Here is a 60,821-nt window from a genome sequence, read left to right on the forward strand (position 1 = left end):
CCAAAGGGTACACACCTTGGCACCCTCTGTTTTCTCCTCCCCACCCCCTACATGCTCTGCACACAGATGGAGGAACCTGCACACATGAGGGACGTGACTGGTCACAGCTGTCACTTGCACTGCTGTGTTCATGTGGCCTTGACTCATGAGCAGACAGCCAGAAATCCTGGACTGCACAGGAAACCCTGGGCCTCAGTTCCAGACCCCGGCAGACAGGGGGGAAAGGCGAGGCTTCCTTTCCAGCACCCCCTGCCTCCTGCTGCCGACGAGAGGACGGGGCTCCATGAGGCCACTCTGGGTCTCGGGGAGTCGGGCTGGGAAGCTTAGCCCCACCTCTGTCTCTTCTTTCTTGGTCCCCACTGGCTCCCACTGGCAGCGGGCTGAGTGGACACTTCTAGTTGATGTGGGATATGCGGGACTGGTGGTTCGCAGATATTTTCTGCTCTGACGTGTGTGTGTGTATGTGTGTGTGTGTGTATGTGTTATGTTATTTTAAAAGTTTGTGTACCTTGACAAGCTAGTAGAAGTAGTAGTTTTGGGGACACACCCAGCAGTGCTTAGTACTTACTCCTGGCTCCGCACTGAGGGATCATTCCTGGTCAGGCTCAGGGGACCATCTGAGATGACAGGGACTTTATACTGGTCAGTCATATGCAAGGCAAGCATCCCACCCACTGTTCTATTGCTATAGCCCTGAGAAACTATTGTTCATAGTATTGTAAAACATAGCATATTTGGGGCTGGAGCAATAGCACAGCGGGTAGGACGTTTGCCTTGCACTCAGCTGACCCGGGTTCAAATCCCAGCATCCCATATGGTCCCCTGAACACCGCCAGGGGTGATTTCATTTCAACAAATTATTTATTTGTTTGTTTCTCTTTTGGTGAAACCAGGCCACACCTGGTGATGCTCAGGGTAACTCCTGGCTCTGCACTCAGAAATTTCTCCTGACAGTGCTGGGATGGGATGGCATGCTGGGGATGAAACCCAGGTTGGCTGCATGCAAGGCAAGCATCCTACCCCCTGTACTATTGCTACAGCCCTGAGAAACCATTATTAGTAGTATTGTAAACCACAGAATTGTAATCATTAAAAAAAAAAGGGCTGGAGCGATAGCACAGCGGGTAGGGCATTTGTCTTGCACATGGCCAACCCAGGTTCGATTCCCAGCCTCCCATATGGTCCCCTGAGCACCGCCAGGAGTAATTCCTGAGTGCAAAGCCAGGAGTAACCCCTGTGCATCACCAGGTGTGACGCAAAAAGCAAAAAAAAAAAAATGGGGGTCAGAGCAATAGTATAGAAGGGAGAGCATTTCCCTTGCATGCAGCCAATCCAGGTTTGAGCACCGCCAGGAGTAATTCCTGAGTGCAGAGCCAGGAGCAACCCCTGAGCATTGGCAGGTGTGACCCAAAAAGCCAAAAAAAAAAAATTTAAAAAGTAGCTGCCCTACCCAGTGAGCGTGTGTATGGTGTGTATAGTGGAGAAAGGACAAACTACAAAGTGCCAGGGACGGAATCTGGGGCTCCTGTGTGCAGACCCTATGCTCCAGGTCTTCAAGTCATCTCATTATCTTTTTTTTTTTTTTGCTTTTTTGGGTCACACCCAGCGATGCCCAGGGGTTACTCCTGGCTTTGCACTCAGGAATTACTCCTGGTGTTGCTTGGGGGACCATATGGGATGCCCTACCCGCTGTGCTATCGCTCCGGCCCCCAATCTCATTGTCATTTTTATGTTTGTTTGTTTTTGAGCTACAGCTGGCTGTGTTTAGGATTTACTGTTGGCTCTGCGCTCATGGATCATTCTTGGCAGGCTTAGGGGACCTTATTGGATGCCAAGGATTGAACCAAGGTCAGCCATGTGAAAGGTAAGCACCCTATCCATACCATAGCTCTGATCCCAGTCATTTATGTATTTATCTTTTTTAGACACCATAACAAACAGCGTAGCTGCACCCTGAACAGTCCCTTTGGTTGGCAGTAGTTGGGGGTGCTCCTGGCTTAGTGCTTGCTCAGGGGTCCTTCCCAGCAGTGCTCAGGGGTACCAGACAGTACTGAGCCTCTCCCCCTACAAATCACACTGAACTATAACTCTTGAACTCTTAGCTCACAGCTGGACAAACCCTCAGAAGTCATCTCTAGACAACATCATTTTATACATGAGGAAACTGAGGCCCAGAGGAGTGGCAACTTGCCCAGGCACTTGCCCGTGGCTTCTTCCCCAAACATCTCTAACGGTCAAGCATGACTCTAGGCTGGGTGCTGGATATAACCCATTTGCTGCTCCCCAAAGGTCAGGGGAGGGGACCCTAGGGAGGAGGGGAAGAGCGGAAGGGAGGGGAAAAACTTTTTTTTTTTCTTTTTGTGTCACACCTGGCGATGCATAGGGTTACTCCTGGCTCTGCACTCAGGAATTGCCCTGGCGGTGCTCAGGGGACCATATGGGGTGCTGGGAATCGAACCCGGGTCGGCTGAGTGCAAGGCAAACGCCCTCCCTCCCCGCTGTGCTATCGCTCCAGCCCCGATGGAGAGAAAAACTTTATCAGCTTGGACCATCCTGAAATAATGATCATTAACATTACTATTATCATTACAATATTATCATTACCTTCCAGTGGGAAGGACACATATTCAGAACCTCACCCCACCATCTCACAGGGACAGGAACCAAGGTCAGAAGAGAAAGGACACTTCTGGGACCAAGGGGTCAAGCTCAGCATGCTGGAGGCAGTTTGCATTACCCCCTGCTTAACTCAATCTCCCCACGTGGCGTGGCCTTGAGCCTGTGGACAGACGAATGGTTTGCCCTGAAATGAACTCTCTTCTGACTCTTGAGCCAACTGTCCACAGCCCATGGACAGGACTGGACCTGAGCGTTGTCAAAGGAATATGATAGCACAGTGGGTAGGGCATTTGCCTTGCACGCGGCCGACCTGGGTTCAATTCCCAGCATCCCATAGGGTTCCCCAAGCACCGCCAGGAGTAATTCCTGAGTGCAGAGCCAGGAGTAACCCCTGTGCAACGCTGGGTGTGACCCCAAAAGCAAAAAAACAAAAACAAAAACAAAGGAATGAAGGGTCAGCCTGAACTCTGGAGGTCAGTGCTCTCCTGGATGCTTCCATATCTGCCTCTGCAGCTGATTGGAGATGCTGAGTTTCGGACAAAGGGGACCTCGGAGAGCGGAAGTGCAAGTTCCGTTTCACAGATAAGGACACCCAACCCAGAGAAGCATTAGGGCTCACTCTCAGCTCCTGTCCAGTTTTTTTTTCTTCTTCTTCTTTCTGTGGCTGTCCCCACTAGCAAGCTGCATAACTTTTCCATGTGCTCAGTGCATTCTTGCTGAGTGAGAATAGAAACAAGATGTCTCTGAGTATAAACCCCTTGGTAATTGATAAAGCTTTAGAGACAGTGTATTTCCTTTGATACATATATTGTCAACGATTATTGCTTAGGTTTATTGATTCCATGCTGAACTGAAAGCTTTCTGGGTCTATAGTATCTTTGTCCTGAGATTAGCAGAACTAAACTGGTCCTAGGTCCTTACAAAAGGGGGTATTCTCTATTTCTCACACCTCCTGCCTGTGTTCTGAAGTCACACAGCTTGGATGCAAGATGTTTGCACCCCATTGAGATGAGAAATCTGAGGGCTCAGTCAGTTCCCCAGGGTGAATTCTTGACACTTTTTTTGGGGGGGAGGGTGTGGATGCTACAATCGATAGTGCCCAAGGCTTATTCATAGCTCTGCACTCAGGGATCACTCCTGGCAGAGCTCAGGGGACCATATGGGATTCTAGGGACTGAACCCAGATTGACCGCATTTAAAGCAAATGCTATACTATTGCTACAGTCTAATTCTTATCACTACTGTTTTTGAGGGGGAGGAGTTTGGGCTATACCTGGTGATGGTCATGGGTTCCTTCTGACTCTTAGGGGTTACTCCTGGCAGTGCTCAGGAGACCATATGGGACGCCAGGGATTGAACCTGGTTCAGCCAGGTGCAAGGCAAGTGCCCTACCTGCTGCACTATAGCTCTGGGCCCCAATTCTTGTCACTTCTAAGGTGTTTGACCACTGACAGTCCCAGGGAACAAAGGTTAGAGGGCTGGGTTAAGGAACCCTGTTTCTTGGGGAGGGGAGTGGGTGGGCACAGCGTGAAGTGGGAGTGAACCTCAGTTCTTGCTTGGTTGAGCCCTGGAACTTTCAGCCCCTTATCTAACTCCTCAGTCCCCTCATCTGTGGGGTGGGGCATGCTGAGCCCATGCCCTTCATGCAGGAAAGTTTTTCGCATATTCTGGAAATTCAAGGGGAAAAAATTCTAGAATCTTCCATGTTATCCTCAAGTCTTCACCTCTCTTCGTACGGCATGATGTGTGTGGTGATTGAGCGGCAGAAAGAAATGTCATCCTCTCTCAGACTCTGTTGGGCAAAGTGTAAGGACCAAGAGAGCAAAATCCCAACCTTACCTAAGCATCCAAGAGATGTCTTAAACTTGTGGAAGAGTGACCACGAATGTTTGGCAGAATTATCATGGGACAGAGGCTGAGAAAATCCCTTTTTGCTTCATGGGATGACTCTGTGGGATTGGCCTTTCAGATCAGAGCGCATGGTTTAGTCTTTGAAGACTGGAGAGATAGTCTAGTTGGTAGGGTGTTTGCTTTGCATGTGGCGACTGACCTGGCTTCAATCCCCAGCAGATGGTCCCCTGAGCACTGCCAGGCGTGATTCCTGAGTGCAGAACTGGGAGAAACCCCTGAGCATTGCCGGGTGTGGCCTAAACAACAACAACAAAAAAAGAAAAACTTTTTTAAAAATCAAAAAAGAAAAATAAAACCCTCCTTGGCTTCATCTTTTACTCATTTTTGTTTTGTTTTGGCTCACACATGGCACTGCTGTGGGTTTACGCCTTTCTGCACTCAGGAATCATCATGCGGGCGGGGCTTGTAGGACCATCTAGGGTGCCAGGGATCAAAACTGGGTTGGCTGAGGCTAGAATGATAGTCCAATGGGTAGGGTGTTTGCCTTGCACGGGGCCGACCCGGGTTCTGTCCCCTGAGCACCGCCAGGAGTAATTCCTGAGTGCAGAGCCAGGAGTAACCCCTGTGCATCTCTGGGTGTGACCCAAAAAGAAAAAAAAAAACTTGGGTTGGCCATCAGTTTTGCAATGCTAGCGCCTTCCCTACCTGCTGTACTATTGCTCCAGCCCTTTGATTAAAAAATATTTTGGGGGCTAGAGAGATAGCACAGCGGATAGGGCATTTGCCTTGCACGCGGCCAACCCAGGTTCGATTCCCAGCATCCCATATGGTCCCTCGAGCACCGCCAGGAGTAATTCCTGAGTGCATGAGCCAGGAATAATCCCTGTGCATCTCTGGGTGTGACCCAGAAAGCAAAAAAAAAAAAAAATAAATAAATAAAAAATTTTAGATCATATACAACCATTCGAGACTTGGGATGGCTCCTAATGGTGGTGCTCAGGGGACTAAATGGTGCCAGGGATTAAATTTGGACCCCCCTGCATGCAAAACATATGCTTACATGCTCTCAGCTTTGTCTTTTAACATCTATTCATTTTTTTTTCTTTTTTTCTTTTTGGATCACACCGGGCAATACACAGAGGTTACTCCTGGCTTTGCACTCAGGAATTACTTCTGGCGGTGCTCAGGGGACCATATGGGATGCTGGAGATCGAACCTGCATCGGCTGAGTGTAAGGCAAATGCCCTACCCACTGTTCTATCCTTCCAGCCCTCACATGTATTCATCTCATTAACAAATATTGGCCAAGTCTCTTTCAGTTCCAGACACTGTGCAGAGAAATGTGTGATTTCCTGCTCAAGAAGTGCAGGACAAGAGATGGACACTCAACCAATAATGTCATACATAGATGGAAGTTACAAATTGTGAGCCAGAGAGATGGCTCAATGAACTAAGCCTGTATTTTGCATACTGGAGGCCCCGGTTCAGTCCCCAGCACCAAAAAGTCCCTTGAACAACATTGGGAACACCCCCACGCACAGAGCCAGTAATTGTCACCTGAGCACTGTCAGCCAAACCTAAACCAAAAACCAATTGTTATCTGGGTCAAAGAAAGCACACATATAGCAAAGTAATCTAATTTCACTGAAGCCCCCAGTCAGATCTTGTTCAGGATGTGGTAATGAGTGGGACTCTGTGGATGAGCAAGCGTCAGAGATGAGAAGGGGCTGGAACGATAGCACAGCGGGTCATTTTTAAGTACTGTAAAGATTTTGGATTTTTTTTTTCTTCTGGCTTTTGGGGTCATACCTGGCGATGCTCTGGGCTTACTCCTGGCTCTGCACTCAGATATTACTCCTGGCATTGCTCAGGAGACGATATGGGACACTGGGGATTGAACTCGGGTTGGTTGCATGCAAGGCAAACGCCCTACCAGCTGTACTATCTTTCTGGTCCCAGTACTGTAACATTTGTAAATGACTTTTCTGGACAGGTGTAAAGCTCTACTTTGATTAGATTTGTGTTCTGAAAAGTCACTTGCTAGGCCAGAGTGCAGGCTTTACATGCAGGAGGCCAAGGTTTGGGTCCCTGGTAATGCATGGTACCCCAGTCCACCAGGAATGACCCCAAACACAGAGCCAAGGGTAGCTTTTGAGCACCACTGGGTATGGGCCACCACAAATAAACAATAAATAACAAATTACTGTGGCTTTGGGGACAGATGGGAATGGATGCCAGGGGTTGCAGAGCAGGAAGAATGTTCTGGTTTGGCTTATGAGGGGTATGGGGTGAGGGGAAATGGGTCAGAGTACATAGATTTCCTGAGATGCTTTTTAGGAAGAACCTTCATCAGTATTCAGAAACGTTTATGTATGCCATTTACTTTTTCTGATTAGATAATACATGATCTTTGACATTTTTCAGAAAGATGAAAGCAAAGGTAAATATTCTGGCACATATTCATCTAAGCTTTTTATAGGTACTCACAGATGAATCTAGTCTGTTATTAACAGTGAGGGAATAATTGTTTCTTTATTATTGACTTTTGGGCCACACCGGGCTATGTTCAGGGGTTCAGGGGTCCACGTGGAGTACCAGCCACGGTTGGCCGTGTGCAAAGGTCCTTACTCTAGACTGTCTCTCCAGGCCCTGATTCTTGCTTTTCAAAAGCACATTGAATTATGCGCATCTATTCGGGTCAGCCTAGACTGTGAAATGTCTGCCTGGCCTTCCACTTCACTGGGGCCCCTGGTGTAGTGGCCAAGCCCCCCTCTGATGGCTATTTCGGTTGTTTCCAACTTTTTACGTCACTATAAACCACCTCCAGCCTTCCGTACTTTCGGAAGCCAACTTTGGTTAGCGGAATGCCAGGCAGTCAGTTGCACGGTGCAGGTGGATCCCACTTAAAACTCGGGGCCGGTGCTCCGAGGGCCAAAGTCGGGGGCCGGAAGTCTCCGTTCGGGGAGGGAGGCCGGGCCACTTACGGCCACGCTCCGGCCTGCCCGGCCGATTCCCTTCGCCCGGCTCGGAGGCCGCGTGTGCGGTCGGCGCGGGCGGTTCCAGACCTGTCCCGACCGTCCAGCCCCGGCCGGGCCGCCCAGCCGGGGCCCCCCTGGGCAGGTCCCCTCCCGGGGCGCGGGAGGCGCGTTCGGCAGAAGCCGAGGCAGGCAACGATTGCACCATCCACGGCTCGCAAAGGAAGTCGAGGAAGCGCGGGCAGGAAAGCCGAGAGCGTCCAGCAGCCGGGCCCAGCGGCCTGCGGCGCGCCCCGCGGCCCGGGGCCCGGACCACCCGCTCCCCCTCCCCGGCACCCCCCGACCCCAGCCCCCGACGACCCCCGGCTCGGCCGGCTCCCAGCACCCCCTCCCCGGCGCGCCCCTTTAAGGAGCTGTCACCGCGGCGCGGCGGGCCCCGCCCGGCGGGGAGGGCCGAGCGCGGGGGGGCGGGGCCGGCGGTGGCTGAAGCTGGGAAGGGGGTGGGGGGGGGGTCTGGGTTTATTTTTAGCTCCGGGTCGGGTCACGTGACGGGAGTGACGTCTCCGAATGTTGTTGTTGGTGGCGGCGGCGAACGGAGCCGGAGGAGCCGCCGCGAAGATGGAGGAGCCGTGGAGGAGGCGCTGCCGCTGCTGCCGCCGCCGCTGCTGCCGCCGCCGCCCGCGAAGCCGGAGCTCGAGCCGCAGGGGGTGAGCCCGCCGCGCCCGCGCCCGCGCCCCGCGCCCCGCGCCCCTCCCCGCGCCGCCCCTGCAGGCTCCAGGGAGGGGCCCGCGCCCCGCGCCCCCAGATGGCCCCGGCTCCGACGGGGGCTGTGGGATCGGCCCCTGCCCCGGCGGCGGCGGCGGCGGCGGCGGCGGCGCACGCTGCGTCGCGGAGAGCGCGGAGTCCTGCGCCCCGGATCCTCTGCAGACTCCTTCCCCCCCCTCCGCTGGACACCCCTTTCTTAGTACTCCGAGGCTGAGGGGCGCTGCCCGCCCCGCAGCGCTTTTCCACCCGGACCGAAACCCGCACCCTGGATTTTGTGTCCTTGACTTCCGTGCGTGAGGGAAGGGGGGCCCGCGGGGGGCCACCCCACTTCTGCCTTCCCTTTATTCTCACCCCCCCCCACACACACCCAGTGAGGCGTTACTGCGTTGGCTTCCACCCGCTTCTCCCGTCTGACACCCCGGAGCCCCCGAGAGAGAGAGAGAGAGAGAGAGGGAGAGAGTTAGATGAGATACAGCTTCCCCTCGTGGGGGGCTGCCCCCCCCCCGATTGATTTTTCTTTCGTCCTGGTCTGTGTCTCAGGAGCGCGGGGACACGGCCCATGCTTTTCCCGTTTGAAGGGTCCTGCTTCCCAGCACCGCCCTCCCCGGCCCCCAAGATGAGAACTCATTGGGTTGGTGGCGGGATTGATCTGGCGGTCTGGTTGGTGTGGGACAGACAAGGGGAGCAGGGGTCCGTAGGCCTGCTGAGATGAGGTGTGTCCCTCCAGAGGGAGGGGAACCGCTACCTCCTGGGTCCTGGGAGGTGGGGAGCTCGCCCCTGACAGAGACCACCAGGGTTGGGGGGCCTGAAATCAGTATTGGCCATTGTGGGTGGTGATCGTGGAGTTCGGGGTCCAAACGGGAAGGAGGACGGAGCCAGAGATAGGAACAAAAGGACCGGGGAGCCGGGAGATCCAGGACACTTGGCCAGAGAGACCCTGGCTGACTCGCCAGGCAGGACGCGCAGGCAGGAGTCTGGGGCCCCGCTAGCCAGGCCCCTGAGCCTCCGTCGCGCAGGCAGCAGGGGCCCCTGTGAGTCCAGCTCCTGGCCCCTGAGCCGGCTGCGGGGGTCCTGCTGGGCCGGACAGGGTGGGTGAGCCCACGCGGGGGCTGCCTGCTCCCAGTCTAGTCCTTCCTCTGCCTCCAAACCCAGTCCCGGGAGCTCTCGGTCAGGCCCTGCCTGGTTTTGAATCCTTAGCCCCACGGTGGCCTGCACATGGGTCTGGGCCATGCTATGTCTTGACAAGCAAGCAGGGGTCTCTGGGAGTTTAAGGGGCGCAACCCCCCCATCCCCACCCCCCCACCCCCGCCTGCCCACATCACTCCTCTGTCCTGGGAATGTATATGGCCAATTCTTGGTGCAGGGAGTTGGGGGCAAGGATGGAGGACAGGTGAGCACTTTGCTCCGAGTTCCACCGGGTGGCCGGACAGTCCTTTGGAGGGGGGGCAGCGGCATCACATGCCCCACCTACTCCAAGTAGCTGCAGACAAAGGTTTGCTTTCCCTAGGGGTGGCATCTTAGCTGAGTGTTTAGAAAAGGGGCCTGGGGATTGGCTGGGGGGGTGGGGAGTTTGTGTTTCTGCACAGGGGGAGGGAGCTGGGGCGGGGGGAGTGCAGTCGGTGCCGAAGTACCAGCTGCTCTTTAATAATTAATTCTTCCTACTCACATCCCTTTGAGGAGGGATGTCTGGAACAGGCGTCAGGCTCAGCCAGCTTGCCGGAGGACGCACTCCTGGGGGGAGGGGAGAGGCTGCAAAGGGGGCGGTTCTTGGCATTTTTGGAGCACTGTTGCTTGCTCATGAATGAAAACCTGATGCAGCCCGTGAGGGGGCCTATTGTAGCCGACTTGGGCTAATTAAACTTTCTCTGCCTTTCTTTTCCCCACTGCCTTCACCCCAACCCCAGCCCTTTCTTGAAGGGGTACCCGGGTCTGGTAGTGCTGGGGAGGGGGGGGTTTCATTTTGCCTGAGGTTTTAGGTAGGACAGACAGACCCGTCTTCTGCCCTCTGCCTCTATTCCTCCCTCCCTCTTCTCAAGCCCCCCCACCCTTTTTTTTCTAGAAATAGCAGCCTCCTCCATCTGGCTCGTGCAGATGCCTGGAGATGCGTCTGAGCAGACAAACAGAAATGGGCCGATTGCAAAAATGAATTTGTCAGCCTGGTGCCATTTCCCCGCCCCCCTCTTCCCCTGTTGCCCTCCCCTTTCCCTTAGTTTGGGGCCCGGGACATTCAAGTCAGCCCTTATGGTTCCGCTTATCCCAAAGTTTCCCCGGCCCAGCCTCGGGGAGGCACAGGCTGTGGAATCGCAGAGGCTGGGGACCGTGACCGCGTCAGGGAGGGTCAGATAAGGGGTCCTTTGTGCCCTGAGCTGTGGCGTCCGTCCGTCCGGCGTCCGGGCTTGTAGCTTTTCTGTCTTTGGGGCCCGTCTCCGATTGCGAGCGTGGCTTACAGGATTCGGTTCAGAGAACTCACCCAGAGCTTCGGGAGCTGGGAAGGTGCTCACCGTCCCCCCGCCCCCCCTACCCCTTCATGCACACACGCTCTGGACTCACCTTGCCTCTGGCAGGGCCCCCCCCCCCCCCCCCCCCGTCTGCTGTACGGGAGGGAGCTGCCGGAGTTCAGCGCCCAGAGACCTGCAGGGGACTCCTGGCTCCCCAGAGATGAACTCGGGGCCGTCACCCGGTTCCGAGGTCTGCCCTTGCCCTGCCCTCAGCAGTGTTTGTGTTGCTCATCCGTGGGGTGGGGGGCGTCTCCCTCGGGCCTGCCCTCCCCTGGCTGCACCCCCGGCTGTTGGCTGCAGCCACACACTGTCCTTGCTTGCCCAGTCAGGGCCGGCGGCGGAAGGTGGGTTTCCATCGCAGAGTGGGGACGTGGCGGGTGACAGAAGGGGACGCGGAGGGGGCGGCGGTGGGGCACTGGACCTCTCGGGGCCTCATGTCCAAGTACTGAGTCATCCGGAGCCTCACGACTCCTGGTCCCCCAACCGCTCCCGCCCCTGAGTCCCTCATCCAGCGGGAGTCTGCTCTGGCCGCAGGGTGACCCAGTGGCTCAGGTTTGAGCTGTCCCCCGGCCTCTGGACTCGGTGCTTGCACTGGCCAGCAGCTTGGTTTCCCCAGAAGCCATGGGGGGGGGGAGCGTTGGCGGCTCCGCAGGTGGATGGGGTCCCAGGGGTGCTGCTGCATCCTGCAGGGTACAGACTGGGGGGAGTGTGGCCTCCTCTCGGGTAGCCACTTCTGCCTCGTCTCCCCAGGAGGCTCCTTGCTGCCCCCCCCAGCTCCTGCCCCTGCCGCGCCCCACCGAGGCGGTGCCTCTCATTGAGGAGATGGGCCGGGCCTCGTAGGCTGCGGGGAGTCGTGGGAATCTCTGAGCCTGTGTTCCCCAGCCACGGGAAAGGGTGTGAGCCGGCCCGGGCGCCATCTCCGGGGTGGGCATGGCCGCCGCCTGCCCACGCGCGGGGCCCTGCCGGGACACCGACAGCCCCACCTGCTGCATTCCTGAGCTTGGCCCCAGCCCAGCGCCGCTGCCTCTTTTGTCCCTACCCCACACCTGTGCCTGCCCTGAGCTTGGCCAGCAGCCCCTCCTTCTGCTGGCCCACCTCGCCAGTCCCCGGCCCCCCGCGGCCAGAGCAGCAGGCAGCCGGCCAAGGCAAACTTGTGGGCTTTCTAGGTGTGAGCACGTGTGTGTGTGTGTGTGTGTGTGTGTGAGAGAGAGAGAGAGAGAGAGAGAGAGAGAGAGAGAAGGAGAAGGAGGGGCTCCGAATGGACCCCCCCCCCACCCCTGGGAATCCTTAATGAGAAGGCAAGCTTGAGGGAGAATGAGTGGTGGGGGGGGGTACAGGAGGCGGGGCTGCAAGGGTTCCAACAGGAGTCCCTGTTCCTGGCTTGGAGAGCAGAGTCAGGGCTGAACCCTGTAGCTCCTCTCGGCCTCCTCTCCTCGCTTCCTGTCCCCTTGCCTTCCCCGGGTATCGGAGGGCCCCGCTGCCTCTGGAAGCAAATGAATGAGATCATGTCTGGGGTGGATCGTGGGCTGCGCAGGGCTGGGCCCAGGTGGGCGTGTGCGGAGTGTCTGAGGCTCGAGCACTAGCTGTGGGGCTACAGCGGCGCAGGGAGCTGGAGCGGAGGGCCCGTCATCCCCGACCTCCGCCATCAGTCTGCGCACCTTGGCGGGCCCACTGCCGGGCCTTTGGGAGCCTTTGGGTGTTTTGTTTTGCTTTTTTTTAATTGGTTTTGGGCCATACCTTACTCCTGACTCTGTGCTCAGGGATCCCTCCTGGCAGGCTCAGGAGTGGGGTACCGGGGATAACCTCTGTACAGACTGAAGTGTGGGGTCCTTGGTTTTGGGTGTTCTCAGCTGGGTCGAGACCCAAGGCTTTGCTGGGTGAGCTTGGGCGGGTGTCAGATCTCTGTGCGCCGGGCACGGAGAGCCATGCTCACGGGCCCTGGGCCCCAGTCAGGGGGTTGTGTGTGTGCTGGGTCCGAGAGGAATTGTCTCTGCCTTCCCAAATTCCCGGGTTCTGGGTAGTAGAGGAGTGATCTTTTTTCCCTTTATTTGGGCTACCCCCAGTGGTGCTCAGGGGGTACTCCTGATTCTGCACTCAGGAATTACTCCTGGTGTACTCAGGGGGCTATGTGGGGTGCTGGGGATCGAACCTGGGTTGGCTGCATGCAAAGCAAGCGCCTTAACGGCTGTACTATCACTCCAGCCCCTCTCACTTTTTCTGCCTGGTGCTTATTGGGGAGACAGAAGCATGGCTCATTTTTGCATGGGAGGGGGCGGGTTACCCGCCTCCTGTAAGTAGGGTCAGAAGACTCCTGGAAGTCTCTGATCAGGCTCCCCAGGCTGGGATCCCAGTCTCTCCCTCAACTTTTGCCCAAGACCCCCAGGTCAGCCCCGCTTCTCCCCGTCTCTCTGGACAGAGTTCAGAAGCCCCAGGCCCCTTGTCCGTGGTGCCCGCCTAGCCCCACATCAGCCTGCCCTGTCCCCTGTCTGTGGACACTGCACTCCTGAAAGGAGATTGTGGGTGTGGCTGGCATCACTGTGTCTCTCCCGGAGCACAGGGAGCCCGAGCAAGCACGAGAGGAGGAAGGTGGGTCCCGGCAATGCTGCTCACGACCGACCGCCTGCAGGGAGAAAACCACACGCCTCAAGGCCCCCTGTAACTCTCACATTGCTGAGTTGGGGGTCTCTAACCCTGCTCCATCTCTCCCCAGGGAAGCTGTTCTGAGTGCCTGACTGCCTCACCCGGAAGGATGGCCTCGGATGGGCATTAGAGGCACAGCGGCCCCGGGCTCCTGTCCCGTCCGTCTGTCTGTTATCGTCTGTCTCTCTTGACATCACCCCGTCCCAGCCCCCAGCGTCAGCTTCCTGCGGGCCCAGAGCCGGCATGAACTCTCCCAACGAGTCGGGTAAGAGCGGGGAGGCCAGAGAAAAGTCGTGGGTACCTTTGGAGGCTCTGGGCTGTGTGTGGGTTCCAGCCCAGCTGACCTTCAGTGCGGGCACGAGGGGTCCAGGTGGAGGAGCTGGACAAGGACCCGGCCAGCCGAAAGTCAGCCATGGGCTAAACCCGGGCAGCGGTGGGTTGACGTTTGTCCAGCCTGGTCCTGGGAGGCATAGGCCAGCCCTGGCGCCGTGCCTGACTTGGGGTCCTCCAACTGCGGCCCTGCCCCACGTTCCCCCAGACCGGCAGGAATGCATGTCACGAAACTCTGCGTGGTTGCAAACATTTCCCTTTGGGGGTGACAGCTGGCTGCCAACTCGTGACAGTAGTGGCTTCTTTCTTTCCAGAGGCTTCTTTGGAGGTCCTTTTGATTTTTTTCCTCAGTAGGGTCAAAGGTGACTATGCCCTTTGGGATTGGGATGTGGTCCTGGGGTGGTGGGTGTGTTCATTGGTGACTCTAGAGGGGTTTTGTTTTGGACTGGAGCGATAGCACAGCGGGTAGGGTGTTTGCCTTGCACGCGGCCGACCCAGGTTCAATTCCTCCGTCCCTCTCAGAGAGCTGGGCAAGCTACCGAGAGTATCCTGCCTGCATGGCAGAGCCTGGCAAGCTCCCTGTGGCATATTCAATATGCCACAAACAGTAACAACAAGTCTCACAATGGAGATGTTACTGGTGCCCGCTCGAGCAAAATCGATGAACAACGGGACGACAGTGCTACAGTGCTACTGCTGTCAGAAAAAAAAAATTATTTAGAGGCATTTTATTCTGGGTTTTGGGGTGCTACCCTGTGGGTTACTCCTGGCCCTGCATTGGAGAATCATTCCTGGCAGTGTGCTTGGGGGGCCTTGTGGGGTGCCAGGGATTGAACATGGAGATTGAACCTGGGTCTGGGTTGGCCACCTGCAAGGCAAGTGCTGTACTCGGGGTACTATGACTCTGGCCCCTCTTGAGGACTCTTGGAGCTTCCGAACGCCACTTTTCTGCCGGGTCCTGGGCACAGGATATGGGGTCTCTGACTCGGAGAGTTCCTGATCCCCTCTGCTCCTCAGGGCCCGCTTGGAGCTGTGGGACTCAGTGACCGGGCGTGTGGTGCACTGGAGCTGTCAGTGAGGACGTGTCCAGCGCCCATGGACCCCAGGGGTTTTCTGGGAGATGGGCTGGTCTGAGCCGTGACCGTCCCCTACCTCACGAGCTCGGGTAACCCGAGTGCATCTTGTTTTTTTTTGTTGTTTGGTTTTTGCTGTTTGGTTTTGGGGCCACACCAGGTGTTCTCAGGACTTCCTCCCGGTTCTGCACGCAGGGATCACTCCTGGCGGGGCTCAGGAAACCACGTAGAATGCCAGGGATTGAGCCTGGGTCAGCCACGTGTTATTTTCATTTTTGAGCCACGCCCAGCAGTGCCAGGGCTTACTCCTGGCTCTGTACTCAGGGATCACTCCCAGTGGGCCGGGGCTCAAACCCAGGCTGTCCACTTGCAAGGCAAGTGCTTTACCCTGTGCCTCTCGCCGCCCGACTTATGCTTCTTGCTGTGTTGCTTCCAGAAGGCGGTGTCTCACCCAGGGTGCTGAGACAAAGGGGTGGGGACTGTGGGGCTGTGATAGTCTTGAGTGCAATTAAAAAGTGCATTTTTTTTTTTGCTTTTTTTGCTTTTTTTTTTTTGTGGTGGGGAGAGGGTTATACCTGGCAGTGCTCAGGGCTGACCCCTGGCTCTGCATTCAGGGATCACTCCTGGCGGGGCTCAGGACCATATGAGGTGCCAGAGATCGAACTCAGGTCAGCTTTGTGCAAAGCAAGCGCCCTAGCCGCTGGACTGTGCTCCCACCCGGGGGCGCCTTCTGTTTGCTCTAAGGAAGGTAGATTTTCAGAGGGGAGCACGGAGTGATTCTTTCCCTGAAAAGGGCTATCGTCCGAGATACACGCCTGGGAACCTCTGTTTTAGCGTTTGGGGAGTGAGAGACCAGGACCCCTCTGAGGATGTTCCTGAAGCAGCCTTGTGGGGACCTCCAGCTTACCCCACCCTCATCCCTTTGCTAGAACTTTGCTCTCTGCTCTGAGGCCCCAGTACCAGTGATGTGTTAGGCAGCCAGTGGACCCGACAGGTGGAAAGCTGCTGGTGTTAACGGCTTGGTGCTTTTTTTTTCCTCCCCAATCATGGCTTTGCAGCCTTGCTTTGCTGGTTCTTGCTTCGCTGGCGTACCCTGGGCACGGGCTCCAGGCAGAGTCGGTGCCAGCTGGAGAAAGCAGGGCTCCCTCCCCTAGCCAGCTTTGCCTGACGCGTCCCCTCTGGTCCTCCTGGCCAGGCACCGCACACACGGAGCGTGTGGGTGAGGCGGCTGGGAGGGCCTCCCACTCTGCTTTCTCAAGTCCTCCACGTTTCCGGGCTGCCAAAGGACAGGCGGGCCGGTGGGTTCCCACCAGCTTCTGCTCCTCCCTCCCCCCCAAGCTGGGCACTGCCCGTCGGGGGGTGAACAGGCCAGCCGCTCTCCTGTGCTCTCTCCTCAAGGCCTGGGGCCTCACCCTGGACCCCAAAGTAGAAGCTCTCCAGGGCAGAGTTGGTGGCTCAGGAGGGGTATTTCCTAGGTTGGGGGGGACGTTCCATGCTGTTCTGGCGACAGGCTAAAGTCCTCCTGGACAGCTGACAGCGCTGGGTGGCCTTGCCCGATGCCAGGGTCTGGGTTCCCCTCGAGGCCTCTGCCAGGGGCAGGCAGCGGAGGGTGCAGGGACCTGGAGAGGGGAGGGGAGGGGAGCGAGTGCCTGGCCTTTCCGGCTGCCCCCAGCAGGGGGAGATGCCGCCTCCTTCTGAGGGGAAGGAGCGAGCCAAGGCGAGGCCAGAGGTAGGGAACCTCACCTGACGGCCTCGGAGCATCTCCCCGTGAGCTCCGCGGCTCTCCACCATGGAGCCAGAGCTGCCCAGGGCCAAGGAGATGGCCTCTTGTCCCCTTTGAGGGGCCCATCATACGGTCTGCCCAGAGCTCAGCGTGGCGTCAGGGTCGGGGCTGGGCACAGCAGGAGTGACCAGGACAAGAGCAGTCGGGTGTCAGTCCCCAGCACCTCCCTGTCCCCCACACCCCCTCTTTCTTGAGGGTCCAGAGCCCAGGTTTGGGTGAGGAGTGGGGTTTCCCTGGCCCCCGCTCAGGACCTGGCCGGGTATTACCGCCCTGTGGATCCAGGAGGGTGATACGTGTCGCCGTGTCTGTGCCTCACAGTGGGACTCGGGGTGACTCTGGGGTTCCCCTGTCCGCCCTGGGGACAGGGAGCTTATGGGAGATGCTGGGATTTGACCTCCTGTGTGTGTCCTGTTGGGGCAGGCCCAGTCGCCGACGGGGCTGCCGGCATGCTTCCTGGTGTGATCCTCATCCTGGGTGCTCCCCTCAGGGGCTCCAAAGGATGGGCAGAGCCTGCCCGTGCCTGGGCCGCGTCGGGCGCGAGGCCTGCTCTCTGCTGTCCTGTCCTCTGTGCCTTTGCCCGTGGGAGGGTGGGGGGGCGCTGCCAGTCTCCGTGGGAGTGGGAGGGAGCACGGCCCCACGAGGCCCCATGACGGCACCTGTCTGGCCGCCACCTCCCCGCGTGCGCAGCCACTTTCTCTCCTTCCCCGGGAGGGCGGCCAGGCGGCTGCCCCCTCCTTTCTGGGTGACCAGAGAAACTGGGGCATGGGCGTGGGGTGGAGCCAGGAGCCTCAGCGTCCTGCCTCTGGGCCTCGGGCTCACGCTCTGCCTCTGGGCCCCCGGGGAAGGCGGGCAGCCAGCCCCAAGGAGGAGAAAGTGGGTCAGGGCGGGCGTGGGGCGGGGGCCGGGGCCGGGACATCCGGGGTCCCTTCTCCGAAGAGTTGCCCCTGGAGATTGGGGCCTGGCCCTCCCCCTGCCCTGCCGCACCCCGTGGGGCCGTGGGAGATGCCAGGGGACGTGTTCCCAGGTTGCCTGGACTTGGCTCCAAAGGAGAGGACTCAGCCAGCACCTCGCATGGGGCCTGGCTCTCGTGTGCCTCAGTGATGCCAGCCCGTTCCAGCCCGTCATGGCTCAGAGCACAGGTGGGAACCAGAGGCCAGGCCGGCTGGACCTCCCCGGGACCCCAGACTGCAGGCGCCCCCCCCCCCCCCGGAGATGCTCCTGGTCTATCATCGGGCTTTCTTGCTTCCTGTCCATCAGGCTCTGGTGTGCAGGGAGGGGAGCCCGGAGGAGTGCTTTCTTCCCCACCTCCAAACTGAGGTTGGGGCGGCCCGAGCCCCCACTCCAGACTCAGTGGGAGAGATCCTCGGAGGGAGTCTGTGGAGGGCCCTCGGAAGGGCGAGCTGGGCGGGGCAAGGTGGAGTTGAGAGGTGAGGTGAGGAGAGGGACTGGAGGGCAGGAACGGGTAAGCGTGGGTGTCAGGAGACCTCAGCCGCGTCCCCGGACCCCCAGGAGAAAGCAGCCCCCTCTTCCCTCTGGATCGCAGTGTGACCATCTCGCCACGTCCAGCACTCAGTTCCTGCTTCAGCTGTTCCCGGAAGTGTCTGGAACACTGGCCACCTCTGGGTGCCCCAACTTTGGGGGATGGCCCCTTGCCTGAGCGGGGAACTCTCTTCCCGGAGGTTGTGGCTCCTCCAGCTGGTGGGACCCCACTTTTGAATCCTTGTCACTGAGACTTCCCTTTCTCCGGGGCGAGTACCCCAGCCTCCCTGTGCCCAGGCAGGCGGGGGCCAGGACAGGGCTAGCCAGCCCTTCTGGTTGCTCCCAGCGTGGGTGGGTGGAGTCCTGAGCTGGGAGGGGCTGGTGCCCCTGGCTCTGGGGCTCCCTGAGTTTCCTGCCCGTCAAGGGGCTGGGGGGCCCTGGGCTTCCCTTCTCCGCAGTGCACCTGATTGGCCAGGATGAGCTTGGCACAGGGGTGGGGAAGGAAGCCCCCAGTGCCTGCTCCCATGCCCCCTCCTGGGCGGCAGCCCTGTGGAGAGGTGCCTCTTGTTCTTGAATCCTCTCCGGCCCAGAGGCCTGTGTCTCTGCCTCTTTGCTGAGACCCCCCAGGAACAGCCTGCAGCATCCCCCCCCCAGCACACGTGCACATCTCTGTGCTTCTTTGCTGTCCCCAGAGGGGTTGGGCTGGGCAGAGGGGCTGCGGGCCCCCACCTGCCGTGTCCTTGCTTGGCTCCTCCAGGGCTCCTGCAGAGGGTGAGGTCATGGTCTGGGCGAGGACAGGTGTCCTTGGCCCCGTGCCTGGAGTTGGGGGCAAGGAGGGGCCAGGAGGGGGCTCGAAAATAGCAGCTGTGACATCAGGAAAGGGGGAGGGGCTGCAGACCCAGGAATAACCAGGCTATTAAAGGGCCCCTAGTGAGGTCGGGGGCCAAGTGGAATCTCGGGGCCATGGAAGGCACGAGCAGAGGAGAGCAGGCAGGGTGGCTGCCCATCACCAGGCCTTGGGGACCCAGCCTGGGGGCCTCAGGATGCCGGTGGGCACCCTTGGAGGGGTCCTGGCCTGGCAGGGACTGGGGGTACTTGCTTGTAGGCACCCCGGAAGAGCACTCCAGGCTCAGACCTCTCTGCCACTTAGCATGTGGCTGTCTTGCTCCGTGCCTCAGTTTCCCCGCTCTGTCCGTGTCCTGAGGTCGCCGCGCCCAACCTGCGAGGCCACAGAGGTGCTGCTCTCAGCCGCGCCCCTGGCCCGCGGCCTGTGCTGAGCTCTCCAGGTGCCCCCCAGCCCCTTCCTGGGACCAGGAAGAGGAAGTGGAGGCCCGCTGAGATCCCCCGCCGCAGGCGTGGGTAGGATGCATCCCCGCAGTGGCTGTGTGCACGGCGGGGTCTCCCGGCGGACCCAGGGCTGAGTGGGGCAGGGGCTGAGTGCGCCCCCTCCTGGCAGAGAGGGTAGCTGCAGGGGGGCCAGGTCAGCCCGCCTCACCCAGACCCTCAGCTTCCTCTCCCTCATGGGCCTGGAGGGCAGCGGGGCTGGGGCTGTGGGCCCTCACCTGCTAACCACAGCTGCTCGCCACCCATTGGCCACCCTGGCCACTGGGCCCGTGGCCTTGGCCCTGAGTGTAGGCCCTCTCTCTGCTCCTCCCCCTCCCCCGGCTTCCTCCTGGGGTGGAGCGCCACCCCCCCCCATGGGGCCTCCGCCAGGCCCGGGCTCCTGGCAGCCGGCCGCGGCTCCCTGAGCATGCTCCGCCTATTTATAGCCAGGGCCCTCCCCCAACTGCTATTTCAGTCTCCTGCCAGCTGCCGGCGGCTCATTCGGGAAGGAGGAGCAGGGAGCCCGGCCCAGAGCTGTCACCCAGGGCGGGGAGGGAACGCAGAGAGCCCGCCCGGTGGCCGCTGAGCTCTCCTTCCTGCCTTCCTGTGCCCTGAGCACCCCGCCAGAGCCCGGCTACTGGGCGCTGGGCACGAAGGTCCCATGCCCGGCTAGAGGAGCGCCCAGGCCTGATGAGGCCCCGCCCCGGGGGTGCCAGCCGCCGCCGCTGCTGTGCCCTGAGAGAGCCCCTCAGGTCTCTTCCTACCGCTGCCCCGAACCGCCGACCACTGTCCCCACCTTCTGCTTGGCTGAGTCCCCGCCTCCGGCGGCCCCCTCCCTGGCATGCTGCTGGTGCCCAAGGCTCAGGGGCTCGTGGAGATGCTGCAGACCATCTATGAGACGGAATCGTGTTTCTCAGCAGATGGGATGTCAGGCCGGGAACCGTCCCTGGAGATCCTGCCGCGGACCCCCCTCCACAGCATCCCTGTGGCAGGTAAGTACCTGCGCCAGCTGCCAGCCCTCTGCCCTCTGCCCTCAGCCCTCTGCCCTCGGGTAGCCGTGCCTCCGTGCCTGAGCACAGGTCTTCCTGTCTGCATCTCGGTGGGGGTATCTGATGGATGGAGACCCAGGACAAGGGGATGGGGTGGACGGAGCCGTGCTCAGTCCCCCAGGAGGGCTGCCTGCCCCACACCTGCCCCGACGTCCTGCCCAGAGCCCCAGCTGCAACACACCAAACGTCCCCTTGGTCTTCTGTGGGGGCGGGGAGGGGGTGTCAGCCGTGGGGGTGCTGGGGATTGCTGGAGGATCCTGGCCTAGTTGGCATCGTGGGCGATGGGCAGGAAGTGGGTCAGTGACCTGCCTCCCTGGTCTCCCCGGCGCCTCCGGCTGGGTTCAGGGGGCAGGGGTGCAGGGTAGAGCTTTCTCCGTCGTCAGGATGCTCCGGGAGGAGGCTGGTGGCCCGGGGGGCTGGGGGAGAGTTGGACAGAGGCTGGGGGCCCCGGGGGCCCTGGCTCCTGGCTGCCTTCTTTCTCCTTCCCTGGGCCTTGGGGTAACCCCATCTCATGGGGATGAAGTAGGGTTCCTCTGAGGAGGGTGGACTGGAGGACCCCTCGCCCTGCCACCTTCCCAGCAGGAACTTTATTGGCCTTTGGTGGGGGGTGGGGCCCCGGAGCGGGGCCACTCCCTCACGCTCTCCCGAGACTGTTGGGGTGTCTCTGGCACAGCTTCCCACCGGGCCGGCACCACAGGATGCCTCTTGCAGGGAGGGGCCCGCTGGGCCCAGCCGCGGGGCCCCTCCTGGCCACAGGCTGGCATGCGGGTGTGGGCGTCTGTGTGTGTGGCGTGGGGGAACCTGCTTGGGGCCGTGACTGTGGGGGTGGGGCTCTCACCTGGAAGCGGGAGCTTTGGGGGGCTGCCGCCATGCCATGGCTACCTGGGTCTCGGGGCCAGCTGCTGGGCTCCAAGCGCAGCCCAGAGAAGTGTTGGGGGAAGCCCTGGCACAGCGCTGTACCGGGCCGGCAGACCACCCTGCAGGGGGCTCCCCCCGCAGTGCTCGAGATGGGGGGGTGCTGAGAGGGCCTGGCTGAGTCTGCAAGCCTGCTTGTGTGCTCCTGCCCCCCCACCCCAGTCCTCTGGGAGCCCAGGGGCAGACCCCCCTCCCGCCCTGTGCCTGATGCCCTTTGGGCTCCTCCCCCCTGCCCCCTGCCTGTTCTCTCATTCACTCCAAGTCAGTCGCTGTCTGAGAAAGCTGGCACCCAGCTGCCCTCTCTCCCCTGATGGTCCGTCCTGTGCCCGCAGCGGCCCCTGCAGCCCACCCCTTTCTGCAAAGCCCCTCTGCTCCCCGCCACCCCCCCCCCCCCGCGTGTGCACACACTCCTGGCCGGCCTTCCGCAGCGGTGCGCGGTGGCGGTGGCGGGTCCGCGTGAGTCACCCCAGCGCGGGGAGAGGGCTGAGAATGTTCCCCTGTGCCGTGCTGGCTGGCTGTGACGCGGCCGGGACAGATATAGGCCTGGAGCTCGGCTGCCTTGTTTCTTTTTTGGACTCTGGAATGTAAATAGACGTTTCAAATAGAAACGCTTTAACCTTTGGGTTAAAAAAAAAAATCCACCCCGGATAAACACGGGCAGTGAGGGTGCAGGCAGCGTGTGCCCCCCCGCCCCCTCCCGCCTCCCGCTGTGGTCCCCAGACACGATGCAAAGGCTGGGCTGCAGGTGCTGGGGATGTGCCCCAGGCTCACCTCAGGCCCCCCCAGCCCCAGGATGATTGGGGGGGGTAAAGGAAAGGGGGCCCGACCTCTGCTTGGACTCCTGGCGTCTCCTTGCAGCAAATCTTCGAAAGCCCCGTTTTGGGGGCTCCCACCGCGCCCCAGTGCTCAGCATGGCTCCTGGCACGCGAGTGCAGCTGAGGGCAGGACTCCCGGATGCGCTTTTGGGGTCACGGCCAGTCTCCCTGCCTGAGGAGGGGGACAGTGGCCGCTCCTACTCCCACCCCTGGAGCTTTGCCTTCCGCTGCCCGGTGCCCTCCCTGCTGCCTGGCTCGCAGGGGGCACCTCTCACACAGGCCCGGTCCTGGCTCCAGCGGGGGATTCCCCAGGATGTGTTGCCGGGAGCCCCTCCCCCTCCGCCCGTCTCTGGGCCCTGGCAGCCCCTCGTATGGCCTGGCCCGCAGAGGCTTCTGTGGGCAGCCGGGGAGCAGGGGAGGCAGGGCCTGAGTCCTCTTGTGCCAGGAAGACCAGGACGGGTGCTGGGGAGTGCCAGGGGCCTGGACTGGGTATCGGGGTTTCCCTGGGCGTTCTGTTTCATGGTGGTAGGCACTGGACCCTCGCCTCATCTCTGCTCTGCCACTGAGCTGCCTCCCTGACTTGCCCTGTATTTTATAGAGGGAGATTTTGGCAGGGGGGTCCCCCAGCAGTGCTCAGGGGACCTGGGGCCACTCCTGGAGCTATCTGGTCAGTTTGAACGATTTAGTCCTTGGGTCTGAGCGTTCTGGGCTGCTCAGGCCCCCTGGTGCTTGAGTGGGCGGTCCTTGGGGTCGGGGATGCAGCGGGGGGCTCATGCATGCGAAGTCTGCACCCCTGAACACTGAACCGCCGTCAGCCCTGTGCATTCCAGTTCCTCCTGCGCTCCCAGCTGCGTGCTGTTAGGGATAGGGTGTGAGGGAGGGCGGGAAGGGAGTGAACCAGGGGCCAAGTGCAAGGTATCGGGTACTTTCCTCCCTTATCTCTTTTGGGGCTGGTATTAATAGCTGTGTTTTACAACGACAAGGATCAGAGAGTTAAAGGAAACTGCCCAAGGTCACAGAGTAAGTGGCAGCCCACACTGGGCCACAGCTGACTCCTGCAGAAGCTGCTCCGTGTGCCTTTGACCCGGTCGGTGGCCTTTCTTCCAGGGGCTGGATGTCGGCCCCTCCGACCACCCCTTCCGGTGGGTGCTCTGTGCCCCTCGTAGGCTGCACAGCCTTCCGAAGCCGCCCCGCCCCTGTCCCTCCAAAGTCTCTGCTCCCAGAAAGGAGAGCTGGGCCTGTGTTAGGGAACCCCCAGCGCTGCCGTCTGCAGACAGGGGTCTGCTGGTCTCTCTCACCCTCCTTACAGGGACTTCGGCCCCCGGGCAACCCAGAGGGGTCCCAGGGACTAGGTTGAACCCCCCCATCCTGTTCTCACATCCTTCCTTTCTCCCCGTCCTCACATTCCCCACCTCCTCTCGCCCAGCCCCTGGTCTTGTTTTTGAGACCCTCAGCTGTCCCCTCCCTGCTGCACAGCTGCCAGACAGGAAATCAGATTAACCGTGTCCACACACACAGCTGTAACAGCTGTCATCTTGGCACTCGGGCGCGCTGTGGGAAAGTGGTCCCCCAACTCTCCTGGCCGCACTGGCCACGCGTGGGGCCAGGTGAGAATGCAGGTGGCCGGGCAGCCACGGGGCACCCCAGAACCCATGTGTCAGATCTCTGTGCATGGTGACGAGAGGAGAGCCAGACCACACGTCCACTGCGGGGACCGGGGCCATGGGCTTGGCCGCCTGCCCGGGGCGTCCCCGGCCTCTCAGGGAGGCCTGCTGGGTGGGGGCTGGGGCCTCCTGAAGGCGGGAAGAGGGGGGCTGTCCAGCTCCCAGCAGCCGGGCCGTCTGGAGAGAGGGAGGACATTGAGACGCGGGAAGCAGGTGTCTAAACCCCAGCTGGGCCAGGGGATTACGGCCAGTGACCAGGAGGGCAGGTGGGCAGGCGCCCTGCTGGACACCGAGAGCTAGGCGTGCAGGGCAGGCCTCTCGCACCCCCACTCCTTCCACCACTTGCCTTTTTGTTTTTGTTTTTGTTTTTGTTTGGGGGCCACACCCAGCAGGGCTCAGAGATTATTCCTGGCTCTGTGCTCAGGGAATCGTAGGTGGTTCCCTGGGATTCTAACCAGGGTGAAGCCACATGCAAGGCAAAAGCTTTACCTACTCTTCTGTCTCTCTAGCACCCTGAGAACGTGTGTCTGAGTGGGGAATCGGACCCAGGCTTCCTTTGGGCCTGCCAGTAAAGCACGTCTGGAGCCCGCTCAGTTTTCTCTCTGCACCCCACTGACATTTGGCGGAGGGGGGGGGGGCAACACACCCAGCAGTGCTCAGGGGCTACTCCTGGTTCTCTGTTCAGGGGTCAATCCTGGCAGGGCACAAAGGGCCTTGCATGGTGCTGGGGACCAAACTGGAGTTGGCCACGTGCTAGGAAGTGCCTTAGCCCCTGCACTGTCTCTCTGGTCCCCTTCTCAGAAACTTTCGTGCGATCCTATGTACATAAAATGCCGCACAAATCAAATATTTTTTACTGTTACTATTATGGTGGGGGGGGAGGGGAGCCATCCTTTGGTGGATCACCAGGGATCACTCCTAGCGGTAACTGGTGTGGGGGGCACATATGCAATGGCAGGGATCCAACTGGGATCGGCCCTGTGCACCTTTCCTGCTCTACTAGCTCTCTCGCCCCCCCCTGTAAAATTATTTTATGTCCCACTTTTTTTTTCTCCCCTTTTTGAGTCACACCTAGCCATGCAAAAGGTTACTCCTGGCTCTACACTCAGGAATTACTCCTGGGGGTGCTTGGGGGACCATATGGGATGCTGGGAATCGAACCCGGGTTGGCCGCGTGCAAGGCACATGCCCCACCCGCTGTGCTATCGCTCCAGCCCCCCGTAAAGTTATTTTAAAACAAATCTTCGTGAATCCCACATTCATTTGTGTGACCCACAGTTTAGGAAGCAGGTGTCGGGGGGTGTGGCCGGGCTTGGTGCTGGGGTCCCAGCTGCTACTGCTGATGCTGCCCATCGGGGGACCAGCCTCTCCAGTGCCTTGAGCCGGGAGTCCAGGGATGCCCTGAGAAGGGCTGGGCAGCGGGTACCGCGGGGGCTGGGACGGTTCCTGGCAGCGGAGCACTTGCCTCATCTGTGAGGCCATTTGTTTTGGCGCAGCAAAAACAGAGCCCCAGAACTCACCGGTGAGAGAGATGCCCTGTACCCGGGCGCTGCACCCCTCCACTGACAGGCCCTTCAGCGGCCCACTTTGCCCAGGTTTCAGGGGGGTTTGTTTCCTAGGTCCCCCGCTGCTGGCCTGTGAGGGAAGAGTCACGTCGTGTGAGTGGTCCCTGGGCCTGTGGGTGCTGCGCTGGCCCCCAAGGGTGTGTGTGTGGAGCAGAGCAGAGGAGGGCAGATTCCAGGGAGAACTTTCTAGTTTCTGTGTGTGTGACGGATGGATTGGGGTCCGGGGGTCTCACTGATGGTGCTCAGGGGCTGCTCTAAGGTTTGTGCCGGGAGGGTCATTCCGCCTGCTGCGGGGATCGAACCTGGGCCTCCTGCATGCCTGCCAAGCCCGTGCCCGGCCCGTTGAGCTCTCTCTGGCCTTTACTCACTTTTTAATAAGGGCGACAGCCAGAGGTGCTGGGGGCGTGGTGGTGGTGGAAGAGAGAATCGGGGCTTTGTCTCACCTGTGTTCTGCCACTCGAGCTGTTTGAACTGGGGCCCCAAGCGCAGGGGCTCAGACCTGTGCTGTGTGGGCTAAGGAAGGCCTCGTGCGTTTATGGGGCTTGTTTATTTATTCTTGTATTTTGGTTTTGGGGCAGCCTCTGGTCAAGGCTACTCCTGACTCTGTCTGGGGTTTGCTCACTAATTCATTCCCTGGATGCCATCCTGGGGTGAAACGTCGGCCCCCTCAGTGCAGAGCCCGTGCGTGGTCCTTAGCGCGATCTCTCCTCTCTCCGGCCCAGGGAAGCTTTGTTGAGTTTGGGTGCTGGGGAAAGAACCCAGGGACTGGGGGCCTGTCTATTGCCGATCTCCAAACCTGTTTTCTGTTTTCTTTCTTTCTTTTTTTTTTTTAAGTTTTGGGGCAGTAACCCCAAGTGATGCTGAGGGGTTACTCCTGGCTCTGCGCTCAGAAATTATTCCTGGCAGTGCTCTGGGGATCATACAGCGTGCCGGGGATCCAACTCAGCTCAGCTATATGCGAGGCAAGCGCCTTACATGCTCTTCTGTCTCCCAGCCTGGCCCAAACATGGTTTTAGATCATGCTTTTTTTTTTTTTTTTTTTGCTTTTTTTGGGTCACACCAGTGATGCACAGGGGTTACTCCTGGTGGTGCTTGGGGGACCATATGGGATGCCGGGGATTGAACCCAGGTCAACCACGTGCAAGGCAAATGCCTTGCTGTATTATCTCTCCAGCCCTCCAGCCCCTTTTTTTGCTTTTTCTTTTTGGGTCACACCCGGCGATGCACAGGGGTTACTCCTGGCTCTGCACTCAGAAATTACTCCTGGCGGTGCTCGGGGGACCATCTGGGTTGCTGGGAATCGAACCCGGGTCGGCCGCGTGCAAGGCAAACGCCCTCCCCGCTGTGCGATCGCTCCAGCCCCCAGATCATGCTTTTGAGGAATAGGAGGGATCTCTCGATGTGGATTGAACCCAGAGTACTGAAGAGTCAGCTGAGCCCTGCCACTGGGCCGACAACTTCCTGGCAGTGGCATCTGTGGCCCAGTAGGAGTCATGGGGCAGGGGGCCGTGGCTACAGGGCCGTGGTTGTGTCTGGACCACCGAGCCACCTAGGGATGGTCCCAAGTGGGAAAGCAAAGTCCTTCCTCTGGCCGAGGCTCGAGGCTGCCTCCCTCGGGATCCAGAGCCGGTGAGCGCGGCTCCCTCTCGGTCTCCATCTTCTCTTGCATCACCTGAGCCCCCTGCCGGCCCAGGGGGTCCCAGGACCCAGGACATGCCCGAGCCTCTAAGACTTGCCCTGACTTGAACCTCGCGAGAGCTTCCCAGGCCCCTTGCCAAGCCGGTTGGTGCATTACCCCTCCCTCACCCCACAGTTCTGGGAAGTGGCGGCTGCTGCCTCCCGTCTCGCTCTCGTTCTGGCCCCCTGGGAGGGAACACTCGGGGCCTGGCCCCTGAAAGTCGGGGAGCCCGGCTCGAACCCTGGCGTGGCGTTCTCGTCCTCCTGAGCTCTGGCTCCGCACGCCGTGTGATGGGCACTGGCTGGCGCCTGGGGGGCGGGGGAGGAACTGCAGGTGAGAGTCATCCCTGCTTGCACATGTAGAAATACCACCAGCGTTGTGGTAGAACCTGTTGAGCCTAAATTGGCCTCGCGCGTCCCGTCAGGGCTCAGAAATAGATCATGGGAAACTGTCCTGGGTGGGGAGTGGTCATGGGCGCGGGGGCGGGGTGGGGAATGTTGCTCCCGGCCGCACCTCCCAGAATCCCTCACAGCCAGGAGAGGGGACGAGGCCACAAGCCCAGGGGAGGACAGGCTGCCGCAGGCCCCCCAGCCTGGCCGGGGGGTTCCTCAGGTTTGGATGCCAGCCCGATGCTCTCCAGGGGCTCCCGGGAACTTAATCCCGGGAGCTCCCTAGGCTGGGAGTCAGGTGCCTGGTTTGGGGGCCTCGTTGGCTGCTGCCGAGCTGAGCTGGTGGTTCCCTTGTCACTCACTAGGGGAGCAGATGACCTCAGAGGCTCTCGCCCCCTCTCCTCCCCCCTCATTCCTTAAGGCAGTTGCTTGGAGTTGGGCTCATCACGAAGACTCCCCTCTCCGTCCTACGTGGACATCACATACAACTCTTTTTTTTTTTTTTTTGGTGAGGAGGGGAGGGTTTGGGTCACAGCCGGCAATGCTCAGGGATCACTCCTGGCTAGCTCCGGGGACCCTGTGGGATGCCGGGAATTGAACCTAGGGTGGCCACATGCAAGGCCCACGCCCTCCCCGCTGTGCTAGCTGTCATACAGGCCCCTGCACTCTTACTTATTTACTTTTGCTTGGGGTGGGAGGGGGTCTACCCAGCACTGCTCAGGGTCCCTCCAGTGACGCTCAGCCTGAACCTGGGCCGGGTGGTCAGTGCTCCGGCCTGTCATCCAGCTGTGTTGGGGGACCGTGTAGTGCCAGGGATCAAACTCGGGGCCTGACGCGTGCAGTCTAACAGGTTGCAGACGATGAATGCTGAGTGTCGGCCGCTCCTGTGACTTGTGTTTATGCTTCCCCAGTGGTACACAGCCGGCGCCCCAGCTCGGGGGCTCATTACAGCAGTGTGCGGGGTGGACCCCCGCCTCCTGCGTGCCCAGCTGCGCTCTGACCTTCCGGCCTTCTCCCAGCCCAGCAGCCTTTGCAGAGTTTCCTGTTCTCCCCCAACCCTGGGCTTCTCCAGGGGCAGCCGGAAGCCCCTTTCCCTGTTGCTCTGGTTTGGGCCACAGAGTCCGGGACTGCTGGCTCCGTGCAAAGGCTTCGCACTGCGGTGCTGTGGGAGCGGAGGAAGCCTTCGCCTTGCTCTTGGGCGACAAGACTTGGTGCTTTTGGGTTTGTTCGCTTGGTTTTTTTTTGGTTTTTCTTTCTTCGCTGTTGTTTTCTGGGGCCACGCCCAACTGTGCTCCTGGCTGCATGCTCAGGGATCACTCCTGGCGGTGCTCGGGAACATGTACTTGGTGTTGAGGATGTGGGGAAGGAACCTGGTGCTGGTCGGATGTGTGCAGGCGAGCGCCCTCTCTGCTCTGGGCTCGGGGCCCCTGGGGTGGTTCTGTTTGTTTGTTTGTTTGTTCTGGGGTTTGGCCATCCCTGAGACGTGGTCAGGGGCTACTTCTGGCTCAGAGCTTACAGGGCGTCCTTGGCAGTGCTGAGCGGGGAGGAACTCAGGCCTCCTGTGTGCAGCCCTTGGAGCTGTCTCCCTTTGTCTGTTTAGCCCTTTCTGTTTCTCTCGGTCCATCTTCTATGATCCAAACATTTTTTTCCTCCCTTTCTTTGCTGTGCTGGGGATTGGACCCAGATCCTCCTGGATGCAAGGCTCTCTCCCTCCCTCTCCTGGCCCTCCCTCAGCCGTGTCCTCAGCTGTTTTTCTTCAGAGCTCTTTTTCCCCAAAGCACTTTCCAAACCTGCCCCTGTCCCTAGAGCCCTGGTGTGCCTGGGCCCTGCCCCCGGCCCCGCTCTTTGGTCAGTCATCACACAGGTGGCCCCTCGGCGCCTGCGTCAGTGCCTCGTGTGCCCTCCTGGCAGAGCCAGGCACTCCCTGTTCGGGCCTTTCAAGGAAGTCCAGCTGGGTGGGAAGGGAGTGCCGCTAAGAGAGAGCCGCACTGTGCCTGCGAGCTGGACAGAGCAGCCTCTCCCGGGCACAGCTGGGCCTGTGTGGCTCACCGTGACGGCCAGCTGCACACACACACATGCTTGCACGCACATGCAGCCCTCACGCGTGCACCAGCTCGCACACGGATGTGAACCCACAGGCACACTCACACACGTACATGCATATGCATACATGGAAGCGCTGCTGCCCAGCCAGCTGCTGGCCTGGGGCTGCCACGCAGAGGGCGTGCGGGCACTAGAGCGGCTGCCGCTGCTGGCTCGGGCTCCACTCCCGGGGGACAGGAAGGGGCCCCAGCAGGTCTGGAGCAGGGTTCATCCTTTCCCGCCGTAAGAAGCAGCTCGGGACTGGCCGCCTCCCCGCTCCCCGCAGCCCTCTGTGAGGTCCCGGCGTGGTACACCTCCCTTCCTGGGTCGTGCTGCGGTCTCTTTGCTCCAGTTTCCCAGTCTGCCCTCTTGGCAGATGGCACCCCCACCTACCCCGCCCCTTTCAAGAGGTCCACCAGGAGGCAGTCAGGAGCTTCTTCCTCTGCTCTCGACACACCCAGTTCCCTGCAGGTGTGGCGTCCCCAGGGCAGCCTCTGCCACCTGCTCTGGCTGCTCACCCCAGACTTGCAGAGGGCATGTGTCCTTTGTGTGTGTTTGGGGGGTGGGGTGGTGCAAGCCCGCCTGGCTCTCAGGGCTCCCAGATGCCCCACCAGACTCGGGCAGCTCAGACATGGCGCCTTCCATCTTGGACAGAGCCCGGCCGTGAGCTGGTGCACCCCTGGGGTGCTGCCGTCTGCCCAGGTTCTGCAGATTGAGATTGTCCAGTCACCCGTGCTTCCTGCGAGCCTGGGAACGAGGCTGTGCCGCGCTGCGGCCAGCGGCCAGCGGCCCCTCTGCCTGCATACCAATGGTGCTGCAGCTCTGCGGGGCCTGGCGTCCTTGCAGGGGGGGCGGGGGTACCCTGGTGGGAGAATCTGAGCCTCTCCCGAGGGTGGCCTCCCCAGCTGGAGCTGGTTCTGGCTGAGGCCGGCTTATCTGCCGGGCGCCAGGAGTGTTTGAGCCCCTGCCCTCCCTCCGTTTTGCCCAGAGCCCGGTACTGCCGGGAGCTGCAGGCTGGAGCTCGTCTTGGTGGCTGTGCCACCCCCTGGCCCAGGCAGCCCTGCTCCCAACACACCGCCCTCGCGCCAGCTTGCTGCCCGGCTGCCCCTCGGGCCCTGGAGACCCGAGGCCGGCCGCCCGGCTTTTTTCCCCCGTGTTCTGGATTTGGGGCTCCAGAAAGGCGCCCCTACTTTCCCAGGCTTGTGCTCCTGGTGCCGGGGCAGGACGCGGGCTGGGAGGGAAATAGTGAGTGAAGGAGTGTGTGCAGACCCCACCCTCCCGGCCACATCTGGCCACTCCTGCAGCTGTGGCTCGCTCTTGTGGCCGCTGAGTCGTCAGTGTGGCTGGCGGGCGGACCGCAGAGGAATGTGCCGCGCGGTGCCGGGGGAGCAGCGGCCTGTGAGAACCCAGAGGCCCTGCCCGGCCCTGGCCTTCCCACCCTCCCTCCCGGGGCGCCCACGGGCCGTGCCGTGTTCCGGTGTGTGTCGGGGCGGGGGGGGGGGGAATCCTGCCCTTGAACTTCACAGGCCTTTCCTCCGTCTTGGTCTGACGCTCTTTCAGGGCTGGTTCCGGGGAGGCCCCAGGTCCTTCCTTTGCAGGCTCTGTGGCATCTCTGGGTGGGAGTGAGGAGAGTGAGGGCTTTCTTTGGAGAGAGAAATGGAAAAGACGCACGCCGGCTGGCCCTCCTCACGCACTTCCTCCTTCCCAGGCAGCGGCCTGCCTTCCCCTTCCTGCCGGCTGCTGGAGGCTTTGTGGCCTGTGGGTTGGGCTTGGGGCTCCCTGCTGGCCTGGTGTTTGCTCAATTACCCTGGTAACCACTGGGCAGTGATGGGGGTGACATTTAGTGACCAGAGGACAGGGTACAGGGATTTAGAGGTCCAGACCCAGCCATCCCATTAGAAGCTTTCACCCTGGCCCGAGGCCCCGAGGCCTGTTGTCCCATATGGGAGGGGGAGCAGAAAGGGGACCTGGACCCAGGCTCTGGGACCCCGTCGCCAGCGGCTGTCCCTGGGCCAGAGTCCTGAGAGCCCTGCCTGGCTCCAGACTCCCCCCCCATCCTCTTCCTGTCTGATTCCCTTTCCTTTCCTGTCTCCTCCTCCCACCTCCCCCCTGCGCCTGCACGCCCATTCTCCTTCCCCTCCCCCTGGGCACAGCTGCTGTTTGGCTCACTCTATATATAGCGGCATTTTCAGGGTAATTACAATAAAACTGTTGAAAGGAGATAATCCAGCGAAGGAAGCTAGTCTGACTCCCAGCCCCCTCCCGTCCCCGTTGGGGCGGCCCTGCTCCCCCTTTCCCTCCTGCCCTCTGCGCCTGTCCCATCTCCTCACCACCACCACCCCTGCCCCCTCCCCGCCCCACTGTTGTCGCCTCCTCCTGCTGCCCACTGGGTATGGAGCAGAGAGGAGTAAGGAGGGCCACGGACTTGGCAGGGCCCCACAGACCCGGCTCTCCCGAGCCCCTGGCGGCCGGTCCTGTCCTGGCCCTGGGGCCAGCATCTGACCTCAGCACCTTGTCTGGGATGGTGGGTTGCGAGGCGGACAGGAGGACGTGGCTAACTGCACTGGACCCAGAGTCTCCCCCCACCCACCCATCACCTGACTGTGTGTTTGGAATTAAGACACTTCTCTATGATTGTTTTCCGCTGGGGGCCACACCTGGGGATGCTCAGCGCTGACTCCTGGCTCTGTGCTCAGGCATGGCTCCTGGCAGGGATTGGGGGACCATGTAGGGTGCCGGGGATGGAAGCTGGGTCGGCTGCATGCAAGGCAAGTGCCCCCTCCCCGCTGGCCTGCCGCTGTGGTCCCACGGGGCTCAGTTCCTTGGGGCAGATGCTGCCTCCGTGCCCCGCAGGGCTTCCCCTCTCTCTGCGGGTCCAGCTGCCGCGTTGCTTCCCGGGTGTCCTCGCAGGCTCAGGGACGGAGCCCACTCGCCCCTTCCCGTCCCCTCTCCCCGCTCACCCACTCCTGTCTCTTCTCTCCGCAGTGGAGGTGAAGCCGGTGCTGCCGGGGACCATGCCCAGCTCCATGGGGGGAGGGGGCGGAGGCAGCCCCAGCCCCGTGGAGCTGCGGGGGGCGCTGGCAGGTCCCGTGGACCCCGCGCTGCGGGAGCAGCAGCTGCAGCAGGAGCTGCTGGCCCTGAAGCAGCAGCAGCAGCTGCAGAAGCAGCTCCTGTTCGCCGAGTTCCAGAAACAGCACGACCACCTGACCCGGCAGCACGAGGTCCAGCTCCAGAAGCACCTCAAGGTGAACAAGGGGGCGCAGGGTGGGGCGGGCCACCCCGACCTCGCCCCCCGCCCGCCCGTCCGCCCAGACCCGGCTCACCCCGCGCCCCGCGGCCCCCGCAGCAGCAGCAGGAGATGCTGGCCGCCAAGAGGCAGCAGGAGCTGGAGCAGCAGCGGCAGCGGGAGCAGCAGCGGCAGGAGGAGCTGGAGAAGCAGCGGCTGGAGCAGCAGCTGCTCATCCTGCGGAACAAGGAGAAGAGCAAAGAGAGTACGCCGGGAAGGCGGGGGTCTCACAGACACACACACACACACACACACACACACACACACACACACACATACAGCAAGGAGAAGAGCAAAGAGAGTATGCCGGGAAACGGGGGTCTCACAGACACACACACACACACACACACTCACACACACTCAGACATACAGCAGGGAGAAGAGCAAAGAGAGTACGCTGGGAAGGCAGGGGTCTCTCTCACGCACACACACATACACACACACACAGACACTCAGACTTACAATAAGGAGAAGAGCAAAGAGTACACCGGAAAGGTGGGGGTCTCTCTTGCACACACACACATATACATACACACAGACACTCAGACATACAATAGGGAGAAGAGCAAAGAGTACGCCGGGAAGGCCGGGTCTCTCTCGCACACACACACATATACATACACACAGACACTCAGACATACAACAGGGAGAAGAGCAAAGAGTACGCCGGGAAGGCCGGGTCTCTCTCGCACACACACACATATACATACACACAGACACTCAGACATACAACAGGGAGAAGAGCAAAGAGTACGCCGGGAAGGCCGGGTCTCTCTCGCACACACACACACACACATATACATACACACAGACACTCAGACATACAACAGGGAGAAGAGCAAAGAGTACGCCGGGAAGGCCGGGTCTCTCTCGCACACACACACACACATATACGTACACACAGACACTCAGACATACAACAGGGAGAAGAGCAAAGAGTACGCCGGGAAGGCCGGGTCTCTCTCGCACACACACACACTCAGACATACAGCAAGAAGAGCAAAGAGAGTATGCAGGGAAGGTAGTGGCGGGGTCTCACAGACAGACAGACAGACACACACACACACACACTCAGACACACTCACACTTAGACACAAAGGGAGAAAAGCAGAGAGAGTACAGCAGGGGTACGGGGGTGTCCCATCCACATCCACATAGACACACAACAAAGAGAAAAGCAGAGAGTAAGGCTGGGGGGGGGTTCCGGACTGGAGCGCCCCCCACACACTCACACGGACATGCATGTGCAGATACACAGACACACAAAACTAGAAGAAAAGCCAAGAGAGTAGGTGGGGGAGTTCTGAGCCAAGAGCAGAGACACACACACACACTCATACACTCATACACATATACACATACACACACACGTGATGGGGTCCTACCCTCAGGTGCCCGTGCCCACAGACACACAGACACACACCCATGACACATACACACACGTGTGCATGCCCGCCTGGTGCTGGGGTCCTGCCCTGGGGCGCCCGGTCAGCCGTGCCCTGTCCTGTAGGCGCCATCGCCAGCACTGAGGTGAAGCTGCGGCTGCAGGAATTCCTCCTGTCCAAGTCGAAGGAGCCCACGCCAGGCGGCCTCAACCATTCCCTCCCACAGCACCCCAAATGCTGGTAATGGCCCTGGCCAGGCAGGGGTGGCCACAGCGCCTGCTGGCGGGCGGCGGGGGGTGCTGCAATCTCCCCTGAAATGAGACCTTGGTGCAGGTTATCACCTGGCACTGTTCCCCTGCCCCGCCTTGCTTCCGCAGGGGAGCCCACCATGCTTCTTTGGACCAGAGTTCCCCTCCCCAGAGCGGACCCCCCGGGACGCCTCCCTCCTACAAACTGCCTTTGCTCGGACCCTACGACAGCCGGGACGACTTCCCCCTCCGCAAGACAGGTGAGCGTGGCCGGCCCGGCCCCTCCCGGCGGCTCCTGGACTGTGTGTGTGGGGGGGGGGGCGCCGGGAGCTGACCCTGGCCCCTCCTCTCCCCGCAGCCTCGGAGCCCAACCTGAAGGTGCGGTCGAGGCTGAAGCAGAAGGTGGCGGAGCGCCGGAGCAGCCCCCTCCTGCGCCGCAAGGACGGCACGGTCATCAGCACCTTCAAGAGGAGAGCCGTGGAGACCACCGGGGCCGGGCCCGGGGGTGAGGGCCCCCCGGCGGTGCCCGCCCTGCCGGCCCAGGCGCGGGGTGGCTGCGCGCCGGCCCCCGTGACGGCCCTTTCTCCCGCAGTGACCTCTGTGTGCAGCAGCGCCCCCGGCTCCGGCCCCAGCTCCCCCAACAGCTCCCACAGCACCATTGCCGAGAACGGCTTTACCGGCTCCGTCCCCAACATCCCCACCGAGGTACAGCCCAGAGAGGGGCCGGGAGCCGCTCCCCCCGCCCCCAGGAAGAGGGGAGGGTGGTCCTTCCTGGGTGAGGGGGGCGGGATTGCCCCCCAAGAGTCAGACCCAGCGGGAACCCCTTCTGCCTGCATGGACAGCCTGGAGGGGCCGTGGCCCGGGAGCGGGCTTTGAGGCTCGGCTGTCAGTGTGGGGGGAGGCACCGTGCTGCGTCCTTGGCTTTGCCCCCCACCCCTTGCTTGCTCTCATGCTTGTCTCTCCCCACTGCTCCCCAGATGCTCCCCCAGCACCGGGCCCTCCCTCTGGACAGCTCCCCCAACCAGTTCAGCCTCTACACGTCCCCCTCTCTGCCCAACATCTCCCTAGGGCTGCAGGCCACGGTCACCGTCACCAACTCGCACCTCGCTGTAAGTACACAGTGCCCCCCCTCCACCACCCTCCCCCCGCCATCGTATCCTCCCACACCGCACACCCCGCCAGGGTCCGCTGCGCTCTGAGACCAGGGTGGGCGGAGGGGAGATGAGGGCTGCAGGCCAGGCAGCAGCACGACCCTCTCCTCCGTGCCCCCTCCCCGCCGCAGGCCTCCCCGAAGCTGTCCACGCAGCAGGAGGCCGAGAGGCAGGCCCTCCAGTCCCTGCGGCAGGGCGGCGCACTGACCGGCAAATTCCTGAGCACCTCGTCCATCCCCGGCTGCCTGCTGGGCGTGGCGCTGGAGGGCGACCCGGGCCCCCACGGGCACGCCTCGCTGCTACAGCACGTCCTGCTCCTGGAGCAGGCCCGGCAGCAGAGCACCCTCATAGCCGGTGAGTGGACAGGCCCCCCGGCGGGCACTCCCGCCCCCAGCTCCGTGCCAGCAGCCCCCAGACTCCGGCACCCGAGGCTCTGCTCCCGAGGGGATCTGCCACCCAGCCCCCTGTTAGGGCTTTGAAACCTGATGTGTATTTCACACTGTGAGCCCATCCCCACTTCGGGCGGGGGGTGGGGGTGTCTGTTTCCAGTGCTCAGGAGCCCTGTGTGGGCTGGAGCTTCTGGCATAGGCCAGAGCCCAGGAGCTCGTCACATCGGAAGAGGTTCTGCTTAAGAGACAGTATTGGCTCGGGGCCGGAGCAACAGTCCGGCGGGAAGGGCGTTTGCCGTGCACAGGGCCAGCCTGGGTTAGATCCCCGGCATCCCATAGGGTCCCCCGAGCACCACCAGGAGTAATCCCCTGAGTGCAAAGCCAGGAGTGACCCCTGAGCATCGCCAGGTGTGACCCAGTAAGCACCCCTCCCCCCCAAAAAAAAGATACGGTTGACTCAGAGGGCTAGAGCACAAGCTCTGCATGTGGGACACTGGGGTTCAGTCCCTGGCCCAGCGTAGCCCCCTGAGTGTGAGCCCTGATCAACTCCAAGTATGGTCCTCTCCTCCCCTAACTCCATAGAAGGGGGACACCTGGTTCTGGCCCCAGGCCTTCCGGCCTGTGGCATCAGGGACTTCCTGAGCACTTTGGGAGAACTAGTCATTCATTTGTAGGGCCCGAGACTGTACCTTCAGAAGTGAATCAGAGGGAAAGAATGGTGAATCTTGGGCCTGGGACGACAGTACAGGGAGTAGAGCACTTGCCTTCCACGTTGCCAACCTGGGTTCAATCCCCAGCATCCCACAGGTCCCCCGAGCCCCACCAGGCGTAATTCCCTGAGCACAGAGCCAGGAGTAACCAACCCCCGAGCATTGCTGGGTGTGGCTTCCCAATAAAGAATGGTGAATCCTGGCAGGCTTGCTGGAGGAGTTGTATTTGAGCTATGAGACTGCTCCAGAGACTGGAGTGATAGCACAGCGGGTAGGGGTGTTTGCCTTGCACACGGCCGACCCGGGTTCGATTCCCAGCATCCCATATGGTCCCCTGAGCACCGCCAGGAGTAATTCCTGAGTGCAAAGCCAGGAGTAACCCCTGAGCATTGCTGGGTGTGACCCAAAAAGAAAAAAAGAGAGAGAGAGACTGCTCCATTGTGGGGAGGAAGGAGAATGGAGCTCAGTTTGGGGTTCCTGTCCCAGGTCCCTCCGGGATTGTTCCTGGGTAGACAGGAAGAGGTATTCCAGGCTGAGGAAAGCCAGCATGGGCAGGGAGGCGAGGGGACGCCTGATACCCTGGTAGCAGTGCTGACTCCTGCCCCCCCCAACCCCCATCACACAGTGCCGCTCCACGGGCAGTCCCCACTGGTGACGGGTGAACGCTTGGCCACCAGCATGCGGACGGTGGGCAAGCTCCCCCGGCACCGGCCCCTGAGCCGCACGCAGTCCTCGCCGCTCCCCCAGAGCCCCCAGGCCCTGCAGCAGCTGGTCATGCAGCAGCAGCACCAACAGTTCCTGGAGAAGCAGAAGCAGCAGCAGCTGCAGCTGGGCAAGGTGAGCCGGGAGGGGCCCGCGGCGGGCAGAGAGGGCAGGGCTGTGCTCTCAGGACGGAAGGGAGCTCCCCCTGGCAGCCAGACGGCCCTGGACCCTGCCACTAGGTGCCCCCTCTGCTTGGCCCCCAGATCCTCACCAAAACCGGGGAGCTGTCCCGGCAGCCCACCACCCACCCCGAGGAGACAGAGGAGGAGCTGACGGAGCAGCAGGAGGCCTTGCTCTCGGAGGGAGCCCTGACGATCCCCCGGGAGGGCTCCACGGAGAGTGAGAGCACGCAGGAAGACCTGGAGGAGGAGGAGGAGGAGGAAGAGGAGGAGGAGGACTGCATCCAGGTCAAGGACGAGGGCGAGAGTGGCACCGAGGAGGGCCCTGACCTGGAGTCCAGTACTGCGTACAAAAAGGTGCGAGGGGGACTGGAGCGATCGTACTCTAGAGGGTTGGACACTTCCCTTGCACACAGCCAACCCGGGTTCCATCCCCGGCATCCCATATGGGCCCTGCGCACCGCTGGGAATAATTTCTGAGTGCAGAGCCAGGAGTAACCCCTGAGCTTTGCTGGGTGGGACCCCAAAACAAAACAAAGGTGCCCAGGGGGCTGGAGTGATCTAAATGGGTAGGGAACTTGCCTTGCTCTCAGCCGGCCTGGGTTTGGTCCCTGGCAGCCCATATGGTCCCCTGAGCACTGCCAGGAATAACTCCTGAGTGCAGAGCCAGGAATAATTTCTGAGCATCGCTGGGTGTGCCCTCCAAACAAAACAAAGGTGCCCGGGGATCTAGAGCGATAGTACGGCAGGGAGGGCATTTGCCTTGCACTCAGCTGACCTGGGTTCAGTCCCTGGCAGCCCATATGGTCCCCTGAGCACTGCCAGGAGTACTTCCTGAGAGTAGAGGAGTAACCCCAGAGTATCACTGGGTCGGTGGCAAAACAAAACAAAACAAAACAAAAAAACACTGAAGTTGTGCCCAGGCTGGGAAGATGGGTCACAGGGCTGCAGACTTTGCAGGCTAGAGACCAGGTTCTGCTCCCAGCACCGCATGGTCTCCTGAGCACCATGCAAGGAGTCACCCCTGCACACCGCTGGGTTGGGCCCAGATCCCCCGCCGCCAACCCCATCTCCACCCCTCTCTCCTTCCTCCCTTCCTGCCCCACTGGCCTGGTCCTCCCCGAGTTCTGCAGTCCAGACTGAGCTGGGAAGGCTCTGGAGAGAGCAGAGGGGAGCAGGAAGGAGGCCAGGGGCCCGTGGCGTGTGTGCGCGGGGCTCTCAGCCCCCGTCTGCCGGTCCCTCCCTGCGTCTCTGACTGCCCCCGCCTGTCTGCTGCTGCGTGTCCACGTGGCCCGTGTGGATGTGCGTCTGTGCCTGCGCAGGGCCGGCCGTGCGTTGCGGCTGTGCGTGCATGGGCGCGTGTACACACACGCCCCTGCTGTTACTACAGTCTGCCCTGCCGCTGTGCATCCATTCATTGCGGACACAGCCCTGGGGCCTGACTCATCCCGCCCCCTCCCACGCCCCCGTCCCTCCCAGCCGCTTCCCTCCTTGCTACTCTGTGGTGACTCATCACGGCCCCCCTTTCCCTCCCCATCGCCTTGGAGATGGAGCCTGCAGGGCTGCAGAACCTCAGGTCCCTGGAGGGAGGAGGTGCAGGGAGGAGGTGCAGGGAGGGCCCCCCTTGCCCCGTTCCCCCCCCCCCGCCCCGCTTCCGTCTGGGCGCAGCCTCACGTGTGCTCTGCCCCTCGCCCCAGCTCTTCTCGGATGCCCAGCAGCTGCAGCCCCTACAGGTGTACCAGGCACCCCTCAGCCTGGCCGCTGTGCCCCACCAGGCCCTGGGCCGCACCCAGTCCTCCCCTGCTGCCCCCGGGGGCATGAAGAGCCCCGCAGACCAGCCCACCAAACACCTCTTCACCACAGGTTCGTTGTGTTAGTGCCCCTGCCTCTCCTTCTGGTGATGGGGGGGCGGGCAGCACCAGAAGGAAGCAGGCTTTGTCGTGGCCAGAGTGATGCAGCCCACCTGGATTTGATCCTGAGCATCCCTTATGGTTCTCCAGGCGTCACAGGAGTAATTCCTGAGGGCAGAGCCAAGAATAACCCCTGAGCATCACAGGGTGTGGCCACCCTCCTCCACCCTCCCCCCAAAAAAAGAAAATAAACTTCATACCTCTTTGCACCCACAGCTGTCCCTGAAACAGAGCTTCATGGTCCCCGGGGAGGGGGGCGGCTGGGGGTGCAGCTGTGTATTTCTCAGGACCCCACTGAGAATGCACTGGCTTTTGCACCATCAACACACGCAAAACCTGGGTGGAATCCCCCCCATCTCAGTGGGGTCCTGTCCTTCCCACTGCCCCTCCTTTTCCCTCTGAGGTCTCAGGGCTGCAGAGACAGTGCTGGGTGAAGGTACTTGCCCTGCACGCATCCAACTCTGAAATGATCCCTGGCACTTCCGGGAGGGATCCCCTGAGCACAGAGTAACCCTCCAGCACCTCCGAGTGTAGCCCCGAAACAGTTGCAAAAACAAAAATATAATTAAAAAAAAAAAGGCTTCAGTTCTTCCCACCATGCTCCTCCCTCCCACGTGCATTCACTGTGCTGACTCGGGGGGGCACAGAGGCCTGAGATGTAACCCCCTTACCCGTGGGCAGTCGGCGGGGGGGGGGGGTTAGTAGCACAAAAGGGCAGGGACAAGGCGTGGGGGCCATGAGGGGGTGCAGGCCCAAGGCGCAGGGAGATGGGGGTTGGCAGGGGAGGCAGGGGGTTGGAGGGGCCAGGCTGACGGGGGTCTCGACTGTGCAGGTGTGGTCTACGACACATTTATGCTGAAACACCAGTGCATGTGTGGGAACACGCATGTGCACCCGGAGCACGCCGGCCGCATACAGAGCATCTGGTCGCGGCTGCAGGAGACAGGCCTGCTCAGCAAGTGTGAGGTGAGGGCCCTCCTGACCCAGGCCTGCCAGCATCCCCCCTTGGTCTCTGAGCGTCCCCTTCCTGTCCCCCGCCCTCCACCTCAGGCCCCTCCTCCCAGCCCCTCCCAGTTCCTCCGGGTTGCTGAGTGTGGGTGGGATGGGGGTGGGTGGCCTGTTCCCTTGAAATCCTGGCGCTCTCCCAGCCCTGGAAGATGCCTCTGTTGTGCCCCAGCCATGAGCCGGCGAGGGCCTGGGTGCTGGGCAGAGCTGGTCCGCGGGCACCTCCCTCACCGCCTTCTCTTGGCAGCGGATCCGGGGGCGCAAAGCCACGCTGGACGAGATCCAGACGGTGCACTCGGAGTACCACACCCTGCTCTATGGGACCAGCCCCCTCAACCGACAGAAGCTGGACAGCAAGAAGCTGCTCGGTGAGCCGGCAGGGCCAGGGCCTGCCCCAGCAGGAGGCCAGTGCCATGCGGAGGTGGCCTGCTGTCGTGGCACACACCTGCAGGGGGTGCCATGCACACAGACTTGGATTTTCATCCGCGTGATGTGGTTGGCTGGGGGGCACAGGGCGGGAGGGACTAAGTGAGTGGGGCTGGCTCAGAGATGAGCTGCTTCTCTGGGTTGGGTTGTTTTTTATTTTTATTTATTTATTTATTTTTTGGTGGGGGGCCACTCCCGGCAGTGCTCAGGGGTTACTCCTGGCTCTGCAGTCAGGAATTACTCCTGGCAGTGCTGGCTCAGGGGACCATATGGGATGCCGGGGATCAGACCCAGATGGGCTGCGTGTGAGGCAAACGCCCTACGCAGGCTCCTGCTTCGTGACCGCCCAGGCCCCCCTCCTGCCGGCTGCTCTGGCAATCCGATGTTCCCTAGAATGGGACAGGGAGCTCTCAGCTGGTGCGGGCTACAGGAGCCTGTCCCGTGCTCGAGCTGGCCTCACTGCGCCCTGCAGACCCCAGGCTGCGGCCCTGGCACTTAAGGCACTGTCCTGAGCGGGTCTGTCCCTCCTCCCGCAGGCCCCATCAGCCAGAAGATGTACGCCATGCTGCCTTGTGGGGGTATCGGGGTGAGTAGAACCCTCCGCCAGTCCAGCTCCTGCCCCCCGTCGCGGGCCAGGAGACACCCTGAAGCCTGCTCTCCTGCCCCTACAGGTAGATAGCGACACGGTGTGGAACGAGATGCACTCCTCCAGTGCCGTGCGCATGGCGGTGGGCTGCCTGGTGGAGCTGGCCTTCAAGGTGGCGGCTGGAGAGCTCAAGGTGAGAGTGTGCTGGGGACATCAGCACCAGACAAGCCGGGCCTGGTGTTCTCAGGAGCCCCTGGGGAGAGCAGCCTTGGCCTTCTCAGAAGTTAAGGCCCCGGGGCCCAACCAGTAGTCCAGCAGGAAGGGTGTTTGTCTTGCACATGACTGACCCAGGTTCGATCCCCGGAAACCCATGTGGTCTCCTGAGCACTGTCGGGAGTAATTCCTGAGCATCTCTGGGTGAGGCCCAAAAACAAACAAACAAGCAACCCCCCCCCAAACAAAAAGGTAAGGCACATCAATGAGTTGGACGTCACAGCTCCAGGGACAGCTGGGGGAGAGGTACAGGGAGACCCACGTGGCCAGAGAGATGGGACAGCAGGAGGGTGCTTACTTTGCACACAGCCAGCCTGGGTTCAGTTTGGTCCCCCAAGCCCACCAGGATTAATCCCTGAGCACAGAGCCAGGAGTAAGTCCTGAGCACCTTGGAGTGTGACCCAAAAAATAAACAAGAAGCTCAGGTTTGGGGCTGGAGCAATAGCACAGCGGGTAGGGCGTTTGCCTTGCACGCGGCCGACCCGGGTTCGAATCCCAGCATCCCATATGGTCCCCCAAGCACTGCCAAGGGTAATTCCTGAGTGCATGAGCCAGGAGTAACCCCTGTGCATTGCCGGGTGTGACCCAAAAACCAAAAAAAATAAATAAATAAACAAGAAGCTCAGGTTCTATCGCAGGAACACCACCTGAGCATGACCCCTGAGAACTGCTGAGTGCAGTTCCCCGTCCCTCACCAAAGGACCAACCATGAGGCACCAATGCCTGGTGGTCTGGGGGACCCTCAGGCCAGTGTGTTCCTGCCCAGGGGTGCTGCGTTCTCTCCCCCGCCCATGCCCTCCTCTCCGCCCCTCACTGCTGTCCCCCTGTCTGCTCTCAGAATGGATTTGCCATCATCCGACCCCCAGGACACCACGCTGAGGAGTCCACAGCCATGTGAGTGCCCCCCATGGCCCCTCTGCCACCCCCTCCCCCGGCCTCCCTGCCCCTGCCTGCACCGTTGAAGCTGAACCCCACCTTCTCTCCCTTTCCACCCCCCCGCAGGGGATTCTGCTTCTTTAACTCTGTAGCCATCACAACCAAACTCTTGCAGCAGAAGCTGAACGTGGGCAAGGTTCTCATAGTGGACTGGGTAAGCGGCGGGCCGGCCTCCTCCCCTGCCTCCCCTCCAGACAGCCCCCCTCTACCCTGGGCGCTGCTGGAGCTGGGCCTGGTGACTCACCTGCGCATCCTCCCTCCAGCCCACTGGCTCTCTGCCCTCTCTAGTGGACTCAGAAAAGGTTTCAGCTCCTGGTCGGTCTGGGCCCCCACCTTGCAGCCTCAGGCTGTTGAGGGCCTCCCCCGATCCGAAAAGTGGCCCCTTTTTTCCCTTGGGGCTCACCCTATGCCAAGATCCCATTCATCCCTGACACCTGGTGCCATTCTTTTATTTTGTTCTTTGGCTTTTTGAGTCTCACCCAGTGATGCTCAGGGGTTGCTTCTTGCTTTGCACTCAGGAATTGCTCCTGGTGGTACTTGGACCATATGGTTGCCGGGGATTGAACCTGGGTCGGCTGCATGCAAGTCAAAAGCCCACCCCGATGCACTATCACTCCAGCCCCACCTGGTGCCATTCTTGCCACTTCTCTCTTGGGAAGGGGGGAGGCGTCGGGGAAGGGGTGCTACACCCGGCAGTGCTCAGAGCTGACTCCTGGCTCTGCACTGAAGAATCACTTCTGGTGAGCTCGGGAACCACGGGGTACCTGGGATCAGACCCGGGTTGCCAGGTACAAGGCCAAGTGCCTTATCCACCGTACTATATCGCTCAGGCCCCGTCATGCTGCCGCTTAAGGAGAATGAATTCCCCCTTCTGTAAATGGGCCGCTGGGCTGTTGGAGGTTTGCTTTGCTTGGGATGTTGGTCCTGGGGTTCACATCAGACCTTTTGGCCCCAGCACATCTCTTCTCTCAGCAGAGAGAGGGGTCCCCCGTTCCCTCGGAGCTGAGGGAGTAGGCTGGAGCTATTGTCTGCAAAATTGAAATCTTGGGGCTGGAGCAATAGCACAGTGGGGAGGGCGTTTGCCTTGCATGCGGCCAACCCGGGTTCGATTCCCAGCACCCCATATGGCCCCCTGAGCACCGCCAGGGGTAATTCCTGAGTGCAGAGCCAGGAGTAACCCCTGTGCATCACCGGGTGTGACCCAAAAAGCAAAAAAAAACAAAAAACAAAAACCTGAAATCTCTCTGAAGCTCAGCTTTGGTTTAAAAGTCCATCGAGGGGGCCGGAGCGATAGCACAGCGGGTAGGGCGTTTGCCTTGCACGCGGCCGACCCGGGTTCGATCCCCGGCATCCCATATGGTCCCCCAAGCACTGCCAGGAGTAATTCCTGAGTGCAAAGCCAGGAGTAACCCCTGAGTATCGCTGGGTGTGACCCAAAAAGCAAAAAAAAAAAAAACCAAAAAAAAAAAAATAAAAGTCCATCGAGGGGCTGGAGCAATAGCACAGCGGGTAGGGCATTTGCCTTGCACGCAGGCAACCCAGGTTCGAATCCCAGCATCCCATATGGTTCCCTGAGTGCCGCCAGGGGTAATTCCTGAGTGCAGAGCCAGGAGTAACCCCTGAGCACAGATGAGTGTGACCCAAAAAGCAAAAAAAAAAAAAAAAAAAAAAAAATTTAAAGTCCATCCAGGGGCTGGAGCAATAGCACAGTGGTTTGGGCGTTTGTCTTGCATGAGGCTGACCCGGGTTCGATTCCCAGCATCCCATATAGTCCCCTGAGCACCGCCAGGAGTAATTCCTGAGTGCAGAGCCAGGAGGAGTAACCCCTGTGCATTGCCAGGTGTGACCCAAAAAAAAAAAAGTCCATGAAGGGGGCTGGAGAGATTCTGACTTTGCACTCCTGGGCTCAATCCCTAGTACCATATCATCCCCCAAGGACCACCAGGAGTGACCCCCGAGCAGGCAGGATTAGCTCCCCGAACACCCCTGCCTGTTTATTTTTTTTTCCCATATAGGCTGGGGTGGAGCATGGGCTTCGAGCGCTGGACCCTCGGGTCCCATCCCACTCTGCATGGTGTCCTGAGCGCCCCCACCCCCAAGGAATAAAATCCCATTTGTTTTTTGGATTCTTTAGAACATAATGTTCTTAGTTCCTGCCTGGGTCAGTGTCCCCTCGGCCGGAGGTGGGCAGCGCCCTGCAGGGAGGCTTGTGGCTTGGCCTCCGTCTGCCTCAGGGTCTCCCTGTCACCCTCCCCGTCCCAGGCCACAGGCCTTGGTCAGAACGGCTGGAGGTGATAGGCCTGCCTGTGGCTGCGCCCACAGAGCCCTCCACAGTGGGAGCCAGGGGTGGGGGGGACAGGGAGACTTGCACCTCTGGGCCGGTGCTGGACCCTCGTCCTGAAGCATCGCCGTCTCCCCGCAGGACATTCACCATGGCAACGGCACACAGCAGGCCTTCTACAATGACCCCTCCGTGCTCTACATCTCCCTGCATCGCTATGACAACGGGAACTTCTTTCCAGGCTCCGGGGCTCCCGAAGAGGTACAGCTCCTGGGCTGTCAGGGGGCCCCTGTGGGGGGTGGGGGGAGCAGAACAAAAGCCTGGCAGGGAGCCCGTAGTGGTGCTTGTATTCCTGGGAAGTCGGGGCTCCTGGGGGAGGACCACGCCGGCTAACTGCCCCTCCCTGCAGAGCAGAGGTCAGTGGAGTGAGGGCTAGAGGTGGGCTGAGGGTGGGGGCAGTGTCGGGGGTCCCCAGGCAGTGAGAATAACCCCTCCCCCCACCCTGGTGCCAGGTTGGCGGAGGGCCGGGCATGGGGTACAATGTGAACGTGGCATGGACGGGAGGTGTGGACCCCCCCATCGGAGACGTGGAGTACCTAACGGCCTTCAGGTGAAGGGCCCCCCACTCCCCCTGGGCCCGGCCGCGGGAGGGCTAGAAGGCGCTCAGTGGGATCCGGGCGGAAGGGCTTGGGGTGGCGGGGGGAGTGCGGCGGGGCGGCCGGTGCAGCGCAGCGGGGTCAGCTCGGGCGCCTCCTTGCAGGACAGTGGTGATGCCCATTGCCCACGAGTTCTCGCCGGACGTCGTCCTGGTCTCTGCTGGGTTTGATGCTGTCGAGGGACACCTGTCTCCGTTGGGTGGCTACTCAGTCACCGCCAGATGTAAGCCCGCCGGGGGATGGAGAGCAGCGAGGAGGGAGCGGGTGGGGGCATGGCGCGGGAAGGCTGGGAGGAGAGCTGGAGGCACCATCCTGGCTGTGCACCCTCTGCCGCCTCCCCCCTCTGGGCCTTGAGGGGCGTCCGGCTGGGATGGGCTGGCAGGGGCTGTGTCTCCTGGCAGCCCATGGTGCAGTGTGTGGCCCGCGGGCTTCAGCTGTGTTCTTTAGTAGACACGGAATCGAGCTTCTTTGGGCCAGTTCTTCCGTCCTGTCATTTAGTATTTTGGTTTTGAGTCTTTTTGGGGAGAGGCAGGTGCAGGCGGGTGGCAGGGGCTACACCCAGCGGTGCTCAGGAGACCGTTTGTAGTGCCAGGGATGGGACTGGGGCGAGCCATGCAAGACAAACACCTTAACCCCCATCCTGTCTCCTGGCTCTGTTCTGCCCCGGCGTGACAGGAGCGTTTGGCCCACTGACGTGTATGCAATACGCCTCCCATCTCGGGCTCTTAGTTATTCAAGTGGCAGCACTTCTGTCTGCCACACGTGAATGTGGCCCTGGGTTCCACACATCCCCCACCCCCGTCCCCTGACCACCCGCCTCCCCCCCTCGCCAGGTGTTGGCCCCTCTGAAGAAAAAACTAAATCTACCATCTTCCTCGGCTGCTCATTCAGCTGCTCACATTTCTTCCAATCTCTCTTCTTTTGGATTTTGGGGCGACACCCAGCATGGCTCAGGGGACCGTGCAGTGTTGGGGACTGATTCTGGGGATCCTGCAGGCAAAAGTCTGAGCTCCAGCCCCTAGATATCTTGTCTTGGTTTGCGGGGGCCACACCCGACAGTTGCTTCCAGCCCTGCACTCAGGAATCAATCCTGGCGGTGCTCAGGGGCCCATAGGAGATGCCCAGGTTAGCCACTTATAGAGCAAGCATCTTCTCTGCTGTATTATCTTTCGGTCCGTGTGATCTTTTTTAACCGTTCCTTCTTCCTCCCTCCCTTTTCATGTCCCCAAAGGTTTTGGCCACTTGACCAGGCAGCTGATGACGCTGGCAGGGGGCCGGGTGGTGCTGGCCCTGGAGGGAGGCCACGATCTGACCGCCATCTGTGACGCCTCTGAGGCCTGCGTCTCGGCTCTGCTGAGTGTGGAGGTGAGGGGCTCAGGCGGGGCCGGCGGGGTGACACGGCCGAGGGCTGTGGGGGTCCTCGTAGGTGCCGACAGTCACCGGCCACCTGGGAAGGGCTTTCTGCTTGCTGGGCTTTCCCAGGCTTTTTCCAGGCAGTCTTGTCCCATCACAGGATGTGTGTGGGGGTGACTGGGGGTGCTTGGCGGGGTGGGACTCGCCATCCCCTCCCGCCCGCAGCCTCCTCCTTCCCTTCCAGCTCCCGCCCTTGGACGAGGCAGTCCTGCAGCAGAAGCCTAATGTCAACGCGGTGGCCACGCTCGAGAAAGTCATTGAGATCCAGAGTGCGTGGGGGACAGCTGGCCACGGTGGGGGGTAAGGGTGGGCCCCCCCATCCCGCTCCCCAGGGGTGCTTCACTGCCTGACCCCCGGCCTGCCCCCTCCTGCAGGCAAACACTGGAGCTGCGTGCAGAGGTTCGCGGCCGGCCTAGGCCGGTCCCTGCGCGAGGCCCAGGCCGGGGAGACGGAGGAGGCCGAGACTGTGAGTGCCATGGCCTTGCTGTCGGTGGGGGCCGAGCAGGCCCAGGCAGCGGCAGCGCGGGAACACAGCCCCAGGTGAGGGCCCGCCCCTGCCCCTGCCCCTGCCCCTGCCCCCGCCCCCGCTGGCCGGCCAGCGCCCCCCTCTGGCTCACACTCGCCCTCCTGTCCTTGTCCCCCCCCCCTGCAGGCCAGCAGAGGAGCCCATGGAGCAGGAACCGGCCCCGTGACGCTCCCGCCCATCACTCTGGGCTTCATCATTGTGATTTTGTTTATTTTTTCTATTAAAAACAAAAAGTCACACATTCAACAAGTGTGCTGTGTGGGTCTCTCAGCCCTCCTCTCCTGCTCAGCCGCCTCAGGCCCCCCCCCCACACACACATCAGCTGGCTCCCTGGAGAGTGGCAGGGTGCCCTTCCTGCCTCTGTGGGGAACCCCATGCCCACTTTCCTGACCCCCTCCTGGTCCTTGAAGCCCGGGTCAGTTCCAGGTGGGCATGGGGCCCAGACGGTGCCTTCCCGTTCAGGGGTCTCCCTGAGTGAGGAGGTTTGGTTTGTCCACTGTCTTGGGGGTGGGGGGGGGGAAATGCCTTAATTTCACCCTCCTCCCCGCCTCCAGCCTTGGGGAGGGCCTGGAGGTCTCTCCACAGCTGAGTGGCCGAGGGGGCACTCGCCCTTGGTGTCGCCCTTTGCTCTTCAGTTGCCTCTCACTGCGCTCCCGACTTCCTCCTCCCCTGGGGGCAGGTGCCAGGGGAGCCCCAGGCGAGGGGCAGGGCTTTGAGGCCCGTTTTCCTCCCCGGGTCTAGAGCCCGGAGGGGCCCCCCAAAGTAGCCTCTCCACCTTCCTGCGGGGCTCCCTGTCCCTCTGCTGGCAGGACCTGGGGGCGGGGGGAGAAGGTGGTCCCTGCAGGGGGGCTCCGGGCTGGTGCGAGCCCCCCTGCTGTTCAGGACCAGACTTCCCCAGCCACCCAGTGTGCTGCGGGCAGAGGGGCACGGCCCGCCCCGTCCTGAGGCCCCTGGCTCGGAAGCTGGGGCACGGCCAGGGCCACTCTAGGGGCAGCGCCCCGGGGCAGGCCTCCCTGGAGCTTCTCTTTCTCCAGTGCTCCTTGCTGACCATGGCCCAGGAGAGCGGAAACCAGGGGGAGGCTGGGCATTGCCCTTGCTCTGCCCCAGGGGGTCCCACAAGCCCCAGCCCCGTTTCCAGGACGGGAGGGGTGCTATCCTGCCTGGGGAGCAACCAAAGATGGGCAGCAGCTCCCCAGGGGCCGAGTCTTCCACCCTGTCCTTCCTTGCTCCCCCACCCCCGACTCTGTTTACATATCCATTCTCCCCCATGGGGGCCTGCCTGAGCAGGGCTGAGGGACCCGGGGCACGGGCAGAGGGCCCCACAGTCCGTCTGGCGGACAGAGCACTGTGCGCGAGTGTCTGGTGTGTTGTTCATGTTCTCGATCTTCCTGAGGCCAGGCCGGGGCGAGGTGAGGGCAGCCCCGTCCACATGCTGCTTCCAGCTGAGCCCCCGCCGGCACCCCCGCGGCCCCACCTCTCCTGTATGCCCCCTCCTTGCTTTGTCTCCCTGGCTATGGATTTCGGCTGCGTGTTTTGTAACCCACTACCCTGTGTGTCGTTGTGTAAATAAACTGGTTTCTGGCAGTGCCTTCTGGGGCCCATGTCTGTTTTCGGGGCTCCCTTACTCCACCACTTGGCCCCCAAAATGAATCTGTTTCAGGGCTGGAGCGACAGCACAGCGGGTAGGGCGTTTGCCTTGCACGCAGCCGACCCGGGTTCGATTCCCAGCATCCCATATGGTAACCCGAGCACCCCCTGGAGTAATTCCTGAGTGCAGAGCCAGGAGTAACCCCTGTGCATCGCCAGGTGTGACACAAAAGAGGAAAAAAAAATCTGTTTTTCCAGGGGCTGGAGCAATAGCACAGCCGGTAGGGCGTTTGCCTTGCACGCGGCCGACCCGGGTTCGATTCCCAGCATCCCATATGGTCCCCCGAGCACCCCCTGGAGTAATTCCTGAGTGCATGAGTCAGGAGTAAGCCCTGTGTATTGCTGGGTGTGACCTCCCCCCCAAAAAAATCTGTTTCGGGGCTGGAAAGATAGCACAGCGGGTAGGGCGTTTGCCTTGCACGCGGCCGACCCGGGTTCAAATCCCAGAATCCCATATGGTCCCCTGAGCACGGCCAGGGGTAATTCCTGAGTGCAGAGCCAAGAGTAACCCCTGTGCATCGCCAGGTGTGACCCAAAAAGCAAAAAAAAAAAAAAAAAAAAAAAAATCTGTTTCTCCAGCACCCTGGCCTAGTCCGTCCATTTGGGTTATTATGGAGGCGTGAGGTAAGTTACCTGTATCTCCCAGGACCTGTGGGAGTGGGTGGAGGGGCACATGGGTGGTGCACAGGCCAGGCCAGGCATGCAGGAGGCTGGGGCCGGATCCCTAGTGCTGCCAGATATGCCCCAGGTGGCTCCTGAGAACTGCATCACCAGGCCTTGAGACAGTTTTTCTGGAAGCAGGCCCTGGATTCCCCCAGCACTGCCTGTGAAACTCCTGTGAAAAACAGGGATTTAACCGGGTGTGTGTGGAGGTGAGCAACAGCACAGTGGGGAGGGCGCTTGCCTTGCACAAGGCCAACCCGAATTCCATCCCAGCATCCCATGTGGTCCCCCACGTACCACCAGAAGTGATTCCTGAGTGTAAAACCAGGAGTATCCCCTGAGCATCGCCAGGTGTGACCCAAAAAAAAAACAAAAATAGGGATTGGGGAGACAGTTCCAGAATTAGAGACATGTGACAACCCTAGTTTAATCTCTGGTACCGCATGCCCCACCCCCTACCCCCCAGGCACTGCCAGGTGTAGCTCTGGAGTGTCCTGAGGGTCCCTGGGCACCTCCAGGGTGACCCAGGTGGTTTCTGGCACAGCAGGGCCCGAGGATGTGACACAGCTGGGCCGCCACACGGAATCAGGTCGGTTACGCTGAGGCTGCCAGGACGGGCCCCAGGAGCCCTGGGCACTGCTTGGGAGGCCTTCCCTGCCCAGGCCTCTCCGGGCTAGGGATGTCTCTGTCGAGTGTGGGCCTGGCACGCCTGAGTCCTGGGTTTCACTTCCAGTACTCGGGAGACAGAAACGCAGGGCAGGGAGATGGCTCAGCAGGCGGGAGCACCAGCTCGCCTGCAGGCGCCCAGGCTCCACCACCGGCACTGCCTGGGCCCCTGAGCCACGTCGGGCGTGGCCCCCAAGCCAACCAATAAAAACCAAGGGCAAGGGCACATGCCCGTCAAGTCTCAGGCCTTGCGCTGGACCCCAGCACCCCCAGGCTGGAGCTTCGAGGCCATCAGGGCGTCCCTGGGAGGGCTCCCCCAGACCCTTCCCCGCTATTTAAAATACCGAAAAGGAGTAAGAAGTGTGAAGGGCTTTATTGGGGCTGCGCTCAGCCCCTCACAGTGTCAAGGGACCCCCCCCACTGTGTGTCCTGGGGTGGCGGGACGGAGAGCAGGGCGAAGTCACGCCCCGCCCCCAAGGGAGGGCCAAGACCAGGTGGCTGGTGGGAGAAGCGTGCGAGGGGGTGCTGGTGGGCGGGGGTGTCTCTCTCGGAGTGCCGGTCGGAGGGAGTGTTGGCTTCGGGGCGGGAGGGGCCCCGCGTCAGGAAGAACGGATCGGGGGCAGCTCCTGGGCACTGAGCGAGTACACGACCCAGGGCACCAGGGCGAGGACCAGGCAGGGCCACAGCGTGTACTTGAGAAAATTGAAGATGTAGAAGAGGCTGATCTGCGGCGGGTGGCCCAGCCAGTGAAGTGGGATCAGCAGCCCCATGGACAGCAGGAGACAGGCGCTCTTCTGGCTGCTGTCCAGGTACACCCGCCGCACCTCGGCGTAGCAGGGCGAGTGCAGGGCGATGCCCAGGCCCAGCACGGCGCCCGCGTCGCGGCTCAGGGAGGCAAAGGGCCGGCTGTCGATGTGCACCCACTCGGGCCGCTCGCACCACTTGGTCGCCAGGTCGATGGACCTGCGGGGAGGACGGGTGTGCCCCGAGGGAGGGTCTCCTGGAATCCGAGGGGCCCCGCCCCCATGTTCTGCCCTGCCATCCGGAGGGGGCATAGTAGCCAACAGGTGCTCTGTCCTCCCGAGCGGCCGGGAACCTGAGATCCTGGCGGGCCGGGGTGCGGGAGAGGCAGGGCTGCCGGGGCGCCAGGGTGGGACTTACCAAGACACGTCCAGGCCCAGCGAGAGGAGGAACCAGTAGATGATGCTGGCACCCAGCAAGAGGGCCAGCGAGGTCAGCCCGTAGAAGCTCAGCTCCCGCTCCACAGGGACGCGGCGGGACATCAGCCAGCCCAGGGCCACACCTAGGCCAGCGGACAGAGCAGCAGCGTCAGGGATGTGGGGATATATGTGAACCCCGGAGGCGCAGTGCACCTTGGCAGAACAACCGATGCAGGCGGGGCCTTGGCAGCCCGACAGGAAGAGGAGACTGCTCCCTCACTGCCACGAGCACCCTCGGGTCCACCCTGTCCCCTCTGTGCTCACCAGCGATCCAACCAGCCAAAACCTGGTGAGGGAAGTGCGCCAAGAGGAAGACCCGGGATATGCCGACGGCCAGTAACAAGCCGCAGTAGGCCAGCAGCGGCGTCTTCCTGGGCCAGAACCTGGAGCCAGATGCAGACATTCAGGCGGGGCTCCCACAAGTTCCCCTCGCATCCCAGGTCCCCAGAACTCCAGCAACCTGGTGCCTTTCTGCTGAGCCTCTCAGGGCTTAGGGAGCACCCGGCGCCGGCCACCCCGCTCCCCACGTGCGCGACGTTGGGGTGTACCTGTTGGTCTGCGTGGCCACATGGGAAGAGACGGCCGTCATGATGGGCCACAGGGCGGCTCCTGTGATCATGCAGTGTCCGGAAGGGCTGCCTGCCGGAGCAGCGGATGGCTGAGCAGTGCTCTCCCTCCCCGCGCGGGGCCCGCGCCCCCTCAGTCCTGCTCAATTCTGAACCCGGGGCTCTAGCCCTGTCAGCTGCCCCTACCCCCATCCTAGTGGCCTGACACCCCACCCGTGACACCTGGGGCCGCTGCTCGGCCGCCTGCTCCGCCTTCCTGGGCCTGGCTTTAGTCTCTGGGCCGCTTCCCCAGAGGAAGGGCCTGGATTGGGGCCGCCCGGACTGAAAAGTCTCTCCCATCCTCACTGGAACTCTGAGCCCTCTGGGAAAGGGGGGTTTGAGGCGTCACACCTGGGCCGGTTTCACAAGAAGAGGGGTACTGGTGAACCCGGGCCGGGTCCTGGCCGTAGTGCCCTGACTCGTAGATCCACCAAAAGGGCCGGTCTCCAAACAGAAGCCTGGAAGAGAACAGGAGAGAGATGGCAGGCGGCCCGGAGATGCCCGCATGGACTCCGGACGGCGCCATTACCCTGCATGGCACCCCCCACCCCCCCACCCCGGGAGAAAGCGTGCTAGTCGTCATTGTTACTGTTTTTTTCTGGTTTGGGGGCCACACCTGGCGATGCTCAGGAGTTAGCCTGACTCTGCACGCAGGAGGAATCGCTCCTGGCGGTGCTCAGTGGACCCTACGGAATGCCGGGGATTGAACCCAGGTGGGGATTGAACCCAGGTCAGCTGAATGCAAAGCAAGCACCTTCCCCGCTGTACTGTTTCTCTGGCACCGAGAGCATGCTCTTTATCTGCCTGTTCTATCACTGCTCTGGGAGCTGCACCTGGCCACAGCGGGGGCAAGTGGGGTGAAGGGACCTAAACCTAGGGCCTTGCACGTAAGCTATGTACTGTGTCACTTCAGTTACATCCCTGGCCCTCTTAGAGCACACTGGAGCAATTAATATGAAATAAACTGGTTATATGCCTGCCAAGGGGGCAGGCTGGGGGGCTGGGAGGGGAGGTGGGGACCTCAGTGGAGTGAAGGGGACACTGGTAGTTTAGGATTGGTGTTGCCTGAAACAACTCTGTTATGAACAACTTTGTATATCACAGTTTCTTTTTTTTTTTTTCTTTTTGGGTCATACCTGGCAATGCACAGGGGTCACTCCTGGCTCTGCACTCAGGAATTACCCCTGGTGGTGCTCGGGGGACCATATGGGATGCTGGGAATCGAACCCGAACGGCCGCGTGCAAGGCAAATGCCCTACCCGCTGTGCTATTGCTCCAGCCCAAATCACAATTTCTTAAGCAAAATCAATGTAAAGAAAAGCTTTAAGTGATACCTGAAGGGGCTAGAGCGAAAGTACAATGGACAGGGCTCTTACCTTGCATATAGCCAACCCAGCTTTGATCCCGGGCACCATATAGGCCCCTAAGCAGGAGTAAGACCTGAATGTTGCTGGGTCTAGCCCCCAAATCAAGCCAAACCAAAAATAATAGCTGGGTAGTACCAGGAATGGCCCCTAAGCACTGTTTAGGAAGAGCCCCTCACATTTTTGTAGGGGCATTTTTAAGTAACAGGAGGCTGAGGATATGTAGCTCAGCAGTAATGAGCATAACTTGTTTAGGTGAGTTCCTGGGTACACACTACACAGACACACACATACAGAGCAATAAGGAGGCATGAGATGTACGTGCCTGTGTAAGCATGTACTCATGTGTAAATTGCATGCATGGCACATGCCCTGAAATATCAGATACTCTTAACCCTTCCATTGCAGGACCAGCTTAAAACCCTGCCCTCTCCCTCCCCAACCTTTCAGTTTGCCCCATTCTCTATTTTCCAAATTCCAATCTGAATTACTCTCCCCAGAATTTAGCTAAATCTATAATGAGGAATGGGAGGGACTGAAGAGAGTATGGGGATTAAATAAAGCACAGCGGGTAGGGCATTTGCCTTGCACGCGGCAGACCCGGGTTCGATTCCTCTGTCCCTCTCAGAGAGCCCGGCAAGCTATGGAGAGTATCCCTCCTGCACAGCACAGCCTGGCAAACTACCCATGGCGTATTCGATATGCCAAAAACAGTAACAACAAGTCTAACAATAGAGACATTACTGGTGCCCGCTTGAGCAAATCGATGCACAACCGGGACGACAGTGCTACAGCGTTCTGCATAAGCTAATCTGGATTCTGATCCCTGGCACCACATATGGTTTCTGAGCACTGAGAGGGGTCACTCCTGAGCACAGCTGGAATAGCCCCATAGTACTGCTGGGTGTGTCCGCCCCTCTCCAAAAAAATTCAACAACTACAAATTCCCCTGGCCTTGGGCCAGAAAGATAGTACAACTAATAGGGAGAGTGAACAATAACCCAGGACCACATACATCCCATTAGAAGTGACGCCTATGGGGGTGGAGCAATAGTATAGTGGGTAGTGTGCTTGCCTTGCATGCAGCTGAACTGGGTTTGATCCCTGGCATCCCATATGGTCCCTGGAGCACCGCCAGGGGTAATTCCTGAGTGCAGAGCCTGGGGAAACCCCTGAGCACTGCCAGATGCGCTCAAAAACAAACAAACAAACAAAAAAATTAAAAATTAGGGCCGGAGTGATAGTACAGCAGGTAGGGCGTTTGCCTTGCATGCGGCCGACCTGGGTTCGATCCCCGGCATCCCATATAGTCCACCAAGCACCACCAGGAGTAATTCCTGAGTGCATGAATCAGGAGTACCTGTTTTTTGGATGTGACCCAAAAAGCCAAAAAAAAAAAAATTTGAGAAGGCAGCTGGGATAGAGAAGGGATAGACAAGTCAATGATGGTTGGAAGGATCGCTCAGGATGGGAGATGTGTGCTGAAAGTAGCCAAAGGACCAAACATGATGGCCTCTCAGTATCTGTATTACAAACCATAATGCCCCAAAGTAGAGAGAGAGTAAGAAGGAAATTGTCTGCCATAGAAGCAGGGTGTGGGATGGGGTGGCAGAAGAGATACTGGGAACATTGGTGGTAGAAAATGTACATTGTTGGAAGGATGGGTGTTTGATCATTGTATGACTGAAACTGAAACATAAAAGCTTTGTAACTATCTCATGGTGATTAAATTTTAAAATGGGCATGCAATATGAACAGACAGTTTTTCAAAGAGATATACAAATGGCCAACAGGAAGATGAAAAGATATTCATCATGATTTATGATTAAGGAAATGGAAATCAAGTCCACAATGTCATGTCACCCCACACCTGTTGGAGTGGCTGCCTTCAAAAAGATGAGAGAGAGCATGTATGAGCTAGGGTGTTGGACAAAGAGAAACCTCATGCACTGTCAGTGCTGGAAATGCAAACTATATGAAGGTTTTTCAAAAATAAAAGTTGAACTACTTAACTCTCAAAAAAAAATTTTTTTAAGTTTTTGTTTTGTTTTTGAAAACAAGTGACCCCTGAGCACAGAGCCAAAATTAAGCTCAGGGTCAGCAGAATGTGGTCCTCACTCCCCCATAAAAAAACAACTTGGGGCTAGAGTACATAGTAGGGCACTTGCCTTGCATGTGGCTGACCAGAATAAATCCCCAGCACCCCATCTGGTTCCTTAGGCTTCACCAGGAGGGATCTCTGAGCACAGACACAGGAGTAAGTCCTGAGCTCCCCCCAAAGCCAAAACCAAACAAATAAAACTCGCCTAACCTGGGCCAGAGAGATGCCTCCAAGGGCTATAGCACATGCTAGCCTGCAGGGAGTCCAGTTTTGATCCCAGCACCTGAAGCAACGAGCCAGAGTAGCCCCAGGCACTGTCAAGTGTGGTCCAAAATCAAGATCAACCCCCCCCTGGCCTCCTGCGGAGCTGGCCCCAGGGGAAAGAGAAGGGGTGGGGAGAGAGTGAGTGTGGCAGAAAGGCAGGTGCTGGGCAAGGGGAAGGCAGGAGAAGTTGTCTCTCCGTCAAAAACGAAGCCACGCACTGCCTGCTGAACAACATACCTACCGAGCAGGTGAAATGGGGCTTCACTGAGGGGAACACTGAGCATTTGTGGAGGGAGGGGTGTGGTGAGACTGGGTGCAGGGCTGGAGGGGAAGCCTATGCAAGCCAAGGGAGGGAGAGCAATGGCAGTTAGTCAAGCCGAAAATGAGGGCGTCAACAGCAATCTAGACCACTGACAGCCTCATGAAAAGCTGGCAGGGACACAGGAGAGAAACTCACACAGTTATTTCAGCAAGTCCTTCCAGCCCGCTCAGGTGTCACCTCCCTTCCCTGCCCCAGGCTGAGGCTCTGGCAATAAGGACTGAGGTGAGGGGGGGGGGGCGGGGAGGGTGTGTGCAGCTATATGGCCAGCAGAGGGGTGGGGCAGGAAGCTCCTTTCTGCATCCTACATAGAGAACTGGTGGCACAGGGAGATAAACCCCAAGGGCCTCACTTTTGTGCCAGGCATTCCTGGCTTCTAAGTCTCATTGTCAAGTGAAAGAAGAAGAAAAGGGAGACAAGACTCCCATGGAAGGCCAGAGCTGTGCACACCAATTCCCCAGGCACCTTATTAAAATGCAAATTCGGACTTGGTTGGCTCTGGCTCTGGCCTGACAAGTCTGCACTTCTAGCAAGCTTTCCAGGGTTCTCTATGATGCTGGTTCCCTTCCAGGGCCCACAGTTTAATCTGTGAGCCTCTGCTGCACGGAGCGGCTCCTGGGATGCCCGACACAAAAGCATGAATGAATAAATCCGGGAATGATGAATGAAAGCGAGTCGAGAAGCGGGACTTCCTCCTACTTAAGTCACTATACATGCTTGTCAAAAGTATAGCTTCCCAGTCGTCTCTCCCGAGGAATTCCTAAACCAGTTAGTCTGAGCTGGGATGGGGGAATAAACACACGTGTTAAACACACGCCTCTTAGCCGTTTTTATGGGTAGAAAGGGGGCTCCGGTCCAAGATGCTCAAAGGGGAGGAAAATCCAGAGGCCACGGGATGGTGGGGGGGGGGGGGGCGCAGACAGGTCTTCAAGTTAGAGGTCCAGGGCGACTGAGGCACCTGCTAGGAGGCCCGAGGCCCGTGGGGGGTGGGGGGCCGGGGCGCAGGGGGGCTGCCCGGCGGTCTCACCACTTGAAGACGAGGTTGAGCCACTCGGTGAGGAGGCCGATCCAGAGCAGCGCGATGCCCACTCGCCGAGAGGTATAGTACGCCGCGGGGAAATAGAACAGAAAGAGGATCTTGGGATCGCCCAACACCGTAGCAAAGAGCCAGAAATTCTCCAGCCAGGACAGCCGGTTCTGCAGCGTCTCGGCCATGTCGATGCCAAAGCCCAGCATGCACTCCATGGTGGCCACCCGAGGGCCCGCTAGGCCGAGGCGCCCCGGGGTGCAGGCAGAGGCGCCCCTGCGTCAGGGAGCGCGGCCGCGGCTCCGATCAGCCCCCACCGGCGGCCCCGCCCCCGCCCCACGCAGCGGTTGGCCGCAGGCCCCGCCTCCCAGCCCGGCGAGCGCCGGCCGAGCCGCTGCCAGGCCCGCCTGCCCCTGCGCTCTGCCCCGGCGGCCTGCCTCGCTACCGGGCAGCGCAGGGGACAAATCTCCGCGAAGGCGTTTCCGCAGGCCCCCACGTGGCCGCGATTGCCGGCACGTGGGCATCGCGCCGGCAGTTCCTGCTGCTGTTCCGGGTCAAGGGAGAGACCGAGCTGTGGGTTGTACCGCGCTCCCGGCGCCCCTACGCAGCTGCTGCTGCTGCTGCTGCTGTGAACATCCGTGGACGTGGAATCTCCAGGGCCAGGATTCCTGCCAAACAAACGCCTTGTCTCCATGTTTCCGCCACCCCCCAACACATAATCTCTGAGACAGAGTGTGTGGTTCCGTGGTTCCGCCTCCCTAGCAGAGCCCGAAACCTGGGTCCAAGCCTAAAATTTGCACCCTTCTAAGCAAACGTGTCTTCCTCCTTCGACCCCAAGATAGCTTTTTTTTTTTTTTTTTTTTTGTAGTTTGCGTTTGTTTTGGACCACACCCGGTGGTGTTCAGGGCTTACTCCTGCCTCTGCTCTCAGAGGTTCCTCTATATGGGAGCATATAGGCTGTGGCGAATTGAACCCAGGTGGGCTGCACGCAAGGCAAACGCCCTACCTACTGGACTCAGGCCCCACCAGCTGCATCGTTTGGGAGGTAGACGGATAAGACAAGTCTCTTGATTCTGAGTGTTCTATTAAAGCCTTGCAAAGGCTTATGCTTCTCCCAACTCAAGCCACATCCAGTTCTAAACTTGCCTTGCTGGGTCCTTCCCCCATCTCTTGCCTTCCAGAACCCCGCTGGGCAGATAAATATGGAGATAGTAGCAGGACTGCTATAAAAAGAGGAGGGGCCCACACCCACGATCATATTTGGAATAATCGTGGAGGAACAGAAAATAGAAAGCTATTCTGGGCCAGGCCATGCCCAGAGGCAGAGGTGGGGTGGGAGGAGATTATTGGGGTGAATTCTCTTCTCTGTACCTACCTCCAGCAACTTAGTTCCTGGAGAGTTTTCTGTTGGGTGGATGAAAATGTAAATCTGGGTTCTTGGAAAGTGCTGAATTTTACAAACTAAAAAGGGAAGCTGATGAGAAATCTCATTTTACTCCTTTGCTAAACGTGTTTCTCAGTTATCCTGAGGAGAAATCCTGGGTTTTCTAAGTCCGAAAAGTTGGTCTCTAGATTCAACCTTCACCACCTCGTCCCACACCCCATTTCATAATATTCCTGAGTTCTGAGCTACTTTATGTTCCTAGAAACCACCAAGTTCTCACTACTTAGAGGGAGCTGCATGTGCAGCTTCTCTGCCTAAAATAGTTCTTCCTCTTCCTCTCATCTTTCAGGTCTTAAATTTGTCACTTCCTCCAGGAAGGCTTTCTTAACAGTCCATGGCAGACCTGAAAACCTATAATCACAATGCCACATTAAAAGTGAAATGACAGTTACTTATGACTAGTTGGGGGGGGTAGACAGGCAAGCTCTGTAGAAACAGCTATTTGAATGGTTGTTTTTTTGTTTTTTGTTTTTTCTTTTTGGATCACACCCGGCAATGCACAGGGGTTACTCCTGGCTCTGCACTCAGAAATTACTCCTGGCGGTGCTTGGGGGACCATCTGGGATGCTGGGAATGGAACCCGGGTTGGCCTCGTGCAAGGCAAATGCCCTACCCACTGTGCTATCGCTCCACCCTTGAGAATGGTATTTTCATTCCTACTACAAATGATTGTACTATTACACTAATAGTTCAGAAATGGATGTCTTTTTCATAGCAAGAAAAATACTTGAATTTTGTACAGGTTAAATAGTGCCAGGGCAAGTTCTTGTCTTCCTTTGGAGAAGAGAAAGACCATATTGTGGTTATTTACACATGGGGCTCCAAAATATCTCCATAGGAGTGGGGTTTAAATGTATTAGAGATAGTAATTGGTGGCGACAAGTCTTTTTTTTTAAAAAAAATATTTTTTGATTGAATCAGTGAGATACAGTTACAACGTTGTGGTTGGGTTTGTCATATAATGTTCCAACACCCATCCCTTCACCAGTGTCCATTTCCTACCACCAATGTCCCCAGTTCCCTCCCACCCCCTGCACCCGCCTCTATGGCAGGCACTTTTCTTCTCACTGTCTCTCTCCGTGCTCCCCCCCACCCCAAGGTCTCATAGATACTTTGAATGTTTTTATTTTGGAGCCACACTGGCTGTGCTCAGGGATCATTCCTGGCCAGGCTTATGGGGCGGGGCGAAGGGCTGGCGGGGGGGGGGGGGGCACAAAACCCAGGATTCAACCCAGGTCACCTGCATGCAAGAAAGATACTTACTGGGGCCGGAGCGATAGCACAGCGGGTAGGGCGTTTGCCTTGCACGCGGCCGACCCGGGTTCGATCCCCGGCATCCCATATGGTCTCCCGAGCACTGCCAGGAGTAATTCCTGAGTGCAGAGCCAGGAGTAACCCCTGAGCATCGCTGGGTGTGACCCAAAAAGCAAAAAAAAAAAAAAAAAGATACTTACTAGCTGTACTATCTGTCTAGTCCCATGGTTCTTATTTTCATTTACTTTTTTTTTTTTTTTTGGTGTGGGAGGGCATTCCTGGTTCTGCACTCAAGAATTATATTATTCCTGGTGGTGCTCAGGGAACCATAAGGGATGCTGAGTATCAACCCCTGGTTGGCTGCATACAAAGCAAGTGCCTTGCCCGTGTCCTCTTTGTCTCCGTTTTTGTTTTTAATGTTAAGAACTGTTTTAGGGCCAAAGAGATAGTACAGGGGTTAAGGCACTTGCCTTGCATGAAGGTATTTCCAGTTGGATTCGGGCACTGCATAGTCTCCTAAATACCCCATTAGCCCCCTGACACTAAGTAAAGTCAGGATTATTACTTATTAAAGACTACAGATCTATTATTTATTAAAGACATTTGTGCACTTATTTCATATAACCTCATTATTATTTTAATAATTATTTCATTATTCTCTCTATGTGTAATATCACAGGGTATTGTTGCTG

The 60,821-nt window shown here is 59.8% G+C and overlaps 2 protein-coding genes across 4 annotated transcripts; one reads left to right on the top strand and one right to left on the bottom strand.

Annotated features, from left to right (window-relative positions):
* The first annotated feature begins 7,969 nt into the window (after window positions 1-7,969).
* Window positions 7,970-47,804, top strand: HDAC5 (histone deacetylase 5). Of its 3 annotated transcripts, none has more exons than XM_055130003.1 (27): window positions 7,970-8,152; window positions 13,419-13,613; window positions 20,254-20,328; window positions 32,479-32,738; window positions 32,840-32,984; window positions 34,290-34,404; window positions 34,542-34,672; window positions 34,771-34,917; window positions 35,005-35,117; window positions 35,390-35,521; window positions 35,695-35,917; window positions 37,288-37,499; window positions 37,628-37,900; window positions 39,241-39,406; window positions 40,286-40,419; window positions 40,706-40,826; window positions 41,421-41,470; window positions 41,556-41,663; window positions 42,582-42,637; window positions 42,746-42,833; window positions 45,102-45,221; window positions 45,473-45,570; window positions 45,721-45,839; window positions 46,848-46,981; window positions 47,214-47,298; window positions 47,404-47,569; window positions 47,682-47,804. In XM_055130003.1, exons 2-27 carry the CDS (start codon window positions 13,592-13,594, stop codon window positions 47,719-47,721), a joined length of 3,333 nt encoding a protein of 1,110 aa, XP_054985978.1. In that variant the 5' UTR covers window positions 7,970-8,152; window positions 13,419-13,591; the 3' UTR covers window positions 47,722-47,804. The 3 variants fall into 3 exon arrangements, with proteins under 3 accessions (XP_054985978.1, XP_054985979.1, XP_054985977.1); XM_055130004.1 differs by having other exon boundaries at window positions 20,257-20,328; XM_055130002.1 differs by lacking the exons at window positions 7,970-8,152; window positions 13,419-13,613; window positions 47,682-47,804 and having other exon boundaries at window positions 20,163-20,328; window positions 47,404-47,573.
* A 3,081-nt stretch (window positions 47,805-50,885) lies between these two features.
* Window positions 50,886-57,854, bottom strand: G6PC3 (glucose-6-phosphatase catalytic subunit 3). Its single transcript, XM_004620991.2, has 6 exons — window positions 57,432-57,854; window positions 52,708-52,814; window positions 52,300-52,390; window positions 52,016-52,134; window positions 51,693-51,834; window positions 50,886-51,494 (listed from the first exon to the last, which is right to left on the bottom strand). The coding sequence occupies exons 1-6, from the start codon at window positions 57,647-57,649 to the stop codon at window positions 51,131-51,133; spliced, it is 1,041 nt and encodes a 346-aa protein (XP_004621048.1). The 5' UTR covers window positions 57,650-57,854; the 3' UTR covers window positions 50,886-51,130.
* Between the last annotated feature and the right edge of the window lie 2,967 nt (window positions 57,855-60,821).

The sequence above is a fragment of the Sorex araneus genome, chromosome 3 (assembly GCF_027595985.1).
Source record: "Sorex araneus isolate mSorAra2 chromosome 3, mSorAra2.pri, whole genome shotgun sequence".
Taxonomy (NCBI): domain Eukaryota; kingdom Metazoa; phylum Chordata; class Mammalia; order Eulipotyphla; family Soricidae; genus Sorex; species Sorex araneus.

Excerpts from the sequence above, each read along its gene's own strand:
- HDAC5 (XM_055130002.1), top strand. The coding sequence starts at position 20,178 with ATGCTGCTGGTGCCCAAGGCTCAGGGGCTCGTGGAGATGCTGCAGACC. Across the intron at positions 35,118-35,389 it reads TCCCCAACATCCCCACCGAG|ATGCTCCCCCAGCACCGGGC; the intron begins GTACAGCCCAGA and ends ACTGCTCCCCAG. Across the intron at positions 40,420-40,705 it reads GCCTGCTCAGCAAGTGTGAG|CGGATCCGGGGGCGCAAAGC; the intron begins GTGAGGGCCCTC and ends TTCTCTTGGCAG.
- G6PC3 (XM_004620991.2), bottom strand. The coding sequence starts at position 57,649 with ATGGAGTGCATGCTGGGCTTTGGCATCGACATGGCCGAGACGCTGCAG. Across the intron at positions 52,391-52,707 it reads TTCTTGTGAAACCGGCCCAG|GCAGCCCTTCCGGACACTGC; the intron begins GTGTGACGCCTC and ends CTGCTCCGGCAG. Across the intron at positions 51,835-52,015 it reads TTTGGCTGGTTGGATCGCTG|GTGTGGCCCTGGGCTGGCTG; the intron begins GTGAGCACAGAG and ends CCGCTGGCCTAG.